Consider the following 72,089-nt stretch of genomic DNA (forward strand, 5'->3'; position numbering starts at 1 on the left):
CCAAGACCGAAGACCACGTCTCCTAACTAATGAGGCGGGATATACACGAGGAATTAGGAGTGGAGGAGCGGTAGCTGAAAGGAGGCTGCGGGGACGCGCCTCGGCGCAGCCGCCCAACCCCCAAAGACCGTGTCCGCGAACCCCGGGAAGTTTGGACTCGCGCCGCAGCTTCCGGACCCACCTCTAGGCGACCACCGGAACTCGTTTTCCCGGCAGGCCCCGCGCGGTGCGGCGCTCGGCGCGCTCCGGGTCCTGTCAAGGCAATACCCGCGAGCCCGCCCTGCGGCCCCACCCCCTGACTCCTAGCTCCTTCCCCGACTCCCGCGAGTTCCAGTCCCGACTTCCAGCTCCCCAGCCCCGCCCATAGTCGCGCGCGCTCTCTCCGCCCCGCCCTCGTCCCCCCGCGTGCGGCCGCTACAGCCAATGAGATTCCGGGCCGCGTGCGCAGATTCAAACGGCGGCTCTTGAGGGAGGCTGGGCGCGAGATTCGGCGGTGCGGACAAAACCCTGCAGGAGGCAGCGAGCCCTGCAGAGCTGCTCGCTGCGGGTTGAGGGCGGGGGTCGGCACCCGCCGCGGAGCTGAGCAGGGACCACTGCGTAGAGGCTGAGAGGCGGCGGGAGGGGCCGGCGGAGGGCGGGAGCGCGCCTGCTGACATGTTGGGGGCATCCCTGACCGGGCCGGGCCGGGGCTAGGAGCTGCACTGCGAGCCGGGGGCGGGTCGCGGTCCGCCCCTCCGTCCTGCCCTGCCGGGGACGTGCGTTCCACTCTCGGTCGCCTCGGAGAGAGAGCGAGGGGGAGCGGCTGGAGGGTCGGGGACAAGGAACATTCGCTTGAGGCTGGAGGAGGCTGAACTGCGTCCCCGCCCAGCCCGCGCCTATGCGGTACTTGAAGGATGGCGAAGAGGTCGCGCAGGTGGGTGACATCTCTTTGACTTAGGCCTGTTGGCAGTGTCTCGGCTCACATTCTTTCCCCTTTCCCAATGCTTCCCCGTCAGGCCCTCCCCAGCGGGGGCCAAGGTTTTCCTTCCCGCTGCCCCGCTGCCCCGCAGCCCTCTCCGGCCCGGCTGGCCCCATCGCAGCCGTGACGTGTGGAGAGTTGGGGACCCATGTGTTTAAGGCGCAAAAAGTGAGTAACAAATGCCCAGATTGCTGTAAGGAGTTGATTCTCCCCACAGCGCACATCCAGACTTCAGCCTCTCACAATCCCCTCTTGGTCGGAGTTTCTTGCCAGGTAAGTCCGCGCTTTCAGGGAGTACTCCACGCACATAAAAGTGCTCGTGGACAGCCCCGAGGAGTCGAAAATGGTGTTCAAAGAGATTCTTTTTTTCTGAATTACGGAATCAGTTAAAGTAGGAACTCTGTGATAAACCTGCGCTGGGACCCCTCTGCCATCTTTGCTGCCTTGACAGGTATGGAAAATCCTCTGAGGGATAGCTGAAGAGAGAGAGAGAGGACCTTTTTGATGCTTTCTGTAATTACCATTCCCTTGTTCTCAGCTGTATGTGTGTATTTTTTGTATCTTATGCTGGGAGTTGTTACACTGTTACTACCAGTAGCTTGATCTTAAAACAATGTTTGATTCACTGAATATTTTTAGTGCCCGTGTTTGGCTGTGTCTGTAACTAAGTCTTGCCCAGAGAGGTAGGGCATAATATTTGTTGGAGAACTTGCTAGGAGGAATTTACTCATCTAATTTTTATTTACACGTTACTATAGTAGCTACACCTAAATTGTGTGTAGTAACCCCTTAGATGACAAAAAATGAGGTTGTCTTTTGTCAGTAGTATTAAATAAACCTGAAAAGCTGTTTGGCAGGATTTCCAAGTAGTTTTGTTTATCTAGGTTCACAGCCTTAAAGTCTTGACTAGAGAGGTATTTCTCAAGTTGAAATTTAGTACTAAGATTCATTCACTGCGGATTCCTGTTAAAAATTGGCAATAATTACACATAACATTTGTTGCTTTATTAATTTATTAATCATCTTCTGTATGTAAGGTATTTTTGCAGAAAGCAGCATAAAACAAGTCCTTTTTAGACTTATTTTGTGGCAACTGCAGTATAGGTCAGACTCCTCAGATGTAACAAATACACACGTACACTCCTGTAGACCCACCTCTCTACAACAGGGTTTTCAACATTGTTACTACTGATATAATGGATTAGATAATTCCTTGTAGTGGGGGGCTGCCCTATGCTTTGTAGTATGTTTAACAGCATTCCTGGCCTCTGTCTAGTAGATGCCAATAACACCATTTCCCTGAGTTATGACAATCAAATGTCTCCAGACATTACCAAATGTGTGTTGGGGGGGCGGGGCAGAATCACTCAGGTGAGAATAACTGTTCTAATTAACTCCCTAATCTTCAGAAAAGATAGATATTAAAAGCCCCTATAATTATAATTAGTGAGGTACTGATTTAGGCCTTTTCTTGTGCATTTTTAAATATACAGAATTTTAAAAATAAAATAACTTCATTAAGCAAAGTGACAAATGACTTTGTCAACTCAAAAACAAAAGTTTGTTTATATTCATTGTGTGGCATTATCTATCAGTATTGATGTTAATCTTATTTGAAAGAATGTCTTACCTAATGTGATCATCATTTAGTTATGATTAGACATGGATGCTTGAATGTCAGAACCCTTTCTTCCAATTGATTTTTTCTGCTCATTTTATAGTTTTTGATTGCTTCATAATAATAGACTAAGAAAGGAGAAGTGATTTAATGACGAACTTGCCTGTGTACATTATTTTCTTTTATTCACAATACTGTGAGCATAGAGATTTAAATATTAATTGTACTGTTCACTTTTGTTCCTTGTCAGCTGTATGAATTAAAATATATTATATAATGATTTAAAAGGCTGGAGTAATTAAATGCGGTGGGGATGAAACTATGCTCCGAATAGAGGTAGAGGATGTGGTGAGAAATTATCATCTCTAAATGCTGTATTACATAGGGTCTTTACACTTAAATGTGTTTCAGGCTCTAAATTATATTTCTTGTATATGAAAATATGTTATATTTATCTTAGAATGTAATAGAATGTGAAATGTTTTGAGGGTGAAGTTATTGGGCAAAGTCTGGTCTCATGCCTATTGACTAAATGGCTTAATAATAAATATGAACCTAATTTATAGTTGAGAAAGGAAATAATTTAGTCAATTTAATATCTCTGCTATACAACTAAGTATTTGAGTGAAAACTGTAGTTTGCTGTATAAAAGTTTTGCATAAGACTATGAGCATAAATCCTGTAATATACTTTTTTCTATATGATATGGAAAAAGTAAAAAAACTGATACCTCAGGTTGAAACAACTGGAGGATGTTGGCTCTTTTGATTTTTAAGATAGCTGTAGTATCTCTCACCTAGATTTACATAAAGGAAAAGGCTCATTTAGTGTTGTCACTTTAAATAGTTTAAGATCTCACTGGGGGTTTTAATGATATAATTTACAGGTAGTATCAAAATTGGTATATGTTATTAACGTGTATTTGATTTTTAAGCATATTTATGTATTGAGTAATTAATTTTAGTTTTTAAAAGCTAGATCTACCCTTAAAAATAAACTTTGAAAAATGTCATTTAGAAACTAGAAGACCTGTTTTAAGTTGTAACAGATTCAGGTATTTACACTTGGCATCTGGTGACTACACTAAATTGGAAAGCTAAAAGCCAGCTTTTTCATTGGAAAATGTTTTACAGTGGGTTATATGTGTGTATGGGAAGCAATTTTACTATGTTATTTCCAGCAAAATGAGTGTTACGGGTGAAAGAATACTGAAAATGAGAACTGACTTTTTTAGTCAGCTTTGTCATTAACTAGCAACATTGTTTTGGAAAAGCAAGTAAATTCTATATCCCAGTTTTTAAGTCTGTTAATCTAGGCATTTGGATTTTAAGATCTGTAAATTAATGTCTAGATTTAATATCCATTTCCCGTTTTGAACCTTTTTGTAATCATCTTTGCTCATTTAAATATATATCTACAAATGGAATGAAATAGAAAAGTTCAGTGATCATTTTTGTTTACGAGTAGGTAGGTAGAATTCCTTAAGTATTTATTTCAGTATTGCTATTCATACTGGTCAAATGAAGTAAAATTTGTCTTACTGTAATGTTGCTAGTTTGCAGTCCAGGTTTGGAAATAAAATATACATGTATGCAGTACATAATATTAACCACCGGGTGGCCTGATTTCACTTTTTTAAATCAACCTGGTAAATTTTCATACCTTGATTTTGAATGAACTTTAAAAAAAAATAGAATTACCCTATCAAAACAGGTAAAATTAAAGATGTAATTTTGGATTTTGATAAAAATTTCAGATTTGATAATAGTTTCTGAGTTAAAATATGATCATGTTGAAGTGATTAGTAGAGCAGATTTGATAGAACTGTTGATATGTCTTTAATTTTGAACCAGTGATTCTTTTCAAATAAAAGTAAATTTAAAAAAATTCTCAAATTTTTCCTTTCAGTACCCCATATTACTCTTTTTACATGGAATAGTTAGTATCCTTTAAAATTGAACTTCTTAAATGTTTTATCTTAATATAGTCAAGTATGAATTGTTTGTGTATTATTTCACAGGGTAAATTATGACTGTAATATCCTATTAGCTTTCACCCAGTGTAAAGTTTCTTTTAACTATTTTCCTGGCCTAATGAGTCATAATATTTGTGTGTGTGTGCATGTGTGCGCGTGCGCACGCACTTCATTTTGCTGTTTCATAATCACCCTAATCACTTTGTTCGTTCATAATCTTTAGAAAAAAACCTTTTCATTTGAAAGTAGTGCTTAGTTTATATATGAGACAGTTATATTCTTTGACTTAGATAAAACTGGCAGAGTAATTCTAGTAACCAAGTTCTGAATGAAGATTCAGAAACCAAATTCCTTTATATTTTCACTTTGTGACTGGCAAAATAATTTCACCTAACTGCTGTCTTCTAGATCAGTCATCCTAGATTAAAAATAACTTATTTATGTAGTAAGGAGTTGATTTTATTTAGTTATTATATATTATCATCACTGATTGCTACAATATAAAAATGCTAAAAGATGATATGAAAAAGCAGATTTGTTTTGATGGTGCCTAACCATTATTAAGCAGTGGTGAAAGTGGAATATTGGTGAGATTACTGTGGGGTTTTATCCCTTCTCTTTTTTCTTGGCAAATTGTTCACATTCTCAGGCATCTTTCTGTTGCTAAGGATACTGATAATTTTCTAGGATCTTATTCTGTCACACGTATTTCCAAGTTACATCATTCTTTCAACAATTACTTAACCAATATAGAAATAACTTCTGCTAAAACTAAGAAGTAGCTAGGTGGATAGACTCCAGGAAAGTCCCAGTGGTAGATGATTCTAAGAATTCTACTTTAATCCTCCCTCATACTCACCCACTCAAAACACCCAGCTTCCTGAACATTGACTGGGCTGTATAACTCTCTGAAACTGATGACCATGCTGATGCAAAACAGAGAATGAAACCTCATGTAGAAATAGAAATTTCTCACACATCAAGTATGAGGTTAAAAAATAAAGCTGAATTTTAAAGTTGAACAAGTTTTCAGGAAAATTGCTCCTTGGAAACTAGTCTTTTGGCCAAAGTGACATCTTTGGACTCCTATCCTTAACTTAAAATAATTTGATAAGAATCTACAGTGAATTTTATACAGATTAGATGTGATATAGATATTTTTTTTGAACACTCAAGATTTATATAGGTAAGTCCCCAAATTAAACATTGTTTTGAACTGGAAATAACCTAATTTTTTTAAAAAGATTTTATTTATTTATTTGACAGAGAGAGATCACAAGTAGGCAGAGAGGCATACAGAGAGAGGGAAGCAGGCTCCCTGCTGAGCAGAGACCCTGATGTGGGGCTTGATCCCAGGACAGGGATGATGACCTGAGCTGAAGGCAGAGGCTTAACCCACTGAGCCACTCAGCTGCCCCATAATAACCTAACTTTTTAAAAGCAGTCTCAACTATGCTGTGAAAGTTGTTGGGATCTGAGGGGAGGGAATAAGAAGGGAACTTGTGAAAACCACAACTGAGGGCTGTTTGGGATGGCAGAAAGTGGTAATGTTGCTGGGGACTGTTCTAGGAAAAGCTAGGCAATATTAGTAGACACACCAAAGAACCTCTTCTGTACTGAATATTTTGTTTGTTTGTTTCAGCAGGTTATGCTTCTTAAAATTCTACCATTTGGAGGTGCATTTGGATTTTGAAAGTCCTTTTTAATAAATGAGAATGTCTTTCCCCTTCTCCTAGAGGTATTTTCATTTGTTAAAAAAATGTTTTCTCTCATATCCACTTGAGAACAGCTGTATTGAGGGAGGTGGACATTTCATTGGGTTGGAAGAGAGGGTAATATTTTGGAATACAGAGTACTTGGAGGAGGTAATAAAAGAGTAAGGAAGATAATTCACTGATCATTAATTTTACAAATATTATAGGTACTGTGCTTGGTGCTGAGAGCTGAATGTGTCAGATATGTTCTTTGCATTCCTGAACTTACTATTTGCTTGGGAAGGTTGGTATGTGTGATGAGCATTAAAAGGGAATGATAGACGCCATGAGTACATACAGATTGGGCAGGAAGCCTCAATATGGTGTTTTTTCTGATTTGGTAGCCTTCTTAGAAATTTATTAAGTTGGGGCATCTGTGTGGCTCAGTCAGTTAAACATCTGCCTTTGGGTCAGGTCATGATTCTAGGGTCCTGGGATTGAGCCCCGAGTCAGGCTCCCTGCTCAGTGGAAAGCTTACTGCTCCCTCTTCCTCTTCCTGATACTCTTCTTGCTTCTGCTCGCTCGCTGTCAAGGAAATAAATAAAATCTTTAAAAAAAGGAAATGAAAAATTTATTAAGTCATTGGATCATGAACCATCTCCATTTTAACTATTTAATCTTGGCTAATCAGGTGGATATTTCTGGTAGCTGAAGATGGCAGCAAATTACAGGTGTTTATTTATTTAAACTTGTGTCTTTATTTCCAGATTAGTTCAACAAAACAAGCATAGGACTGGCAGATTATTGTTTTAGGGAGCGAGCATTGGAATGTTAAAGTGCACTGAACTGAAGCAGATAGATAGTTTATATAGGTAGGGGAGTTGGGGATCTTTGTGTCTTGCTTGGTTAGATATGAAGAACTTTGGTCCCAGGGGATGCCAGTCTGGCTCAGTTGGTAGAACATGTGACTCTTAATCTCAGGGTCATGAGTTCAATCCCCACATTGTGTATGGAGAGACTTCTTAAAAAAAAAAAAAAATTGTTCCTATAGAATTGACGAATCAAGGGAAATCAGAAGTTCCCGTAAAGGATCTATAGAGAGTATTAAATCTAGACCTTCATTTTTCAGTTGTGTAAGAAACTATATGTAGGTATTGGGAACTCTCCACATGTTCCAAATATATTACATTAGAGGTTAATCATCAAACTTGAGCTGCTTGAAATCAGAGCGTATTTTTAGAAAAGAGTTGGATATAATAAAGCAGAAATAATCTTGAATGTTGGACAGTCAGCCTATGCATATAATACTAATATTGAGCTACCTCTTTGTGCTATGTGCTATATGAGGTGTTTTATATGTTTTTTCATTGAATTTTATCCTTAAAGATGCACTATAAGATAGGTAGTATTAGTATATTATCCTTATTTCACAAACAGGTAAACTAAAGCCCTAAGAGGTTAATATGTACAGGGATGCAAAATAAGTAGTTAAGTTATAACTAAATCTTGTTCTGATTTCAAAATGTACTTCAGGTTTATCTTTGGTATCTTCCAGCTTCTTGGTATCCTCTTCCCTATTTCTCTAGTATGTGGCAGTATACTGGTTAATTAGTGCATTTTGAAGTTCAGTCATGATACATTTGGTATAACTGTGGGCAAGAAGTTACTTTTCTAAGTCAAAGTCTTCCTTTTCTGTAAAGTGGGAATAGTAATATTTCCCTCTTGGGGATGTTGTGGGGTTTTAAGACAGAAATTTCAGAGACTACCTAATGTCTGGTACTTAGAAAGTTTAAATAAGTATTAGCTCTTATTATTTTCAGATTTTCATGACTGTCTTCAGTCTACTCAAAATCCTCTATTCCAGTTTATCATAAAGACCTGCCCTCTTTTATGGGGTTTCAGAATGTTCTTATGGCTTTAACTGTTTTCTGTATGCTGGTGATTGCCAAAACTGTGTGTCTATCCGAGGCCTCTTACCTGAGCAGAAGATCCATGTGCCAGATCTGCTCTGCCCAACAGAATAGCCATTCCCCGACAAGCTGCTATTGAGCTGTTGAAATGTGGTTAGTCTGAATTGCAATGTGCTCTAACTATAAAATACACACTAGATTTTTTGAGACTTTAGTAAGTAAAAAAGAAATGTAAACTAATTCATGATTATGTTGAGTATGTGTTGAAGTGGTAATTTTTTAATATTTTGGGTTAAATAATTAACATTATTTTGAACTGTTTCTATTTTTAAAATGTGGCTACCAGGAAATTGGATATGTGACTGTGTTATATTTCTTTCTTTAAATTTTTTTCATTTTTTATTAACACATAATGTTATTTGCTTCAGGGGTACAGGTCTGTGAATCATCAGTCTTGCATAATTCACAGTACTTTCAATAGCACATATCCTCCCCAATGTCCATATGTGTTATATTTCTATCGGACAGTGCTGTTCAAGATGTATTCACTTGTATATTCCTCAAGTGCTTGAAATCAGCTAGTCCAAAACTGCCTACCCTCCCCATTCTCTTCTCCCTTTCAGAGTTCTGTTTTTCCTTCTATTCTTTTTTTTTTTTTTTTTTTTAAGGTTTTGTTTATTTGTTTGACAGAAAGAAAGAGCACAGCAGGGGGAGCAGCAGAAAGAGGGAGAGGGAGAAGCAGGCTCCCTACTGAGTAAGGAGCCTGATGCAGGGCTGATCCCAGGATCTTGGAATCATGACCTGAGCCAAAGGCAGATGCTTAACTGACTGAGCAACCCAGGCACCCCTTCCTTCTATTCTTTATCTCAGTGGATAGCTCTGTTTATGCTCCCAAAGTCAGAAGTTTTGGAGGTATCCTTACTCCTTGCAAAATCCTCTTGTTTCCACCTTTCTTTTCTTTTAACATCCTAGTTTTATTTTACTTTTTTCAGTGTTCCAAGATTCATTGTTTATGCAGCACACCCTGTGCTCCATGCGATACGTGCCCTCCTTAATACCCACCACTAGGGTCACCCATCCTCCCACCCCCTCCCTTCTAGAACCCTCAGTTTGTTTCTCAGAGTCCACAGTCTCTCATGGTTCGTCTCCCTCTCTGATTTCTCCCAACTCACTTCTCCTCTCCAACTCCCAGTGTCCTCCGTGTTATTCTTTATGCTCCACAAATAAGTGAAACCGTATGATAATTGACTTTCTCTGCTTGACTTACTTCACTCAGTATAATCTCCTCCATGTTGATACAAAGGTTGGGTATTCATCCTTCTGATGGCTGTAATATTCCATTGTATATATGGACCACATCTTCTTTTTCTTTTTTTTAAAAGATTTTATTTATTTATTTGACACAGAGAGAGAGATCACAAGTAGGCAGAGAGGCAGGCAGAGAGAGAGAGAGAAGGAAGCAGGCTCCCTGCTCAGCAGAGAGCCCGATGTGGGGCTCCATCCCAGAACCCTGGGATCATGACATGAGCCAAAGGCAGAGGCTTAACCCACTGAGCCACCCAGGTGCCCCTGGACACATCTTCTTTATCCATTCATCTGTTGAAGGGCATCTCATTTCTTTCCACAGTTTGGCGATTGTGGACATTGCTGCTACGAACATTGGGGTTCCTATGGCCCTTCTTTTCACTATATCTGTATCTTTGGGGTAAATACCCAGTAGTGTAATTGCAGGGTCATAAGGTAGCTCAATTTTAATTTTTTGAGGAATCTCCATACTGTTTTCCAAAATTGCTGCACCAACTTGAATTCCCGCCCACCAACAATGTTAGAGGATCCCCCTTTCTCCACATCCTCTCCAACACATGTTGTTTCCTGTCCTGTTGATTTTTGACATTCTAACTGGTGTAAGGTGGAATCTCAATGTGGTTTTGATTTGAATTTCCCTGATGGCTAGTGATGATGAACATTTTTTCATGTGTCTATTAGCCATTTATATATCTTCTTTGAAGAAGTGTCTGTTCATTTCTTCTGCGTATTTTTTGACATAATTATTTGGTTTTGGGGCATGGAGTTTGAGGAGTATCTTTATAGATAATTGTTATAGATAATAACAATTCTTCCATTTTTTGTTTTAACTAGATGTGACTTTGTTTTGTATTTTACTTTAACATTGTCAGGCTCTAATAATTTCTTACTTGGGTTATTGTAAAAGATTAGTAATTGGTCTTCCTTCCTCCATTTCTCCACATTCCTGCCAGTGATTTTTCTGAAACACAACATATTTGTCTTTCTCTTACTTGAAGTCCTTTAACTCTTAAGGATAAAGGTCAAATAAAGAATAAAAGTCAAACTCTTTAGCATACATAGAGGTTATCAATTGACCCCTGGTGGCTTATCATTTCTCTTGTGTCAGTAAGAACTATAGCTATTACCAATTGTATGACTCTTAATTTTTTATATTTTCAATAATCTAACTTGATGTATGTCTGTCAGTCTGAGTGGCTGCTTCAGTCATACCTGTATACATAGTTTCAAAGATTGAATTCACAAGTTTACATGTAATTTTTGATTTCACAATTGTGGCTTTTAATTTATTTTTTTAGCGAGGATGAGGATGATGACCTTCAGTATGCTGATCATGATTATGAAGTACCACAACAAAAAGGATTGAAGAAACTCTGGAACAGAGTAAAATGGACAAGAGATGAGGTAATTATGTGATAACGCTTAATAATTTCATACTTGTATATACTTGTTAATAATAATATTTAATAAAGATAGAAAGATACTGAAAAGCAAAACATGAGAAAAGTTATTCATCAACTAATGTGCACCTATTTTTCTTCCACTGGGGGTGTGAATAGCAGTTTGATGTTGAGACTGACAGAAAGAGTAGAGTAAATGGGAAAGCTTGTATTATAGTGGTTTGTCCTTCTACAGATGGCTGTCAGATATGACATGAAAGAATTGGAGAGTTATTATTGGTGGGGGAAGAAAGATTTCTAATTTTCATTCTTGTTTTAATAGGATGATAAGTTAAAGAAGTTGGTTGAACAACATGGAACTGATGATTGGACTCTAATTGCTAGTCATCTTCAAGTAAGTCAACTATTATCTTATATTTATAACATGGATGATATAGGTCATTGGATTAAATTTGCTCTTTTTCAGAAATGTGTCTTTATTATTTTAGACTTAGGTTTCCTTTCTAAAAACATCTCTGTTGTTCTGATCTTCCTACAGTGTGGCCAAAGATCAGAAAATCTGATTTTCTAATAATTAGTTTACATAGGAGCCTAAAAAGATTACTAATCTAAAATGAAAATGTTGATAAGTTTGGTTAGGGCTTTATAAATATTTGTTGATAAACGTTAAAACACTTAAAAGAAGTTAAATGCATTGAAATCTTTTGGCAGCTGATCAATAAAATCAGAAAAAGATCTTTTGAAAAGTTTGTTATCTAATGTTTGCATTTTAAGGTGTTATTGATTTTTTGAAGAATTATACTTAATTGTTCATCATACTATTCACATACTATTCATTAGTATGTAATTTTATAATTTACAAAATGTTTTCACATATATTCCTTTTGTTCCTTACTACATTAAAGGCAAAATATTCATATTTGAATTTCTGTTTTGACTACCGTGGGTTTCAGAAACCAGGTCACCTATGTTCTTTCTAAATTCTTATGATGCTTTTCAACATAACCTGAAAATTGAGAACAGATAATGAAAAGAGCATAATTTTTGTTATCAGTCTAAACTATATTTAAGTGTCAGCTCTGTTAGCTGTTTGGTCTTAGAAAAATTATTTAACTTTGATTTTCAGCTTCTTTATCTACAATATGGAAGTAATAGTACTGTTTTTGTAGTATTGTTGTGAGAATTAGAAATAACATATATAGGATTTTGGCACATTTCCTGCCATTTAGCAGGTGTTCAGTAAATGCAAACTAAATTAGAAGTTATTTGTATTAGGTTTATCAGTTTATCTTCAATGATATAGCAGCAAATGAAGGAAATAGAGAAATACACAGGACATGCAGAAACTGCCTAATTATTTTGAAGAAAATGATAGCCTTAAAGTGGATCAGCATTGATGTTTAGAAGCCATAAATGAAGAAAAACAGCTTAAATAAACATAATTTGAGATCCACTAGGCACAGAGACAGCCACTGGTAATCAACATTATCCAGAATCCTGTATATGAACTAGTATTTTTGTAAACTCTGAATCAGTCATGAAGTTAAGTGTTTTGTTATTATTATTATGTAATTATATGTAAGAGTTAGTAAGTCATGAATTGACTACTTCATTTGTTAATGATTTTTGGAATTTGGAATGTTTCCACATAAGGCTTTTATATCCTGGTAAATTCATTTTCCTTTTAAGCCTCAACATTTAAATAATTGAACTGATATGTTACATAATCTTTCATATAGCTGTATTCTTTTTTCTTGATAACTTGGAGGTCATCTTTTATAAAAATCCTTTAAATACCATGCAGTGGCCTAGTAATGCCTTTAGGGGTTTTTAAATTGTAAAAAGTTAGATTTAAGTACTGCTGTACTGTATCAATTCAGATTGCCATGCTATTTGAGTTCATATGTCTGCTTGTATAGTTTTCTGTCTACTCCCTTTTATTCCTCAATATTGGATACATTTCTTTATGGTAACATCTGTGTTAAATAACTTTGCATTTTGCTATTTATAAGGCATACTGTAGAGATACATACTTATAAATTAAAATAATATATATAGTCTAAGCTCTGCCAAAGGGTCTAATTTAAGAATGAATCAAGATATAGGCATGTAAGATAAATATTACAATTTAAGCTTCTTTTTTTTTTTTTAATTTGAGAGTGAGAGCATATATGAGTTTGGGGAGGGTCAGAGAGATAGGAAGAAGCAGACTGCTTGTTAAGCAGGTAGCCCTAGGACAGGGACCGCTTCCAGGATTCTGAGATCATGACCTGAGCAGAAGACAGACGCTTAACTGACTAATCCACCCAGGTGCCCTGAGAAATACTATAGTTCAAATAATTTTTTTTTTAAGATTTTATTTCTTTATTTGAGAGAGAGAGTGCACCCAGGTAATGACACTCAGCCAAATGTACCACAGGCACATGAGGGCCTGGGAGGGGTCTGTAGTGAGTGAGTCCAGAATAAGAGCCCAGCAGAGGGGTGAAGGGAGAAGGAGCTCCACAGGGATTCCAAAATCCACTTCTGACAGGTTTGCTCTTGGCCAACCTGCTTGAATCCACCTTCTGACCTAACCTGACATTTCTTTTTTTTTTTTTTTTGAAGATTTTATTTATTTATTTGAAAGAGAGTGAGAGGGACAGCAAGCAGGGGAACGGGCAAAGAGAGAGGGAGAAGCAGAAGCAGGCTCCCCACTGAGCCGGGAGCCCGATGTGGGTCTTGATCCCAGGACGCTGGGATCATGACCTGAACCAAAGGCAGATGGTTAACTGACTGAGTCACCCAGGGACCCCCAGTTTACAGAATGTTATTGAATACATTGTTCTTGAAGACTTTCTTCTTGAATTTAGGCTGACTTGCTTTCTGGAAGACAATTGTTCAATAACAAAATCATCAATTCTTTCAGAATCGTTCAGATTTTCAGTGCCAGCATCGATGGCAGAAAGTTTTAAATCCAGAATTGATAAAGGGTCCCTGGACTAAAGAAGAAGATCAGAGGGTAATGTGTTCATATTCTTTATTCTGACTGTGTAGGTGGACTGGCTTTATTTTCTTCTTAATACATTGTTTTGTCACAAAGAATATGTTTAAATCATGTTGATTTTGATCTTTGGGTGCTGCTTGTAGAAGAATTGAAAGTTGAGTGTCCTGAAATATAGTTTTTCTGAATCATGTCAAAACAAGTATAATATATATAGCTTTTTCTTTCTAAGAGTTTGGTTTACAGAAGGAAAAAGGCCATTAGCTTACTCTTATTTAGAGCTTAAGTTAGCAACATTTAGGGTGTAGCTTCTTGTTGAAAATAGAGTCAACATTTTTGAAACAATTTATATTTTATTTTTATTTTATCTGATAACATGATATGTAAGAAAGTCATTCTTAGCTATCCCTCTTGACCTATAATGAGCCCCCAAATAAGAGAGATAGCAGAGCATCGTGTTTCTAAAGGTTTGGATGACTTAAAAACTAAGGTAATTCCTTGTCTTATAAAAGTCTGAGAAGAATAGGGATCTTGCTGCCCTCTACTAGGAATTGCCCTTTAGTTCATGTTCTTTATTGCAGAAACATTAATGTAATCGGAGAATTAGGGCATGTTTCCTACTCTGCCCCCACAACAACAACAACAACAAAATTCGCCAGGCTCAGAATTGATCTGGTTTAATTGATGGCCAGTGATAGGTTTTACAATGTGTGATCTGTATCCTTTTAGGGTGAGAAAGGAAGAAATGAAGATGGTAAATTTCTAGATCCTTCTTTCTTCCAAACTGATTTATTTGGCTTTCAGCTGAAGCTTTTAAGAAAAAAGATACAAAAGTAGAAAATCTATAAGTCTCAGCATCTTTACTGTTGTCTTAAGTTAATTTTCATTGAAAACAGTTTAACTTAGAACTTGCTTTAATTAGCACCTTGTATTTTAGATAAGTTTGTATTTCTATACTTGGTAAATGATGAATGAGTATTGGAAAATTTGTTGTGGTTTGGATTTAATGTATTAAAAAGATAGTATTCTTGAGTTACATTTTAAAATTCTGTCAAGGTAATAATTTTTTTAATTGGGGTATCATTGACATGTAACACTATATTAGTTTCAAGTGTACCACATCATGATTTGCTATTTGTATATATTCCTAAATGATCACAACAATGAGTCTGGTTATCTGTCACCATATAAAAATTTTTTCTTGTGATGAGAATTTTTAAGATCTCTTTAGCAGCTTTCAGATGTGCATTACGATATAGTCACCACACTGTACATTACATCCCTACGAGGTATTTATTTTTTAAATAATAGTTTTTTAAACTTTGTTTTTCTGTTTCTTAGGTTATTGAATTAGTTCAGAAATACGGGCCAAAAAGATGGTCTTTAATTGCAAAACACTTGAAAGGAAGAATAGGCAAGCAGTGTAGAGAAAGGTGGCATAATCATCTGAATCCTGAGGTAAAGAAATCTTCCTGGACAGAAGAGGAGGACAGGATCATCTATGAAGCACATAAGCGGTTGGGAAATCGTTGGGCAGAAATTGCCAAACTACTTCCTGGAAGGTGCTTGTATAAGTGTATATACATTTCCCTGTACTTAAACTTAATCTTTATTAAGTTACTATTGAATATGTTTACAAGGATCCCCATGACTTTTATTTATAATTGAAATTTAAACAGGGAATCTTTGGACCTATTTGTAATAAATTCTGTGTAAGGGATAGAATTACTTTTTTAATATTTTATAGCAGTAATTTGTGCAGTAAAATAATGGGCCTTTAGATTATGTGAACAGTTAATATACTCCCCAGATTATTTACATATCATTGCCAGTCGGACAGACCTTTTTTGTACAAACCTGGTTGGAACGGAATCTAAATGGAAGAGATTTCTTTCATATTGTATTCTATGCATACGACCAGAGAATAGCAAATACATTGGCTGAAATAAGCTATGGCAGTTCATTAGAGAAAATTCAGTTCTTTTTCTTTTTTTTTTTTTTAGAGAAAATTCAGTTCTTAATTATGGTATGATTCAAATCATGGGAGTAGTATATATATCCATGTGGCTAAAATACAAAATTTCCGTAAGGGAAGGTGATATGCCCCTGTATACATTGCACTGGTTCAAATGTTTCCTGATTGTAGTACAGTAGACCAGCAATCTTAGGAAAATCCATACCTCATTCGAAGGTATGCATTTTTTTTTATTGTTGTAGTCTCTGTATGGTACTTCATAGTTCATAAAATGCTTTTACCTATATCCTTAATTTTCATATAGTAATGAAATATGCAAAGCAAACAATGCTATCTTTTTTTGTGAGTAAGAAAATTAAAACATCATGTTTTTTACCAAACCAGGCTTAGGAACTTCTGATGTTTTCAGTCTTTTATATATCTTTTTACTGTCCATTGAAGCTAGCCTTAATATAAAGTGTCTTAACACTTAGATTTTCAGTAAATGTTTGTATATTTTATGGAGGATGGAATTTATACTACAAGTAACTATAGGTTGAAAGTTTCCACTTTATAAAGGTGAGTTTAGTTAAAAAGGGAACCAGTGAACTCTTTCCAACCTAGGTATTGTAGTGAAAACATATTGGGATTCTCTAATTTGTGGTTTGTTTTTCTTGACCATGTTTGTTCCTGGCTTCTAGGCCTTTGCCCTCTCGATGTCGTTATAAGGAGCGCTCTTTTTTTCTCTTCTTGTATGGCAGGTTCATTCTTGTTATTCAGTCTTAGCTTTACCGTCACCTCACAGAGGCTTTCCTGGACCACCTATCAAATTACCCTATTTACTCACTTTTCTTATCCTACTTTAATGATCTGCATTGTGCTGATGTTTTTCTTTGCTTTTTTCCAAGTGAAGTGTTTTGGACATGTAATATTGTATTATTTTCAGGTATACAATGTGGTAATTTAACATTTATATACATTTTTAAGTGATCATCAAGCTAAATGTAGCTACCATCTGTCACCATACAAAATTGTTATGTATTATTAATTATATTCCCTATGCTGTACATTGTATCCTCATGTCTTATTTGTTTTATAGCTAGAAGTTTTTACTTTTAATCTCCCCCATTCCCTGCTCTCTGCTCAACCTCCGCTCCCCCCGGCAGCCACCACCTTGTTCTTAGTATCCATGAGTCTGTTTCTGTTCTGTTCTGTTTTGTTCTTTAGATTCTACAGATAAGTGAAATTCTATGGTATATATCTTTATCTGACTTTTCTCACTTAGCATAGTACCCTCTAGGTCCCTCCATGTTGTGAATGACAAGATTTCATTTTTTATGCCTGAATAATATTTCCTTGCATGCATACACTACATCTTCTTTTTCTGTTCATCTTTCAGTGGCCACTTGGGTGGATTCCATATCTTGGCTGTAAATAATGCTGCAGTGAACATGGGTGTGCATATATTTTTGTACTAGTGTTTTTGTTTTTTTCACATAAATTTCCAGAAATGGAATTACTGGATCATGTGTAGTTTTACTTTTAATTTTTTGTGGAATCTTCATACTGTTTTCCATGTTGGCTGTATCTTTTTGCATTCCCACCAAGAGTTCATGAAGGTTCTTTTTTTCCCACATCCCTGCCAACACTTGTTTTCTCTTGTCATTTTTAAAAAAAGATTTTATTTATTCATTTGACAGAGAGATCACAAGTAGGCAGAGAGTCAGGCAGAGAGAGAAGGGGAAGCAGGCTCTCTGCTCAGCAGGGATGCTGAGGCAGATGCGGGGCTCGATCCCAGGACCCTGAGATCATGACCTGAGCCGAAGGCAGCAGCTTAATCCACTGAGCCACCCAGGCGCCCCTCTTGTCATTTTTGATAGTAGCTATTCTGACCTGCATAAGGTGACAGGTCGTTTTGTTTTGTTTTGTTTTGTTTATTTGACAGAGAGATAGAGAGTACAAGTAGACAGAGTGGCACACAGAGGGAGAGGGAGAAGTAGGCTCTCTGCTGAGCAGGGAGCCTGATGTGGGGACCCCGGAGATCATGACTTGAGCCAAAGGCAGCCGCTTAACTGACTGAGCCACCCAGGCGCCCTGAATCATTGTGGTTTTGATCTGCATTTCCCTGATGATTAGTGAGCATCTTTTTAAGTCTATTAGCCATTTGTATGCCTTCTTTGGAGAAATATCTGTTCATGTTCTCTCCCAATTAAAAAAAATTTTTTTATATTGAGTTGTATGAGTTCTTTATGTATTTGGATGTTAACTCCTATTGGTTATATCATTTGCAAATATCTCCTCTCATTCAGTAGGTTGCCTTTTTGTTTTATGGATGATTTCCTTCACTGTGTAAAAGCTTTTTAGTTTGATGTAGTGCTTTTTGTTTTTGTTGCCCTTGAAAAAACTATTTAAACCAATGTGCAAGAGCTAACTGCCTGTTTACTTTGAGTAGTTTTGTGGTCTCTGGTCTTATATTTAAGTATTTAATCTGTTTTGAGTTTATTTTTGTATATTGTTTATGAAAGTTGTCCAGTTTCATCCTTTCATATAGTTCTGTTTTCCTAGCACCATTTATTGATAAGACTGTTTTATTCACCTTTATATGGTCTTGCCTCATTTGTTGAAGATTAATTGACTGTATAAACGTGGGTTTGTTTCTGGATTCTATTCTGTTCCTTTGACTTCTGTTTCTGTTTTGTGTCATTACCATACTGTTTTGATTACTATCACTTTGTAGTGTTGTTTGAAATCTGGGAGTGAGATACTTCCAGCTTTGTTCTTCTCTCTAAAGATTGCGTTGGTTAGTAGGGGCCTTTTGTGGTTCTGTACAAATTTTAGGATTATTTGTTCTAGCTCTATGAAAATGCTACTGGTATTTTGGTAGGTATTGCATTGAATCTGTAGATTGCTTTTTGTGGTATGCACATTTTAATAATTCTTTCAGTCTATAAGTGTAGTCTATCTTTCCTTTTATTTGTGCCATCTTAAGTTTCTTTCATCAGTGTCTTACAGTTTTCAGAGTACAGAGCTTTAACTTCCTTGATCAGTTTTTTCCTAGGTATTATATTCTATTTGATGCAGCTGTGACTGCTATTGTTTTCTTAATTTCTTTTCGATAGTTTGTTATTAGTGTATTAGAAACACAACAGATTTCTGTGTACTGATTTTGCATTCTGCAACTTTTCTGAATTCACTTATTAGTTCTAATTTTTTTTGGTGGATTCTTTACGTGGGTTTTTTTTTTTAATATTATATATATAGTCATGTCATCTGCAAATAGTGACAGTTTTACTTCTTTTCAAATTTGGATGCCTTTTCTTTCTTTTTCGTGTTTGGTTGCCGTGGCTAGGACTTCCAAAACTATGTTGAATGAAAGTGGCAAGAATGGGCATACTTGTCTTGTTCCTTATCTTAGAGGAAGAGCTTTCAGCTTTTCACCATAGACTTTGATATTAGCTGTGCATTTGTCCTGTATGGCTTTTATTATGTTGAGATATGTTTCCTCTGTTGTACCCACTTTGTTGAGAGTTTTTATCATAAATGGATGTTGAATTTTATCACATACTTTTTCTGCATCTATTGAGATGATATGACTTTTATCCTTTATTTTGTTAATATGGTATTGATTGATTTTACAGATACTGAACCATCCTTGTATCCTTAGAATAAATCCAATTGGTTATGGTATATGATCTTTTTATGTATTGTTGAATTTAGTTTGCACTGATGTTTTTCTTCTTATTTAAATTTTTGTTTTTCTATTCTTCTCTCCTTCCATGCTGCCACGCTTTCAAATGTGAGCCTCATGAAAGCAGGGACTTTCTCATCACTGCTTTATCTCCAGTTTAGAACTGTGCCTGCCTGACAGTTTATTTTTGAATCGAGAAAGTATCTAGTTTCATTATTTGTAAAAATTTGTTTTAAGCACTTTGTACACTTTATACAGTGTTAAAATTTGTGGAATCCTTTTTTTCCTTTTTAAATTATTCACTTTCATTTCTTAGGACTGATAATTCTATCAAAAACCATTGGAATTCTACCATGCGAAGAAAAGTGGAACAGGAGGGCTACTTACAAGATGGAATAAAATCAGAACGATCTTCATCGAAACTTCAACACAAACCTTGTGCGACTATGGACCATTTGCAAACCCAGAATCAGTTTTACATACCTGTTCAGGCACATATTTTTAATACCTTTATTATTTAAAAGATTTCTTTAGTTGTTATTTGGGAGGATGTTTGGTTTTTTAATACAACAGATTCAACATATATTAAGGGGAATAGACAATTAAATTTCCAAACTGCAAAAAAATTGCCATAACTAGCTGTTAAACCCTTAGTGGAGGTTTATCTCTACTTACTTTGATTGATAAATATTTTGGAAACAGACTCATTAAAATGTTTCCCTGTTTTGGTAATTTTTATATTATCCAGTTAAGAAACTTAGTATGTACATTTCCTAATGCTTCATTTATGATTCAAAGCTTATGATCATCTGTGCTTTAACGTCCATTGTAGTTTCCATTTAAAAAATATTTTGTGTAATTGTAGTATTGCTTATCTCTAATAGGTAAGTGTGTATAAAATGGTTTTAAGGAGAAAATAGTCAAAATCCATTCATCATTTTGGGAGGTATGGTAGATAATTAATTGGTTCTTTGATGGCACTCAACTTTGCTTTTCTCCCTAGTAACCAATCAATTAAGTGATGTCAGTCTTTGTTTAGACAGGTTCATTAGAGTAGAGATTTCCCAAGCTCCTGATAGGGGAAGTGCATTTTCTTCTCTGCAAGAAATTAGTTTAGGAGTTTTCATAAGGTTTGTTTTATATTTTTCTGTCTGCCTATCTGTCATACCATTTTTTGTGTTGAACAATTCTTGGTTTTTATCACATAAAATGTAAAGATTAAGTCAGGACTTAATAATAGTTTCTACCAAAAGATAAAATTTGTCTGAGTGTTAAAAATCTTGTGGTCAGTATGCACAGATTTGATTTGAATTTATCTCATTAAACGGACTTTATTTTTTGGACATAAGTTTAAAAGAATCCTTTTAAAAAAGTAATGACATCTTAGTTTACAAATAGGAAAACATGTGAAGACAGTATAGTTACCTGCTGATACTCAGTACCTGAAGGTTTTTATTGTCTGTTTCTTTACATTTTTCTTTAGAGTCCTAGATTTCAGCAGCATAAACTGAAACATTCTGCTTCTGTCTTAGAAAGGTTATTTAAATTTATTTTTTAACTCATAGAAACATAGTTTTAAAAATTATTTGGGGTCAAGGGAGTGTTTAACAGTCTCAATCAAAATATGTTGGAAAATAAGGATATTTCTCGTACTTTAAGAATTGTTTATTGTACTTTTATAATTCTTGAAAAATTTGTGCATTCATAATTCAACTCATTTAAGCTACTAAAAAAATCATTCCAATTTTGACTTGAGAGAAAGGTGTGAAATACTGTCACAGATTTAAATGAAAAGATTGAGAAAAATAAGTTTCTAATTCATTGAAAGTTTAGTAAGAACATACAAAGCAGGTATTGTGAAAGTTAAGTTCTATATTAGTAGTAGTTTGTGATTCTGCGTCAGATAGTGATTTAGGTAGGCATTATGGAAAATAAACAATTTCTTACTTATATTAGATTTTTAGTTTTTTGAAAATACCTTCTCATGCTTCTTTCTACCATTACACACTAAATTTGCATGCAACCAAAATTCTTATTACAGATGCTTTGGAAAAGAAAGAAAATAATTCTTGGTCTGTTGTCAGAGTATTAAAAAGCACGAATGATTCTGACTGTTTTTCTAAGACAAGTAATAGAAGAAGCCTCTGTTTTCATATCTTTTTACACAGAGATTGGCATGGGGTGGTGGTAGGAGTAGGAGGTATGAATATTGAAAAACTTTCTTTAGTCACTATCTTTGTGAATGCTTCATATGGACCAAGCCCTTCCTCTGAAAGATAAGAGCAATTACTTTGTCTTCTTCCAGAAATAGAGCAATCCTTCTAATAGCACATTAAAAAAATAATTTGGTGGATATTGTAGATAATAGACTGATTTGCTGATAAATATTTGCCAAGTAATTCTTGTATTTCATCCAGGAGAAGATAGGTCTTTCTTAAGAGTTACTTTTCATTAATAGAGTCTAAGAACAAAGATGTAGTTATTAGAAACTATTATATAAATGAATTTTCAAAGTTAACAGAGATACTTTATGAGTTTTTAATGCTGTTATTTTGTCAAGAGTTTTCATGCTTTACCTCAGATTTTAAAAAATTATATAGTGCTATATGTATGATACTAATATTTTAATTACTTTTTAGATCCCAGGCTATCAGTATGTGTCACCCGAAGGCAATTGTGTAGAACATGTTCAGACTTCTGCGTTTATTCAGGTAACTTTTTATTTATAACCAAAAAAAAAACCCACTTTCAAACATATATTTGAAAGTCTGATAGTTCTATTTCCTCATTCATAAAACTAGGACAAAAACAATGCTATCTGTTATGCTTATTTTGAATATTCTAACGCTAAAGGAGAAAGTTTATAAATGGGTTTGAGAAATATAAATGTACAAATGTTAGGTGGTTGACAACACCAGTAGGGTGGTCCTTTCATTTTTCCAGTGTAAAGCATTCAGTTTGTATTTTTCTTAAATTGGATAAATTGTGCATACATGTGATTTAATAAAACAGACTCCAGACATTAATTTCTAAATTAATATAGATGATACAGTATAAGTTTTTTTTATGCATTTGTTTTTTTATTTAGTTTTTTATGCATTTGAATTTCCTAATTCTGGGGGCATCTGGCTAGCTTAGTTGTTAGAGCATGTGGCTCCTGATCTCGGGCTCATGAGTTTGAACCCCATGTTGAGGGTAGAGATTACTTAAAAATAAATAAATAAATAAATAACATAAATTTCCCAAATCTTTTCTGTTAAGTTGAAAATATTTAGATACCAGAGAGATTGTGATATTGAACATTTGGTATTTAGTTGTATTAACCTTTATCAGAGAAAATAGATTCTATGTTGCATAGAAGATAAAAATTAGAGCAGTAATAATAATAGTAGTAATAATAAAACAGTTGTTTAAGTAGCATGTCTTTCTCTTTTATTTAACTTATTTTAGCCACCCTTCATTGATGAAGATCCTGATAAGGAAAAAAAAATAAAGGAACTTGAGTTGCTTCTTATGTCAGCTGAGAATGAAGTTAGAAGAAAGCGAGTTTCATCGGTAAGAAATAAGCTTTAGTGTTTAGATTTTGTTAGAATCCTTTATGTGTTTTTATAGTTTTCATTAGCATTGACTTTCATGTACTAATATACTATTCAGTATGACTTCAGATTTTAATGTGGATGAAAAACAGTTTTTCTATTTTGCAGTGTTGAGATTGCCTGATTTTGATATACAAAACTTTAAACATATTTTACAGTGTTCTGTATTAAGATGTTTCTTGAGTTGTAAATGTCAAGCAGACTTAAAGTGTGATCTTCAATATGTATATACATATTTGTGAAAATGATGTGCAATTTAGAATAGACTTTGCTTTTTTTTTTTTTTTTAAGATTTTATTTATTTATTTATTTGACAGAGAGAGAGAGAGATCACAAGTAGGCGGAGAGTCAGGCAGAGAGAGAGAGAGAGAAGCAGGCTCCCGCTGAGCAAAGAGCCCGATGCGGGGCTCGATCCCAGGACCCTGAGATCATGACCTGAGCCGAAGGCAGCGGCTTAATCCACTGAGCCACCCAGGCGCCCCTAGACTTTGCTTTTATTATGATTTTTGGCTCTTTATTTTAGACATTCCTGGTAATGATAGCTTTAATAGAAAAAAAATGTTTGAAAAATAAAGAATTTAATAGATGTGTAGAGGTTTATGTGCTTCTAAATTGCTTTTATTCTGTCCTTGAGCATTTTTTCCTATTTACTATATTATGAATACAAATTTGGTAAATTGGAAAAAAAAATAACTTAAGAAATTATAGGGAAATTTTTTTTTTTAAGATTTTGTTTATTTATTTGACAGAGATCACAGGTAGCAGAGAGGCAGGCAGAGAAAGAAGAGAAGCAGGCTCCCTGCTGAGCAGAGAGCCCGATGTGGTGCTGGATCCTAGGACCCTGGGATCATGACCTGAGCCAAAGGCAGAGGCTTTAACCCACTGAGCCACCCAGGCACTCCTCTTTAAAGAAATTTTTATATGAATATTGGTTGATGGGAACAATTAAGAGTATTAAATTAGGATAAATGGTATTCATTCTAGCCAAGTTGGGCTATGTTAGATGAATTAAAAGAAAGAAAGTTTATACTTAAATGACAATTTTAAGTTTTTGCATTTAGGAAAAGGTTATTTTTGGTTTGGGAGTTAATGGGACTGTCCATTCACAGTGACTGGGAACTAATACAAAATTACTAAATAGAATAACTGAGTTCTTGAAATAGTGTTACGAGGCAACTGGTGATGACTTTATACCATTTCAAAGTGTTAATAATGCATGCCACAGGAAGCATAGTTTTTGTTTTGCAATTGCAAAAATAATTGACAAATAGAAAGACATGAAGTGCACTTATTTTAAAATTAATTTTGATTTTATTAAGAAATAAACAGTTATGGTTGGAGAGTCCACATTTCTGGATAATTATATCATGTTTAAACCATTTTTAATTTTTTTGATAGTTTCTGTCATTTTTAGGAATGACAGGAATGATAAGAAGATATAACTAGCTAAAAGATATGGCATTTTGCTTTAAAATGAAGAGAGCTATTAATTTTTTCTTTTTAGAACTTATTTATCTAAAATCCACTCTTGTAAATATCTGGTTAGAGATTCTAGATTTTAGAGGGAAGTTGCTACACCCAGCGGAGTAGAGTCCATATACATATAAAGTATTCTTAAAAGTATTTGATAGTAATTATTGTCATTTTACTGAGTATCCATTATGTTCGACCATTATAGATGTGTTTTATGTATTCTCAGTAATCTTTATGTTAATTCTGCAGAGTAGGTAGTTTGTTGTTAGAAATTTCTATTCAGGTGAGTCTGAATGCAACCCTGTGGTTTTTCCATTGGGCCTAGTCATCTTTTTGGATCTTTTTCCCACCTCCAAATTTAATTGAAATGCATATGGCTTGCAACCTATCTCCGGAAAGTGACTGCAAACTCACAAGTTGTCTATGCTAATAAGAGTACTTTAGTTTCTTTTATTTTGGAGAAACTTTGAAACAGGTGGAACTTATTTTACAACAATATTGGAAATTTTTTCACCTTACTTGAAACTTAACATTTTGCTATTGTTACTATCTAGCACATTCTAGTAATTTTTATTTTTAAAAATGATAGGGACTGGGACGCCTGGGTGGCTCAGTTGATTAAGCAGCTGCCTTCGGCTCAGGTCACGATCCCAGCATCCTGGGATAGAGTCCCACATCGGGCTCCTTGCTCAGCAGGGAGCCTGCTTCTCCCTCTGCCTCTGCCTGCCATTCTGTCTGCCTGTGCTCGTTCTCTCCCCCTCTCTCTTTCTGATAAATAAATAAAATCTTAAAAAAAAAAAAAAGATAGGGACCACTTATTGAGTACTTCCTATGGATAGGACAATGGGCTTTCTAAAATATGGTAGTTACTAGCCCCATTTAATTTTAAATGAAATTTAAAAATTCAGTTCCTCAGGTGCACTAGTCACATTTTGGTTGCTCTTACAGCTAGTGCCTCTCATAATGAGAAGTTTCAGATACAAGTACATTTTCAGCATCTCTGAGAGTTCTATTGGATAGAGCTATATACTTTACATATTTTTCCCAAGTTTTATTGAGATAGGACTTATAGCACTGTATGTTTAAGGTATATAGCATAATAAATTGACTTATATATATTGTGAAATGATTACCACAATAAGTTTAGTTAACATCTGTCATCCAATATAGGTACAAAACAGAAAAAGAAAAGAAAAAGGGAAAAATACTTTCTCCTTATAATGAGAACTCTTAGGATTCACTCTTAACAACTTTTGAATTACATATTGTTTCTTAACCATGACCCTTCAAGGTCTCCTTTCTTGCTTTTTATTATAAGACAGTAGGAAGCTAAGCTCAAAAGATAAGTAAATTGCCCACTGTACCTCTTCAGAGAGATAAAAATGACACAGTCTCTGACTTCAAAGGATTTATTCTGCAATGAAGACACAGACAAGAAATAGGAAGAAGTGTGAGAAAATAAGTCACAAAGTTTTATGGGGGCACATATGAGAGTTATCCAAGGTTTAGGTAGTCAGAGAAGGGTTCCTAGAAGAAATCCTATTTGAGCTGATTCTTGAAAGGCAATAATTATATTCTAGCAAAGTAGATGAACTGGACATTATTGTAAGTGGAAGGTAAAAGTGGATGATGAGATGGAGCACTTTCCAATATTTGAAGTGTATCTTAAATGAAGAATAAAAGTTTTCCCTGGTCAATGTTGGAGAGCATTCTAGATAAAAGGAGCAGTAGTATGTGCAAAGGCATTTTAGGATCAAAGAATAACCCCTGTGGGAATTGCAACAACAATAGTTGGGTATTTGGTATTCCCTGAAAGGAGGACAAATGAATGAAAGTGTTGGGAGATGAAGGGTAAAAGGTAGAGAGAGACCACATTCTGGGAGTTTGAACTTTATGTTGTATACATGTGCTAGTTTTATCTTACCATGACTTTGTAAATTAAAAACAATTTAGTCAGAAAAATAGAGACAAGAGATTTAATGAAAAAAAAAGTTTACATCCATTTTGAGGCAAGACAATGTATTTGCTGTTATATTTTTTAGCTGAAATGTTGTGAAGTATGTTATCCTAGAAAAAACTCTTACTTAAAAGCCAAATTTATGCCTAGGTTGAGAATGACAAATAATACTCACATTTCTTTTGTACTTTTAGCAACCTGGAAGCTTTTCTAGCTGGTCTGGTAGTTTCCTCATGGATGATAGCATGTCTAATACTCTAAATAGCCTCGAAGAGCACACTAGTGAGTTTTACAGTATGGATGAAAATCAAACTCTGTCTGCTCAGCAGAATTCACCCACAAAGTTCCTGGCCGTAGAGGCAAATGCTGTGCTGTCCTCTCTACAGACCATCCCAGAATTTGCAGAGACTCTAGAACTTATTGAATCTGTAAGTTTGAAATTGTGAGATTATCAAAAGCTCAATTTTAGTTACATGGTTTCATGTTCAGAAACTTAGTTTAAGGGACACTGACCAGTTTTATTTTAAGCATTCCTTTATATGTCATGCTTAATTTTATTCTGATTTTTTGCAATGGCTTTTGGGAAAAACAAAAAAACTTTATATCTATCTCAATATGTACTTGGTCTAAAATTTTTTTAAAGAATAAATTTAATAATTTGTTTTTTATTATACAAGTTGTACAGATATATTAGAGAGAGTTGGAAATTAGACAAAACTGTAAAGAAGAAAAATCCTCCAGAAGCCCAGAGTTAATAATTTGAAGTATTTTCTTTCAGGCTGTGTATTATACATATAAAATATATATACGTGCATATATTTTTAAACCAAAAGATACTTTTATGTATTGTTTGTGGATTTTTTTTCCTACATTATATCATAAACATGTACTTGGTTTCTTAACTGTTTTTTTTTTCTTAACTGTTTTTTAACTTCAATTTTAATGACTTCATACTATTCTATCATATGAATGTAACAAAATTTATTTACTCAGTGTACTATTATTGAACATTTAGATGGTATCCAGTTTTTCAGTATTAAAAATTACAGAATATATTATGTAAACCCTTGTGTAAAATCATAATTATTTCCTTAGGTTAGACTGAATTTCTGGATCCAAGTGTATGACCATTTTGGAGATGTTCCATATACATTACCATATTATATCAAATTTGATAGTATTTTTCTGATGTGGAATAGAGTGAAGCTTTATGAATGATATTCTTTGATAATAACTTAAAATAATTTGTTCTTTTTACTTAAGATATTTTGACAGTAAGCTTCAGCTATTGAATTAGATGAAATATTATTTCAGAATGTTCCAAATTGGAATTGTAGTAAAACCATAATTTGTTCCTCTCAAATAGTCTTTCTTTAAAAAAAAAAAAAAAGTTGAGTAAGAAAAGAAAAAATGAGTAGTTAACTTTGTAAAAGTTGTCTTTCTATGTTCAAAATCACATTTGACTAGTTTAAAGCATTAGCTTTAGTTAAGGATTTATTTTATTGCAGGATCCTGTAGCATGGAGTGATGTTACCAGTTTTGATCTTTCTGATACTGCTGCTTCTCCTGCCAAGTCTACCCCAGTCAAACTAATGAGAATTCAACACAACGATGGAGCCATGGAATGTCAATTTAATGTCAGCCTTGTACTTGAAGGGAAAAAAAACAGTTGTAATGGTGCAGACAGTGAGGCTGTTCCTGTAACATCCCCAAATGTGGCCAAGTTTAGCACTCCACCAACCATTCTCAGAAAGAAGAGAAGAATGCGAGTGGGTCAGTCCCCCAGCAGCGAACATAGCGATGGCTCTTTCACTGATGGCAGTAATACAGCACTAAAACACACACCAGTGAAAACACTACCATTTTCTCCTTCACAGGTAGTGGGTTGTTTTTGTTTGTTTCCAAATGTTGGTGAGCTCAACTACATTAGATCCTTAATATCCTTACTAGCAGTTTGTTGCTTTGATAACACATAAAAATGGATAAGGTATTTAAATGTATACACGAGAGTGCTAAGCTCTGGTAGATCAGAAGCTGTCTCATAAGGTGTAGTAGTTACATTATAGTATCTTAAAAATTTTAGAGCTAAAAGGGATATTTTAGATAAGTAGTTGTACATCTTTATAGGGCTCATCAGGAAAGAAGCCCAGAAAGGTAAAATGGTTTGTCCACAGTTATCTGTCAGAGTTGAGACTGAGATCCAGTTTCCTGATTAACTGTTCAACAGATATCAGGTATACATCCATAGACAACTGCTCACTGTAAGAATTTCATGTGTCTGAAGGTTTTCTAAGGATGTCAAGAACAGATGCCCACTTTCTCTTGGAGTTATGTCCTTGGGCAGTAGATATTTATAAGAGATACAAGGCAAACTATATCTGTTATTTTTTAATACTATTTTTCTTAATGAATACTGTATTCCAGGTTGTATGCCAAACATTCTTCTTATAGCATCTCAGTTAGTCCTCTTCCAAAACACCTCAGCAGTTAGGTGGAACAACTTCGGAAGTTAAGTAATTTGTCCACAGTCTGTTAGTAAGAGAAGGAAGCTGATGTTTGCTGAAAGTGTCTTGGTAGAAGTTAAAAAGTTTTATGGAAAAAGAAGGAAGTTTAATGGTCAAATAAACTTGGAAGATGCTGGGATATTATTGGAGATGTCCTTTGATGCTAAGAAGTTGGAGAATCTAACTGTACATAAACACTTGTTCTCTGAAAATTATTTCCCCTGTGCTTCAAGGGATGCCATTTACACAGACTACAGTTAGTTGCATTTTCTGATACCACCCCAGCTCTCAGAGTTACAAAGCATCTGAGGAGGTTTTGAGAGCATTTGACTACTAATTTTATGGCTAAATGTATTGTAAATATTAGGAGCTGGAAGTGTTAGAGCTAGGATTCATTCCAGTTACAAGTAGCCTTAACGTGGTAGGCCTGGGTAGCTCAGAGGTTTAAGCCTCTGCCTTTGGCTCATGTCATTGTCTCAGCATCCTGGGATCAGCCAAGCATCAGGTTCTCTGCTCGGTGGGGAGCCTGCTTCCTCCTCTCTTTCTGCCTGCCTCTCTGCCTACTTGTGATCCCTCTCGTTCTTTCAGATAAATAACTAAAAACAAAAACATAAACAAAAAAACCCCCAAGTAGCCTTAACGTAAGTTCCACTTCTTCCTACCAGTGTTTCTATTCCATTGGCTACAAAAGTCAATTGGTATTTCATGATTATATGTAAGTTAAGATTCAGTGAGTAAATTGTGTCCTTTAGAAACTGGAATCTTTTTTTTTTTTTTAAGATTTATTTATTTATTTATTTGACAGAGAGAGAGAGAGAGAAAGAGAGAGAGTGGGAACACAAGCAGGGGGAGTGGGAGAGGGAGAAGCAGGTGCCTCGCTGAGTAGGCAGCCTGATATGGGACTTGATCCCAGAACCCTGAGATCATGACCTGAGCTGAAGGCAGACGCTTAACGACTGAGCCACCAGGCGCCCCTAGAAAATGGAATCTTGCTAGCAATTCTGTAGTAGATTTTTGGGACAGCTATATTATCAGCAAAGCATTATTATTTTCAGAATTCAAAGAATTCTCAAGAAAAAGATACCTAAAATATTAATAACCATGCATATTAATAAAATAATAAAATTTTTCCAGTTACACTGTTATGTGAAACTGTTAAATTTAACATAGCAGCTATTTATGGTTTCTATAGATTTTTATTTGATAATACAGTTATAAAATTATTTTACTGTGTTTTGTAACTTTCGAATATTTGTTAAGCAACTATTTATTGAATGCCTATTATATGCTAAACACTTAAAAGAGCTGGGGAAGCAGTGATAAACAACATTAAAATTTCTGCCCTCATGGAGCTTAATTTTCCTGAAGTGGAATGTAAATGAAATGTTTTTAATTCTTTTCTAGAAGGAATGGAGAAATATCTTCTATTTGAAAATATCTTTGAAAATCCTATCAGTTTAATATTTCTGTAGGGATTTTAACATTCTAGAAATTGTCTTTAAATGCTCTTTTTTAGTTTTTCAACACATGCCCTGGAAATGAACAAATTAATATAGAAAATCCTTCATTTACATCAACCCCTATTTGTGGGCAGAAAGTTCTCATTACAACTCCTCTTCACAAGGAAACAACCCCCAAAGATCAAAAGGAAAATGTAGGGTAAGTGAGAAAATGGGAAGCACAATTTTAGATTAATGAGGTGTTTGGATGGCTCAGTCAGTGGAACATGAGAGTCTTGATCTTGGGGTTGTCACTAGACGCCCCACATTGAGCATAGGGTTACCTATAAATAATAATAAAAATGACTTTGTTTAAAAAAAGCTTTTCATCTATTTATCCTAATCCTGATTCATATAGGACTTAGAATTGAAAAAAAAGATCATAACCTTATGTTTCATTCCCACTGACTGAAAATCAGCTACAGGTAATGGAAAACTTTGATATGAAGCAAAATAACATTTTTAGTACTTTTTTCTACATTTGTCTTTTTCTATTTTAAGATGATTGATTGGAGTAAGAATTAGTTTAGGCAAGCTACTTATAAAATAGTCCTGGAATGTTTAAATAAAATGTGTATGCTAGAAAAGTTTAGTGTATGCTTTTATCATGGGTTTGCCTTCCTTAACTCTTATAGAATCAAATTTTGACTGTAATACAAATATCTAAATGATTGGCTAGGTTTAGAACACCTACTATTAGAAGATCTATATTGGGTACCACACCAAGAACTCCTACGCCTTTTAAGAATGCGCTTGCTGCTCAAGAGAAAAAATATGGACCTCTTAAAATTGTGGTATGTATATTCTTCTTATTTTTAAGAAATATCCTGATCTTAATAAAAATTTTTTTGATCTTTATCTTTGATTTTTTTATATTTTGAAAAGATGTTCACTGAAATTAGTAAAAAGTTTATTTCTTGATTTATAAATTTGAATTTGTTGTATTAATCTTTTCCCTTGACTTGTAAATAAACCTTTGCTTGGCTTGTTTGGAATTCATACTTTTTTACATTAAGTCATATAGAGAAAGCAAATCAAGTGTCAGTTGGACCCTTTCCTTAATATTAAAACCCACCTTTTAGTAGTTTCTGTGGTGGATACCTGCAGTAGAATAAAGTAATTTTAATATTTTGATATACATAAGCACTTTCCTAATAATATTTATGACTGATTGATCAGGATACATCTTTAAAGTTCAGTTTACTCTTCTATTCAATGGAGATCATAAAACACATCCCAGAGGGTTATTTCTGGAGATTAAAAAGATAGGTGAAATAAAGGGGTTGGTGCTAAGTTTCATAGAGCATGTACTTACTTGCTGCGATGATTAATCATGGTAGCAATAGTAGTTCATAAATGGAGGTAGAAAGTGTTATCTGTGCTTTTAGATATATAGTCAACTTTGAAATATGTTAGATGAAAACGATGGGCATTCTAATTCTAGGTAGATACAGGTCTCTGACAAGTTAGGTTCATTAAAACTAAAATATTTAAAAAATATTGGTCACTTCTAGGCGAGGTTAGTTATATTCCTCTATTTTTAGTCATATTTTGACAAGATTCATTCATTCTAATTTGCTTGATTTAATCAGTTTTCTACCAAAAGGAATGTCATACCCTCAAATCTTCTGCTCTTTTCCTTCTTTTGAAAATATTGGTTAGAGGGTACGTAGTAGGACTGATGAAATTTTTTTGTCCCCTAGCACCTTAGACTGCTGTGAACAATTATATTCTTTTTAGCTGTCTGGACTTTTATTTGTGCATGTACACATAACGAAAGTGAGATCACACTTTATGTACTACCTTGTAATTTTTTTAATTTTTTTAAGTTAATGTGTATATATGTATCTCATAATTTTTAATATTTGTATTATATTCCACTATATGGAATTACCTAATTGATTAGACTAATCTGTTTCAGTGTTTTGCCATTCATTTAAAATGCATCATTATTTCAACAAGCTAATAGGTACCAGGCACTGCGCTAGGCTTTGGGGATGTAATGTTGAACCTGTCAGATATGTTGTCTGTTTTCTTAGGAGTGTGTACCTAATTGGGAGATAGACAAACAGTGATTTAAAGGCATGTAAGAATTCTACAGTGCCTCAGGGTCATTTGTTCAGCATATAAATTGAATAAAAATTGTTACTTTAATAATAGCACATGAGAAATCAGGTTTTTAAGTGACCTCAAGTCCTTGGCAGTTTGTTCTCATTTGGAAGAATTTATCCATTGCCAAAACAGATTATTTTCATCAGCAATTTAAGATAAAAAGAAAATGATGATTTAATAATTTTCTAAAATATCTATATGTTCATACATCTGTTTGCAGGAAGCTCACTTTTCACTTTTCATTCCTCCTATTCCTTCTCCAGTTATTATTTACTGAGTACCTACAATATGCTAACTATTTAGTTTGCTTTTCTTTTTTTTAAATTTTATTTCTTTATTTGTCAGAGAGAGAGAGAGAGAGCACAGGCAGAGGGAGAAGCAGGCTCCCCACTGAGCAAAGGATTCCCCATGCAGAACTTGATCCCAGAACCCTGGGATTGTGACCTGAGCCAAAGACAGACACTTAACCAACTGAGCCACCCACATATCCCTAACCATTTAGTTTTCTCATGTATCTTACTATGAGTCACATGCATTTCTTACAGAGGGTTACGGAATTTTTATTTTCTTTCTTTTTTTTTTTTTTTTAATTTATTTATTCAACAGAGAGAGACACACAGAGAGAGGGAACACAAGCAGGGGGAGCAGGAGAGGGGGAAGCAGGCTTCCCAGTGAGCAGGGAGCCTGATGTGGGCCTTGATCCCAGGACCCTGGGGTCATGACCTGAGCAGAAGGCAGCCACTTAATGACTGAGCCACTCAAGCACCCAAGTACCTGTTGTTTTCTTAATAAACATTGATTTTTCTAATGTTTGCTGAAGATCATTCAAAAGACTAAAAACTCTGGAAATTCTTTAAATATAAATCTAAATGTTGGTAGTATCAAACACAAGTATTAAGTATAGTAGTTCTTTTCTTTCACATTAGGACAATTAAGAGAATAATTCTTGGATGCCTGGGTGGCTCAGTCAATTAAGCACCTGCCTTCGGCTCAGGTCATGATCCCGGGGTCCTGGGATCAAGTCCTGCATTGGGCTCCCTGCCCAGTGGAGAACTGCTTCTCCCTCTCCCTCTGCCTGCTGTACTGCCTACTTGCGCTATCTCTTTAAAATAAATAAAATTTTAAGAAAAAAAAAAAAGAATAATTCTTGGCAGTGAATGAATTCATCTGTGTCTTAGGCACTTCTCTAGGACATTTGTATTCTTATGAGGGAGAAACAAATCATAGATTTTTTTTGTTGTTTTAAAGAGTACCTAATCAATGTTCTTTGTGAAATATAATCCTTAAAACAAAAGCTCTTGGAGCATTACATGGAAATACTGATATAATTCCTGCATGTCTCAGGCTATAGATGCAAGCACTTGAGAAATTCTCTTTCCATTATTAAAGCTTTTGTAAGTGCTGTGAAATCTCATTTATACATAAATGTTATTCTCCCTAGTTTTGTTGACTGGTAATATAAGCTGCTGATCGTTCTATGCAGTCAGTTTGTTCTTTAGTGATTACTTTTTTTTTTTTTTTAAAGCAAATCTGAGGTATGGTAGGTGTCATTTGATATAATTAAAAACATTTTTCCCGGGGCGCCTGGGTGGCTCAGTGGGTTAAGCCGCTGCTTTGGGCTCGGGTCATGATCTCAGGGTCCTGGGATCGAGTCCCGCATCGGGCTCTCTGCTCAGCGGGGAGCCTGCTTCCTCCCCTCTCTCTCTCTCTGCCTGCCTCTCTGCCTACTTGTGATCTCTCTCTGTCAAATAAATAAATAAAATCTTTAAAAAAAAAAACCAAAACAAACATTTTTCCCGGGGGCGCCTGGGTGGCTCAGTCAGCTGGGCATCCAGCTCTTGATTTCGGCTTAGGTCATGGTTTCAGGATCCTGAGGTTGAACCCCAAATGGGTCTGTGCATGAAGCCTGCTTATGGTTCTTTCTCTCCCTTTCCCAATGCTCCATGCCCCACATGTGTGTGCTCTCTCTTTCTAAAACAAACCAACCATTTTTCTGACTTAAATGGTAGACCTAGATATTTGATTGGAAGCTAGGTAAATAATATTTTGAGACTATTTCACTATTCAGCCCATACTCAAGTTTCGTAAATAGACACACCATACATAGACACACCACACACTACTTCTTGAACACTATCTCAGCTCCAAGCTTGAGGCTAGATAAACAGAGATATACACAAAAATGAAAAAGATGTGCTCACTGCTCTTAAGTAGCTCACACATTTAATGGTAAGAGAAATGTGTTAACTAGTAATTATAATATAATAAGTGTAATAAAAGTAGAATAAGGAGAACTAGTATAGTCCCAATTTGTTCTTTGCTTCTTATTTTTCCTATTTTTATATAAAAATATTTGGGAAATAATTTCTTATCTGTTTAATTCTGAGGCTCCTGATTGAAGCAGGAGCTACAGTAGGTTCCCCAGGAGGAGGAAGCTAGAATGAAGCCTAGAGTGAACAAAGTGTCACACTACATTCAGTGCTTGCAATGTACAGTATTATTTGTGCCATAAAACTGATTAGTTAATTCATTCAACTTAGGTATCTACAGGGACTGGGAGAAAATTATGCCAATAATGAAAAAGTATTAAAGATGTATACATGGGGGAAAAGGAAATTTCTATAAAAGACTCTTTAATAACTCTTAAAAACAATTTAGTCACAGCCACTTGCCTTCTTGGAAGAAGATATTCGGGAAGTTTTAAAAGAAGAAACTGGAACAGATATATTCCTCAAAGAGGAAGATGAACCTGCTTACAAAAGCTGCAAACAGGAGGTAATCTTTCAATATTATTGTTAATAAAAGTCTTTATTTTAAAAATAAAAGTGACTTTAACATAATGTTTCTATTGTAAATTATTCATTCTAGCATACAGCTTCTGTAAAGAAAGTCAGAAAATCACTAGTCTTAGATAATTGGGAAAAAGAAGAACCAGGTACTCAACTATTGACTGAAGACATTTCAGACATGCAGGTTTGTGAAGAATTTTTTTGTTGTTAAGATGATTGCTTTAAGTCCTGCGTTCTGGTTTCTTACTCATTGTGTGGTTAGTTCATTAGAGATTGATAAAGAGTTTTCTTTAGTATTTATATTGCTTACTTCAGAAAGATACTACTAACTGTAGAGAATATTGTATTTACTTTCTTGCTTTTTATATTTGTTTTGTTTTGAGAGGAGTTCACACTCTTATGTATGATGTCAAAAAATGGTAGTTCTCAAAACTTTAAATTTCAATATTTATCTTTGGTTAATTTCTGAAATATTTAATTTTACTACATTACTAGAAATTTCATTGGAGCCAAAAGCTTTCTTGGAGGGAAATGAACAGGGCTTCCACCACCACTTACTCAGTAGTCCCTCTATTTGCCTCCATTTTTGAATTGGTTATTTTCCTCTTTCTTTTTTCTCTCTTAGTCAGAAAATATATTTACAACATCTTTATTAATGATACCATTATTGGAAATACATGACAATAGGTGCAACTTGACTCCTGAAAAACAAGATATAAACTCAACCAACAAAACATATACACTTAATAAAAAGAAACCAAACCCTAACACTTCTAAAGTTGTCACATTGGAAAAGAACCTTCAGGTATGAATTTATAAGTTTCTTTCAGTGATTTTTGTTGTTGTTTATTCAGTTATCATTTTGGACTTACTGATCACAAATTATACCTTTTCTTTTTAGATTCAAAACTGACTATAACAGTAACTAAACATTCATCATTATTCTGTCACTCAAACTAAATTTGGGTTTTTGAGAGACTCATTCATCAGCACATATAAATTAAACAATTGAAGTTGTAGCCAGAGTCTCTTCTGGTGATTTCTTAAGCACGATTTCATTTTTAAACTAAAGATACCTAAGTCTCCTTCTGGCATCTCTTCTGTAACAAATATGTGTAGCCCTAATTGCTATCTTGAAAGGGTAAGTGGTTGGAAGCAGTTTCAGCTTGATTTTGTTGGTACAGTTGTTTCCAGTGAACTTTTTGGCTTAGAAGTTATAAAACAAAATTCTTTTTTTTCTGTTGCTATGCAGCCATTATGTCGCTGTAAATGAAGACTGGAAGATTTTTTACTACATTATCTTAAGAATTCAACCCAGCTAGTTTGAGAGTTCATTGAGGAAGAAGTTATCTTCTTTATACCCCAGTGACTGCAGCACTAGCGTTCTTGACATTTAAGCAGTCCTTGAAAACATCTTTGGCAATCAGATGTTGCCACCTCATCTCTGTCTTTAGCTGCTGCCCTTCAAAGAGCCATGTAGCACATTCTCTTAGTCCATTTTAAATGGTTTGATTTCCTAGTGTTCAACACAGAACTTTTCAGGAAAGTATATTATGTAGCAGGTCATATACCTATAATGTAGTAATCTTTATAATAAAGGAAGAAAACCAAGGAAGCAAACACAAACTTGATCTTGTATTATGAATATATTTCCTAATTTGCAAAACATAAAGCATTCTTGGCTCATTTTTTGACATTACATCCTCTCTTTAAATCCTTAGCAAAATTTTGAAGCAATAAAGACTTGACATATCTTTCTGTGTTAAGACTGATTTGAATTGTGGGGGTTGTGGGTAGAGAATTTTTAATTGCCTCCACAGGTCTATGAACAATGTAGGTAGTTAAAAAAGATGGACCTTTAAAAATAAAAATTATTTAATTAAAAAAAGAGAAAAAGATGGACTTAAAAAAATTGACCATAAATATTTCAGTATGTATTTTTAAAACATTGTTTAATAAGAAATATCACAGTGCCATCATCAAAACTGTTTACAGTGATTATTTATCATTAAATATCCATTTGGTTGAAATAATTGACTTAAAAGTGTAATGAATTATAAAGTGGAATGGAGAGTTATTTTAGTAATCTTCACATCACTATTAATGTTTCCTTCATAGTCAAACTGTGAATGGGAAACAGTGGTTTATGGGAAGACGGAAGACCAACTTATCATGACTGAACAAGCAAGAAGATATTTGAGCACCTACACAGCTACCAGCAGTACTTCAAGAGCTCTCATACTGTAATTGTTATTAAAATTGATGAAATGCCCTACTTTTACTGTATTTTGTACTAAATTAGGTTGCAATGAAATTTTTGTCAATTAATTGTTTTTAAAGTTTTAATGTAACCCTAAAACGGTTTGCATCTTTTTTCATATTGGGCAGGCACGATGCCCAGCCACTTAAGTAAGGGGTTGGTAATTTCATAGTTAATTTTTTAAGAGATGAGATTTTAAAAAATCGTTTCTAAAAGAACAATATGGGAAGACTGTGTTAGAATGTTATAAATATCCTAAAAGTAAATTCTCACATATTTTCTTCAGAAGATGTATGTTCCTACTCTCTTGATGCTGCAGTTTTGTAACAAATAGGTTATGAGTATGTGTGATTTCTGTAATTAGTCTATGTATGGGAAGCACACATGGTTTTATGAAGTACTTTTGCCTACGTGCTGACTGACTTAGGCTACCATTTACAAAGAAATACAGTGGAAAGAAATTGAAAAGAAGGAGAGAAAGTTGCACTACTAATTTTTGGTATTTTTCAAAAACTATAAAATTAACTACAGTGTTAAATGTATTTATTTGAGCATAGTACTAAAAACAAAAAGCATTGATAAAGGTTTTTTTCCTTATTAGTAAAGAGTCAGTATTTTCTTCATAAATCTCAGAAGAGCTGAGAGTTTTGTTGAATGTATTGTACAGTATGTAGGAGCAAGAAGACTTTGTAAATTGGAAAGTCTTTTTATAATTTATTTTCATTTTTAAAGCTTAAATGTAGATATTTATACCTATACAGGGTGTCTAGAAGCCAGTGTTGTTTCCTGTTATTTACAGCTAACATAAAGAACAATTTTGATGTTTAAGTATGAAATATGAAACAGTAGTAAGTTATAGCTGCAAAGAAATACAGTATCTACACTGTATGTCACATCTACCTAAATATTGCACTATGCCCTTTAAATCATGTTGGTTATAAAGTAGTTCTAAAAAGTACTAAATAATAATTTAATATTTTCTTTTTAAATTATATGGGGGGTCATATAAATTAATCTGGTGATTTGTATATGTGTTTGAAATTTTTGCATTTTGTTTAAACAAATAATATGGTACTTGGGTCCCTAAAAACAGTCTGCACTTAGAAGTTTATTGTATTTACTCAGTGTTTCAGAAGTAGAGAACATTATTTTTATTTATAAAAATATTTTGTCCTTTTATAAATGTTTTGTGTTTCTCTACAGGTTACAACAGTTGCTTCAGTTGCCTGTTTTAGGTGTTTGCACTTATTTCTTTTTGAAAGAATGTCTTTATTTGCTTTTGTGTAGAGATTTTATGTACTTTTTTTTTGAGACATATAATGGTGTGCTGTCAACTTAAACACTGACAGGCAAATAGAATTGTACACTGTAGTTGTAATTATTTATAATTGACACACTCTCTCCCTCTCCACTCCTGAAGTATGCTGCTATATAGAAAATAGCAGAATCGGCTTGCTGCTATGAGAGAAGGAAAGAGCCACCACGACTTGCACTGTGTGAAAAGGTAAAAAGCAAATGATGGCAAGTTCTCAAGTTAACTTAATGGAATCAACCATTACCAGGCAAATTCTTGCAAATGCCAAAATACTATGCCTTAAAACAAAGACAGCTTAAGATTTTCTGATGTTTTTACGTTAATAGAAATGGTAATACTAAGTATTTTAATGCCTAGCTCTTGAACAGTAGACCTAAAAGGGTTTTAAGCTATTTAAATCCACTTGCTCATTTTTGCATATTATATGTAGTGAGAAGTGAAGAAAATGTATGGTACCAAGATTATGCCTTGTTGATAACAAATAGATGAGCCAATATGAATCTTCTTCACGTGTTTGTTAAGTCTGTTGATTGCTTCCTAATTAGTGAACTTCTCACAGGAATATCACTTTATAAAACCAATGATTGTAGCAAAATCATACTGGATCATTTCAATTTCAGTTACTTTGAACTAATAGCACATAATGGTTTTTGTTTGTTTGTTTGTTTGTTTGTTTTAATGTAGCCCAAAGCCCTTAGCTGGTTTGGATGTACATAGTTTCCAGTCACCAAAGTATATCTTGGAAGAGCTATATTTTTTTAAAGCATAATTTTTCTTGAGCATTAAATTATCCCAAGTATAATATATTGCAGATAAGCCTGGGCTTATTGGACATAGTACATATTTGGGTTGGTATTGGTTGAATCCTTTAGTTAACTGCTTTGTTGCTTTTTGCAAGAAGATTTTTAATCTTAAACATGTCAGGCATCTTAAATCACCTTTATACTGTTGTGTTCATTTGAATTTCTTTCAGTATGTTATAAAAATGCCAGACATACATGTAGCAGCCATACTTGCATGGAAACTGACTACACATATATAATACTGCATTTTGTTGTAAGGTTTTCACATTAATACAGCAATTACCCAGACTAAACTGAGTTTTTTGATGTATGGGAAAACTTTCCATTGTAAGAGAATCTTGCATACAATTTTGACTCTTAACATCCGTAATAAAGCATCTGTGTACAAGCTGACTTGGCATTCCTTCTTTCGTTTTGGTTTTGTTTTATGGTATTGATTGGACTATTAAGGACTTAACCCAACATTCTGTTCTTAAGCTTTTTTTTTCCCCTTTCGTTCTACATATACAGGTGATTTTATCTGTTAACACAACCTGACCTCCTTATCAAGAAGTAGAAATACTTACACAGTCTCTTTCAGAGTCATATTTTCAACTGCTTTTAAATATTTCCATATGACTCTTCTTTTTTTAAAAAAATGTATTTATTAATTATTGTTATTAACATAAAATGTATTATTTGCCCAAGGGGTACAGGTCTGTGAATTGTCAGGCTTACACACTTCGAAGCACTCACCATTTCACATACCTTCCCCAGTCAGTGTCCATAACCCAGTCACCCTCTCCATACACCCCCTTACCCCGGCAACCCTCAGTTTGTTTCATGAGATTAAGAGTCTCTTATGGTTTGTCTCCTCCCGATCCCATCTTGTTTCATTTTTTCCTTCCCTATCTCCCCAAGCCCCCCACTCTGCCTCTCAAATTCCTCATATCAGGGAGATCATATGATAATTGTCTTTCACTGATTGACTTATTTTGCTCAGCATAATACCCTCTAGTTCCATCCACGTCGTTGCAAATGGCAAGAGTTCATTTCTTTTGATGGCTGCATAATATTCCATTATATATACACACCACATCTTTATCCATTCATCTGTTGATGGACATCTAGGTTCTTCCCATAGTAATTGCTGCTATAAACATTTGGGTGCACCTGCCCCTTCAGATCACTACATTTGTATCTTTAGGGTAAATACCCAGTAGTGTGATTGCTGGGTCATAGGGTAGCTCTATTTTCAACTTTTTGAGGAACCTTCATACTGTTTTTCAGAGTGGCTGCACTAGCTTGCATTTCCACCAACAGTGTAGGAGGATTCCCCTTTCTCCACATCCTCTCCAACATCTGTCATTTCCTGACTTGTTAATTTTAGCCATTCTGACTGGTGTGAGGTGGTATCTCATTGTGGTTTTGATTTGTATTTCCCTGATGCTGAGTGATGTGGAGCACTTTTTCATGTGTCTGTTGGCCATCTGGATATCTTCTTTGGAGAAATATCTGTTAATGTCTTCTGCCCATTTCTTGATTAGATTATTTGTTCTTTGAACAGGGGGTTATCAATCTTACTAATTCTTTCAAAGAACAAGCTCCAAGATTTGTTAATTTGTTCTACTGTTCTTTTTGTTTCTATTTCATTGATTTCTGCTCTGATCTTTATGATTTCTCTTCTTCTGCTGGGTTTAGGCTTTCTTTGCTGTTCTTTCTCCAGCTCCTTCAGGGGTAGGGTTAGGTGTGTACTTGAGACCTTTCTTGTTTCTTGAGAAAAGCTTGTATGGCTATACACTTTCCTCTCAGGACTGCCTTTGCTGTGTCCCACAGATTTTGAACAATTGTGTTTTCATTATCATTTGTTTCCATGAAATTTTTTTTAAAAATATTTTATTTATTTGACAGACAGAGATGACAAGTAGGCAGAGAGGCAGACAGGGGAGGGGGGAGCAGGCTCCCTGCTGAGCAGAGAGCCTGATGCGGGGCTCGATCCCAGGACCCTGAGATCATGGCCTGAGCTGAAGGCAGAGGCTTAACCCACTGAGCCACCCAGGTGCCCCCCGCATGAATTTTTTTCAATTCTCTTTAATTTCCTGGTCAACCCATTCATTCTTTAGTAGGATGCTCTTTAGCCTCCATGTCTTTAGTTCTTTCCAAATTTCCTCTTGTAATTAAGTTCTAGCTTCAGAGCATTGTGGTCTGAAAATATGCAGGGAATGATCCCAATTTTTTGGTACTAGTTGAGACCTGATTTGTGACCCAGGATGTAATCTATTCTGGAGAACGTTCTATGTGCATTTGAGAAGAATGTGTATTCTGTTACTTTGGGATGGAATGTTCCAAATATAGCTGTGATGTCCATCTGGTCCGGTGTATCATTTAAGGCCTTTATTTCCTTGTTGATCTTTTGCTTGGATGATCCATCCATTTTAGTGAGGGGGGTGTTAAAGTCCCCTACTATTATTGTATTATTGTCAATGTGTTTCTTTGATTTTGTTATTAATTGGTTTATATAGTTGGCTGCTCCCATGTTAAGGGTATAGATATTTAAAATTGTTAGATTTTAAACAATCCTTCTTGTTGGGCCAACCCTTTGAGTATGATATAGTGTCCTTCCTCATCTCTTATTATAGTCTTTGGCTTAAAATCTAATTTATCTGACATAAGAACTGTCACCCCAGCTGTCTTTTGCGGTCCATTAACATGGTAAGTTGTTTTCCACCCCCTCACTTTAAATCTGGAAGTGTCTTTGGGTCTAAAATGAGTTTCTTGTAGACAGCATATTAATGGGTTTTGGTTTTTTAGCCATTCTGATACCCTGTGTCTTTTGATTGGGGCATTTAGCCCATTTACATTCAGGGTAACTATTGAAAGATATGAATTTAGTGCCATTGTATTGCCTGTAAGGTGACTGTTACTGTATACTGCCTCTGTTCTTTTCTGGTCTACTATTTTCAGGCTCTCTCCCTGCTCCCTGCTTGTTTGGTGTTTGCAAATTCTTCTAGTTTTTGTTTGTTCTGGAAGTTTTTATCTCTCTTTCTATTTTCAATGATAGTCTAGCTGGATATAGTATTGTAACCTGCATGTTTTTCTCATCAGGGTGTTACCAGCAAGGCCAAATGGTCACCCATTTGGTCTGTGCAGTATTATATTACCTCAGTGAATTCATCACCATTTAGATTTTACCTTTAGCTTTCTAGGCTTAGAAATCTGATAGATTAACTCACCAAAAATAAGTTTACCCTTCAGTAGAATGCTTATTTCAAATGTGCAAGACTGACACATGAAACTGAAATGTCGGTCTATGAATTTACAGTATGAAATACAACTGCTAAAAGGACGAGGTACATTCTCTTCTGTGAAAGCATAAGGAAACAGATATAAAAACCACATAGATTGATCACATCTCTTCTGTTCAAAGACCTTCTGTAGTTGTCTGTTGCCTAAATAAAAATAATTCTACTTCACTTCCTAACTTAGACCTGGTGACTTGGCTCTTCAAGAACACAGATGTGCATGCTTCTACCTCCGTGCCTGTGTTTGTAGTGTTTCCTCTGCATGATTGTTTTGCTTTTGTCTCCTTAGCCTGTTAAAATTTTACTCATCCTTGATGGCACAGATATGTGAATCATTGCCTGATAAAAAACTTTCCTAGTGCTTCCATAAAACTTTCCCACTAGACTTGTTTTGAAGAGTGGGGACTGCTATTTATAGCTCCTGTCTAGCATGGTGCTTAGAGAATCTCAATACATACTGAAAGAATTTTTAAAAATTCATTGTGACTATGAGAATAATAGTCATAATTTACACAACAGATTGATTAGAAATAGCTTTGGCTTCTTAGTTATCCATATGAAATGAGTTTTACCTTATAGTCAATAAACTATTACTGTGTTAAAGTCTTTCATCTCCTTTTTTAACCATGTAATTTCCTGCTTGGTTTATGAAGCTATAGAGTGATAGACTTGCCAGCCAATCAGACCCTTAATCATATTGAAAAACAGATGGTAGTTTTTGAAGAGGTACTTACTTGCCACTCTGTGAGAAATGAAAATTTAATTAAGTAGTGTAAGGTAAAATGAATCAAGTGAAATTCCATTGGAACTTTATTTCCCCTTCCCTGGCTTTTTTTTTTTTTAATAGTTAGCTACAGTCAATAATATGTGAAATATTATCAGTAGAAAACCAAGATAAAGTGTACCAGGAAAAAAATTACTCATGGCTGACATATGTTGTCAAGAGAATGTTTCTGAAAACTTTTTAGTGTGTTGACATCAGTATGCTTTTTTTTTTTAAAAGATTTTATTTATTTATTTGACAAAGAGAAATTACAAGTACACTGAGAGGCAGGCAGAGAGAGAGAAGGAAGCAGGCTCCCTGCTAAGCAGAGAGCCCGATGCGGGACTCGATCCCAGGACCCTGAGATCATGACCTGAGCCGAAGGCAGCGGCTTAACCCACTGAACCCCTATGATTTCATTTCTATAAAAGTACAAAACCAGGCAAAAATAGTGTATGCTATTAGAAGGTAGTGGTTGTGCTGGGTGGGAGGGTCTTCGAAGGAGCCTTGAAGAAGGCGGCTTCTGGGATACTACAGTGCTTCATTTCTTGCCTTGGGTGCTAATTTTATGGATGTGTTTTGGTTCATGTAAATCCAAGCTCTCTTTGTGCACTCTCCTGTATGTATGTATGGTATGCTTCAATAACAAATTTTCTAAAAATTAAGCTTAGATTGGATAGTAGAGGGAAATAAAAGTGCTCTGCCAGGTGAAAATGTAACAAATGTCCCTTGCAGGGTTCCACTCCTATGCTTACAAGTCTGCAAGAACTATCCATTCAGTTATGAGCTTCTCACTGTTCTTCTCCAGCATATGTTGAACCCATTTCTCCTGTTAAAGTAAATGTATACAAGATCGCTATAGGAAGTAAGAGAGTAGTTTCTTGGGCTGTATGTGCCAAACATACCAAAGTTTTATATGTAAGAGCTTACTCCACTCCATCACACGAACTCTTAAGTCAAACCAAACTCAACAGTCACAGTTTCCCCCATAAATATTCCACAATTACATTTCTCAGCTCTGCTCAGTCTCTTGCTTTCACTCCTATCCCACTGGAATATCTACATTCATCAAGTTTCTAGTAAGCAAATATTCATCTATCTCATGGGGTCCACTAGTACTTTGCACCTTTACCAACTGTATTTCTTTGTAGCACAATGTATTACTGTCTTTTCAATGTGGTGTTCTCTTAATCGACATTCACTTAATTCACTCATCTGATTAACCCACATTCCTCATTCCCAAGTTCCCAAGTTTCCTGTCACCCAGGGCTAGTAGGCTAGTAGACTAATAGACTTTCTCTAGTTAGCAACACTTTTTGCTTAACAATGAGTGCAAATCATGATAGATGAGAGGGTTTCTACATTTTTTTTTTTAGGTTTACTATATTTTACCAGGATGTCCAAAATACTATGTTAACATTTAATATATATTATCAGTAAGGTATTTTTATATTCTTTCTACCCCTTTTCCCCCACCACATTCTAAGTCTTTGAAATCCAAAGTGCATTTTACACTTATAACACGTCTCAAGTCAGATCAGCCACATTTGAAGGGCTTCATAGCCTCATGTAGCAAGTGGCTAGTGCACTGGGCAATATTTTTAATCTCTAATAATTTTAATATTTAATTAAAACTAAGTTTAATTAAATTAATATTTTAATATTTTAATATTTTAAATCACTAGGAAATTACAGAGACAAAGTTTTGTAATTCAGAGGAAACGCTATCTATTTCAGGCCACAGACCAACTTAGTAAATTACAATTATTGGAATCTTTCATCCCCACTTCCCTTTTACCCTAAGTCTTTTGGAGTTCATTAATTTAATCCCAATTCTTCTCCTTGCTGAACTTGGGATCACACCTGTCACAAGCTTCAGTTTCTTCAGGAGTAAGATGGAGGTCTACCACATTGTTAATCTTTATATTACGGTCTCGTTTTTTTTTTTTAAAGATTTTATTTGACAGAGAGAAGGAGAGAGCACAAGCAGGGAGAGCAGCAGGCAGAGGGAGAAGCAGGCTCCCTGATGAGCAGGAAGCTCGATGTGGGTCTCCATACCAAGACCCCAGGATCATGATAGCTGAAGGCAGACGCTTAACAGACTGAGCCACGCAGGTGCCCCTATATTACTGTCTCTTTAAGTGGACTGTAAGTTCCCCAAGGGAATGTGTCCAGTGTTTAACACACCACCTGGATCTATGCAAAACACAAAGGATATAATAGCAAAACCAAGCAGCCCTGCTAATGCGCTTAAATTCTGAGAGGGGAGGTAGAACTTCAAATGCTATCAAGGAGAGAAATACAGTCCCATGAGAGGTTATGACAGGTGTGTGAAGTGAGATATGGCAGATGGAGAGGCAATGAGGTAAGGAGAGTAAGGTCCTTGGAGGGAACAGTCATTCCATATTCAAAAACCCCAAAGCCAGAGTGAAGGGGTGAGATTGGTGGAGGACCGTGCAACAAGGCCCCTGAAGAAACAGGCAAGCCCTGGTAGACCATGTCTTCCCTGGGAAACAGTCTGATGGAGATGAACATGCAAGATTTTGCAACATGTTAGAGCTCTTATAATCAACACCTGAGGAAGAGAAAGGAGCAGGATTGGGCAGACAGAGAAGTTGGCCACAATGCTGACTCAGTGAAGAACTTGGCTAACTGGGGCGCCTGGGTGGCTCAGTGGGTTAGGCCACTGCCTTTGGCTCAGGTTATGATCCCAGGGTCCTGGGATCGAGCCCCACATCGGGCTCTGCTCAGTGGGGAGCCTGCTTCCCTCTCTCTCTCTGCCTGCCTCTCTGCCTGCTTGTGATCTCTCTCTGTCAAATGAATAATAATAAAAAAAAAAAATCTTTAAAAGAACTTGGCTAACTCCATGGGGAGCTCTGAGGCTCAGGGGGCCCTTGAAGATGTCCCAAGTCAGGCGAGGAGACCTGGGTTTCTTTTTGGAAGTGGGCCACTCCAGGAGGGGGGGCCTGCCCCTGGGTGAGGACTCTCCTCAGAGAGCAACTCATTGACTTCAGTTTCTTTTATAGAGTAAGAGGCAGGGTCATCTCCTGAGAAAGACAGGAGGAACTGATATTGTGGGAGGCACTATCAAGAGATCGGAGGACAGTAAAGAATTTTTAAATGATTGTTGAGGAAAACAAGGAAGGAATTTGATCAGGGAAACACAGGAGAGCTGCCAAGGAACACTGAGGACTCATTTTGGCAAGCATGAGTTCAGGCCCTCTGCTAGGTGCATCATGATGTTTGGTGTTAATTTAGCCTCACTTTTTCCCTCAGCTGGGGAGCATGACCAGAGGCGGGGACCCTGCATTGATACATAGTGGTACACATCTGTCTCACCCTTGGCCTCCATTGCTGGAGCTAGATGACCCAGGGCCGCAGCAGAAGAAGCAGACAGCATTTCCATTTGCCAAATGGACAGGGGGAAAGGACTGAGGAGCAAAGGAATGTGGAATATTATCAAGAAAGGTGGTTCATGGAATAAGGCAGATCATCTCAACTGGAGGTCCCTTTGCCTCTTCTGAATTTCCATTGTACTTTATGTCATTTGTCGTCATCATTACTTCTGTCCTTAGAGTTTTTTGGGTATGCCTTGTCTCCTCTCTAGATTTGTGGCCCTTTAAAGAGCTCCAGCTCCGAGTGGGCCCTCAACAAATATTTTCTAAATGTTCTAGAGTGTTGTCTTCTGGTGTTTGGCTCATCTGCAGTGACTCGATTTATAGCTTAGCCAAGAATATGTTAATGGTGAAGGAAGGGAGCCTGGATACACACCTTAGGTTCCTCGTTCCTTCTTTCACTCAGCCAGTACTGATCATGTCCGACCATAAACTAGTAAGGATAAACCAGAGTGGGTTCTAATCACGGGATTTAATGTTTGGTGGTATAGGAAAGAGGAAAAATTCTTCCTCTGCCTTTCAAGGTCTTCCAGCTGGAATAAGAATTAAATTTACCCAAGACAGATTAATGGGGAAAAAACCCCAAAGTTTTATTATGTGTGCACTGAGGCCCAATAATGAAATCTGAGACCTAAAGAAATGAAAATGAAAATCTGAGACCCGAAGAAATCTATATAGATTTATAAAAAAGGAAGTTTTTATAAATTTTAGACAAAGAGACAATAAATCTGTAAGGAAATGACAGGATAAAGAAAACAGGTGTTTGGGAACTTTAATTAGTAAGGAATTCTAAGCAGAATTAAAGCTGAGGTAGTTGATTAGAAACAAACAAACAAACAAACAAACAAAAAACAAACAGATTTGTTTCCATAGCTTCCTTGGCTTTGTGCAGTCCCTGTCTCTGATGATAAAGATGTCTTTTTACTTTTTAGTACAGGAAAGGTAGTTTTCATATGAAAGATTTGTTTCCTGCTTTTAGGAGGACAGAGGAGGGGCTGGGTGTTCTTTCATTAGTTTTTTCTTAAGTAACTTTTAATAAGAATAATCAAGATGTCAAAGGGGCACATTTTGTGGTGTCCTGCCGTTGGCCCCTATGGTGGGGAGAGAGACACACACTAAACAAATAACCACCCTAATGAATATATAACTACAAACCAACCACAATAGGCATTCTGAAGGAAAGGAATACAGTGTTTTATGGAGGTCTATAACAAAGGGCTCCAGCTAGTTGGATAGTTGGACAGGAAAGGTTTTTCTCGGGAAATGGTGCTTGACTAGAATCCTCAGCTGTAGACGGGGTCAAGAGAAAGCGAGTGAAAATATAAGAATATGAACAGAATGAGGATAAAATTATTTACTGGTTGGCTTTGGCTATCCATGCTCTACACAGCCTTTCAAGAAGACAGGCTTTCTTGGCTTCTACTGTATCTGCTGAAACATGCATTCCAACATAAGCAGCCACAGCTGGAGGGGGCAAAGTTGCATTTCTGGACTTAACCTCTGTGTCTTTCAAGGTTTCAACAGGACACAAGAACTATGGCAACACTTTGGGGAGTGTTGGAAGAAGGAATGCCAGCTCTTAGGGAGGCGAGAATTCTACCACTGAACCACCAATGCCTCACTGCCAGCTCTTAGGACAAACCCTTTGATCTGGTCCTCACTGCCTACCTATAGCTACTTCTGGCAGAATCTTCCTTTTCAAATGTGTATAATCTGTTTGTATGGACTCTAGAAAAATCAAACTCAACACATACAATTAGGACCTTATCAGTTATTGTAATTATCAGTATTATAATTGTGCTTACTATGAAGTCCTACGGGTCTCTGGAGTTTATTGAAATAGTATTTTTAAAAAACTTGAAATAACTTAAAGGCATATCAAGGAAGTTATTGGGAAAATTCTTTAAAAACAATGCAGTAATAAAGGGTCTACTGGATTTTTGTTAGGTAGTTTTTTAACTTCAAGTTTGGTTGATTGGTTTCTTATCACCCAGTTAGCTCTTGCCCATAATTTTGTCATTTCAGCTCAAGGACTATCAACTCATCCTATTCAAGTCACTGTGCTCAATTATTTTGGATCATAGAAGTTTGAAAGAGAAAGATCTTAGATATCTCTATGAAAAATGAAATTATTACACTGCACTCTTTTCTATTAGTTTCCTATTGCTGCTCTAATGAACGACCACCATTTAGTGGCTTAAAACAACACATCTTTATTATCTTATAGTCTGAAAGTCATAAATTTGACAGGAGAATCCATTTCCTTGAATGATCTCAACCCCTAGAGGCTGGCTGTGTTTCAGGTTCATGGTCCCTTCCTCCATCTTCAAAGCCAGAACACTTGGTGGTGGCTTCCTCATGACAAATCCCTCTGACGTTCCTCTTTCTAGTCAAATCTCCCTCTGTCTCCTTTGTGATTACACTAGGTCCATGTGGAAAATCCAGGCTAATCTCCCCATGTCATGACGCTTAATTTAATCACATCTGCCAACTCCTTTTTAGCATGTAAGATAACATGCTTAGGAGTTTTGGGAATTCACACATTGACATTTTTGGAGGTCATTATTCAGCCTCCCATATTAGGCTACCATTGCAATGTTTAGCAGAGGTTTGTTCCTGGGCAAATTTTCATTAATGGGCTCAACGTAACATGCTCAGAAATTTTAGTCAATGAAAAGAAGCTGTCCAGAAAGCCCCTTATAAGGTGGACTTTATCTTAAATACTACTTTCCCCCCCTCTTACATTATTTTAGTTTTATTCTCATTTTTCAATAACTTTTTTTAAAGCATGGAATAGGGTTTCTCTACTATTCATTTATCCAGTAAATATATACTCATGTATGTGTATGTGGGAAGCATTATTCCCAGGCATGGGATTGGGCACACCTTTCTTAATAGGAATAACCATCTATCAAGCTACATTGATGTTAACAGAAAAAAGCCAAATCAGCTCAGCCTAATGTTTGAAGACTATAGGAGCCAAAATTCAAGATATAGAGAAGAAACTTGTGTTGAAGCTTTGGGGAGAAGAATAGTAGGAATTAGTACAAATTTCTCATGCCTTTGGGTTGGAATGTAAACAGGTGGGCCAAGTTTCTTGAAAGTGGTGGAAGAATGAAGCTTACCATAGAAACAAAAGTTGATTAAGCAGACATATTTTTTCCCATTTTTATAAATTTAATTTAAAATTTGAGGTCAATTATAGCTCTTAAAGATGCACAATTACTAGACATTTACTTTCAATATTTAAGGAAATCTTATAAGTATTCAATTATCTGTGTGTGCGTGTGCATGTGTGTATTTTTATTTTATTTTATTATTATTTTTTAGGTAGGCTTACTACTCAGCATAGAGCCCAATGCGAGGCTTGAACTCATGACCCCAAGATCAAGACCTGAGCTGGGATCAAGAGTCAGATGCTTAACTGACTGAGTTATCCAAGTGCCCTCTCTACATGTATTTTATTTTATTTTATTTTTTTAAAAGATTTTATTTGTTTATTTGACAGACAGAGATCACAAGTAGGCAGAGAGGCAGGCAGAGAGAGAGAGAGAGAGGGAAGCAGGCTCCCTGCTGAGCAGAGAGCCCCATGTGGGGCTCGATCCCAGGATCCTGAGATCATGACCTGAGCCGAAGGCAGCGGCTTAACCCACTGAGCCACCCAGGCGCCCCTCTACATGTATTTTAAACATAAACTCTTTTTAAATACAAAAGAGCATTTTAGTAAAAGAAATCCTGTTACCAACAGCTATACCTCACAACCCACTCTTTAAAATTAGTGAACTGCAGGCACCTGGGTAGCTCAGTCGGTTAAGTGGTTAAGCATCTGCCTTTGGCTCAGGTCATGATCCCAGAGTCCTGGGATCAAGTCCCACATGAGTGAGCCCCGTAGGTGCTCCCAGCTCAGCGGAGAGTCTGCTTCTCTGCCCCTCCGCTGGCTCGTGCTCTCTCTCTCAAATAAACAAATAAAATCTTAAAAAATAAAATAAAATTAGTTAACTGGTAACTTGCGTCCTCTCTCCAGTACCTAGAGGTGGTATGCAGCCCATTTTCCTGCTCCTTTGTCCCAGAACTGCTTGTGAGATGTACCAAGCCTCCTTTTTAAGTTTGTTTCTCTGACCCACAGAAGTTGTTTCTGCTCATCTTTTCTTCCATTATTGTATGAGAGAAGGTAGCTGAACTGCGGTTGCAGTAGCTGTAATTGTAAAAGCATTTCTTTCACAAAGACAGGACTACAACCCAAGGTCAAATTGTTTAAAATGGAATGAGACACTCGGTATCTCTTGCCTGTTGGCGTATTAGCACCTTTCCCCAGGCTGTGTATTATCTGACAGGTACCTCATTCGTTCCTGTTTGCCAGAACCTGTAGGATATCCAGTAAAAACCAGCCATATGAAAATGGCTTTTAGAGGTAAACTGTTGTAAACTGTGGTAAAAATGACTTAGGGACAACTTCCAAACTTTTCGAAGCATTTTGGGAAAGTTGCCCCAGCAAAGGGAACCTTTCCTCGTGAGGAAGCAATAACAGGAAATAGTTCATTGAAAACCGTTAGGGGTTACTTACAAGATAAAAACGACGGTGGCAGAGTACCCGTGGTCTGAAGGAAAGCATGTTTGTGTTGTCTACACTGGATTTCCCTGTAGTGATTTGTAAAAGCCAGATTGCAGAGGGCGGTGAGTTCCTCGGATGAATACAGGCCACCAAAGAGGCAGGCCCTGAGCAGTGTGCACGGCCAATGAGGCGTGAAACAAACACATCTCCAGGCTTTTGTTCCATAAGTAGACCAGCTTGGGCAGGAAATTCATCGGAGGCTGCTCCAAATTGGAAATTACAAAGTTATGAATGGCCCGTCTGCTCACAGGCCAGAGCGGTTGAATCTCCTGAGTCCTCTAACTTTTTGTAGTTGCTTCAGTACCTCCAAAAACAACCAAAACAAACAAACAAACACACAAACAAAAAACAAAGGAAACAAACCTCTAAAAGCAAAACCCTAAATCAGATTTTATTAGGCATTGTTTTCAGAAGAAATAATTAAGGAGAAGGCCTGGATAAAGAGTTGCTTTATTTAATTCCTATTTTGAACTATAGATTGCTGGAGAAGTTTGTAAAAAACTAACAAAATCTATTAGTTTAAAAATCCATTAAAACTGACATAAGAAAGGGATAGATTGTTGAAAAATGACAATAATCTAACTGGAAGGGAAATAGTCTCTGTAAGGCGGGGAACAGCGTATGGTGTCCCAAAAGCAGCCTCCACTTCCGGATCCTTGGGGTTAGGGGAGCAAAAACCAGCCTGTGTGGTGCTGCATGGGTTCCAGCACTGAATTCTGCATTATTTCATTTGGTTCTCATAGAAACCTCTGAAGGTAGTTATTACCCATTTTATAGTAGCAAATTGAGGACCAGAGAGGTCATGCAATCTGCCCCAGGTCATAATGGCAGGTGTGGATTTACTGTAAAGCAGTAAATGAAGCTTAAGCTTCATTTCAAGGGGACCACTTGCAGGTCCCCTCTGAGTTCAGGAATCACACAGTGTGGAAGGGAGGAGGGGAAATAAGATTATAATCAGGGAGCACTTCTGTATAAGCATTTCTGATAGATTACCCCAAGAGAGCTCAGAAGATCAAAATCTCCAAATCTCCAGAATGTGTTGTGATTTCTTTTTTCACTCCAAAAAAGTATTTAATCCTACTCTGAATTTTGTATTCTTCAAGAACCCCCCCATCCCCAAATTGTAAAAGGTTTGAGCCCCGTAAGATCTACATCTGTCCTTGTAGATAAGAGGTAAGTATAGAGCTGCACTTTGAATTTGGTTCTTCTGATTCCAAGACCTGTTCTATTTTTAGACTATGTAGAAACACAGAAAAGTATGAATAGACTATCTGGTGAAAAAATAAAAGCAGAGTATGAGAACTATAATTGTGGTAATATAAAATTTTTGTGTCTGGTGAAAAACAAAAGGAAACACTTTCAAGCTAGCAGTGGAATGTCAGAATTTGTGGATTTTGAGGGTTTTTTTCTCTAAATTTTCTGAAATGCTAAGTTACTTTAATAGTATAAAACAAGACTGGAACTATAGAAGAATTATTTGCATTTGAATTTTTTTACTGGGTTGGTGAATTACAGGGTTAGTTGTTGATAAAGCAAGGCCAGTTCACTGACAATTGAACTTATGAATTCAAATAAATTGCAGCAAGTGGTTTATTTTTTCTCAAGGCTTTGGTATATGATTGATGTTATCTTGGTGGAAGAAGTGAAATTGAATTTGATTTCCAAATACTACTAAGGTTGTATTTCTTTTGCAGCATATGCTGACATCCACTGGCTTAAATGAACTTTCTCATTTATGAAGTTGGGCTAGTATTGCTTGTCCCTCCTCCACATCTGGTTTCTGGAGGTGGTAAAACTGGACAGGGGGTCAGAAGGCCAGGATTCTCGTCTATATCTGACATCAGCCTTGGTCAGCTAACTTAACCTTTCCGAATTTCGGTATCCTCTTTCACGGAAGGGGAACCTTTGAGGTAGCATTAAATGAGATAATGAATGGGTATGTCTATCAACCATTGGATTGCCTACAAAAATGAGACATTCTTGCTGGCCAGATGATGAGATATTCTATTATCTTATCAGGAAAACAAGTCATTCTAAATAGAAATCCTGCTCAAATTCTCAGAATACATTGTCCAACTAGCAGAGGCAAGGATGATTAGGAGGGCAGGAAACTCTCTCTCTCTCATTCACTACTGTAGTTTGAGCATGTAGTGCTGTACTTGGCATATGGTAAGTGCTCAATAAATTTTTGTGGAATAAATGCAGATATGTGTATATGGAAGAACAATTCAATTTTGCTTGAATCCAATGGGCTCAATGCTAGAGGGTAATTTTGATCAATGATGGATGGAGGAATTACATTTTAGGCAGAGAGAATACGAATGAGTAAAGGGTGGAGAATGGAAAGTTAAGAACATTCTTAAGGAGTGACAAGTGGCCCATTTTGGTTTGAATGTGGAGAGCAGAGTAAGTAATAATACAATGGAAATGCACATTAGGTTCAGATCCTGAAGGATGTTTATAATCCTGGAAAGAGGTTGAACTTTATCCTGAAGGAATTTGGGAGTTTATCCAGCTCTGAGCATGATCAAAGAATCTTTTTTACATCATTTATTTGTTTATCAGAGAGAAAGAGAGAGAGAGAAAGAGAGAGTGCATAAACAGGAGGAGCATCAGACGGTGGGAGAAGCAGGCTTTGGACTCTGAAATCATGACCTGAGCCGAAAGCAGATGCTTAACCGACTGAGCCATCCAGGCGTCCCACCAAAGAATTATTTTTATAAACTAGAGCATCTGTGTAAATAAGATATGGTATGTATTATTCCCATGTAACAACAGGAAAATTTGTTCTGGCAACAAAATGAGAGGCCACTGAGGTGTGGTTCATTTAATGACCATTGGCTCTAAGCCATAATGCAGCTAGTGATTAAAATGTATTCCCATTCAATTAACTGACAAATATTCATGAATACCTCCTGTGTGCAGGCCCCTGTGGAGGCTGTGGGTAGCAGTCACAGACGTGCAAGACAAAAGCAAAGATTCACATTGCTTAAAGCTTCCCCAGAGAGATGAACACATACATGTGGAAAGTTCAGCGAAAACAAATGACAGTTTCCTAAGTAAAGGAAGGGCTAGAAATAAAGGGCTTTAAGAGTTCTGGGAAGAATTGGCTGCTGGGCAAGAAAAAGACATTGCTATGAAGTTCATTTAGAACATTAGTGTGCTATTCTCCTTACGCTGCTATAACATACGGTGGGAGGCTTGAACAAAAGAAGTTTATTTTGTTAATTTTGGAGGCTGCAAAATCCAAGATTAACGTGTTTGCAAATTCATTTTTCTAGTGAGGGTCCTCTACCTTGCTTGTAGAGGACCCCTTCCCTCATCTCCTCACATGACCTTTCCTCTGTGCTTGAGCTCAGATAGAGAGAGCGAGCACTCTGGTGTTTGTTCTTATAGGGATCAGGGCCCCACCCTTATGAAGTCATTTAACCCTAATTGCTTCTGAGGATGCCCCATCTCTAATATAGTTACAATTGGGGGTTAGAACTGCAACATATGAATTTTGGGTAGATACATTCAGTCTATAACAATTAGCAACACTTGAATAAAATTCATAGATTAGAAAAGAGTATGGTACCCGTGTCAAGTTTCATGATTTTGATTATTGTACTATGTTGTATAAATGAATTATTTTTTGAAATTTTAAAAACACATTATTTATTGTTTAATTTTTTAAAGTTTTGAATTAAAATATAATGTATTATTGGCTTCAGGGGTACAGGTCTGTGAATCATCAGTCTTATACAATTCACAGTACATGACCTCCCTAATGTACATCACCCAGCCACCCTATCTCTCCCCCCAACCCCTTAACAATCCTGAGTTTGTTTCCTGAGATTAAGAGTCTTTTATGGTTTGTCTCCCTCCTGAATCCCATTTTGTTTCCATTTTTCTCTCATTTCCTCCCACAGCCCCTTGCCTTGCCTCTCAAATTCCTCACATCAGAGAGATTATGTGATAATTATCTTTCTGATTGGCTTATTTCACTTAGCATAATACCCTCTATTCCATCCATGTTGATGCAAATGGCAAGATTTTGCTTCTTTTTGAAGGCTGCATAGTATTCCATTGTAGATTATATACCACCTGTTCTTTATCCATTCATCTGTTTATGGACATAGTTTGGCTACTGTGGAAATTGCTGCTATAAACATTGGGGTGCTCATGCCCCTTTGGATCACTTCATTTGTATCTTTAGGGTAAGTACCTAGTGTGATTGCTGGGTTTTTGGGTAGCTCTATTTTCAACTTTTTGAGGAACCTCCATACTATTTTCCAGAGTGGCTGCACCAACTTGCATTCCTACCAATGGTGTAGGGTGTTCCCCTTTCTCTGCATCCTCACCAACATTTGTCGTTTCCTGACTTGTTAATTTTAGCCATTCTGACTGGTGTGAGGTGGTACCTCACTGTGGTTTTGACTGGTATTTCCTTGATGCTGAGTGATGTTGAAGCACTTTTTCATGTACTGTTGGCCATTTGGATGTCTTCTTTGCAGAAATATCTGTTCATGTCCTCTGCCCATTTCTTGATTGGATTATTTGTTCTTTGGGTGTTGAGTTTGATAAGTTCTTTTTAGATTTTGGATACTAGCCCTTTATCTAATATGTCATTTGTGAATATCTTCTTTCATTCTGTCAGTTGTCTTTTGCTTTTGTTGACTGTTTCCTTTAGTGTGCAAAAGCTTTTGATCTTGATGAAGTCCCAATAGTTCATTTTTGCCCTTGCTTCCCTTGCCTTTGGTGATGTTTCTAAGAAGAAGTTGTTGCTGCAGAGGTGGAAGAGGTTGCTGCCTGTGTTCTCTTCAAGGATTTTGATGGATTCCTGTCTCACATTGAGGTCTTTCATCTATTTTGAGTCTATTTTTGTGTGTGGTGTAAAAAAATGGTCCAATTTCATTCTTCTGCATGTGGATGTCCAATTTTTCCATCACCATTTGTTGAAGAGACTCTTTTTTCCATTGGAATTTCTTTCCTGCTTTGTAGAAGATTAGTTGACCATAGAGTTGAGGGTCCATTTCTGGGCTCTCTATTCTATTCCATTGATCTATATGTCTGTTTTTGTGCCAGTACCATACTGTCTTGATGATGACAGCTTTGTAATAGAGCTTGAAGTCTGGAATTGAGAAAACTTTGGTTTTCTATCTCAACATTCCTCTTGCTATTTGGTGTCTTTTCTGGTTCCATGTAAGTTTTAAGATTATCTGTTCCAATTCCTTGAAAAAAAATTGATGGCATTTTGATAGGGATTGTGTTAAATGTGTAGATTACTTTAGGTAGCATAGACCTATCACAATATCTGTTCTTCCAATCCATGAGCATGGAATGTTTTTCCATTTCTTTGTGTCTTCCTCCATTTCTTTCATGAGTACTTTACAGTTTTCTGGGTATAGATTCTTTGCCTCTTTGGTTAGGTTTTTCCCTAGGTATCTTTTTGTTTTGGGCGCAATGTAAATGGGACCGACTCCTTAATTTCTCTTTCTTCTGTCTTGCTGTTGGTGTATAGAAATGCAACTGATTTCTGTGCATTGATTTTATATCCTGACAATTTACTAAATTCCTGTATGAGTTCTAGCAGTTTTGGAGTGGAGTCTTTTGGGTTTTCCACATAAAGTATCATCTGCAAAGAGTGTTAGTTTGACTTCTTCTTTGCCAATTTGGATGCCTTTAATTTCTTTTTGTTGTCTGATTGTTGAGGCTGGGACTTGTAGTACTATGTTGAATAGTGGTGGTGATAGTGGACAGCCCTGACCTTGGAGAAAAGCTCTCAGTTTTTCCTTATTAAGAATGATATTTGCTGTGGGTTTTTCATAGATGGCTTTGATGATATTGAAGTATGTAGCCTCTATCCCTACACTCTGAAGAGTTTTGATCAAGAAAAGTTGCTGTACTTTGTCAAATGCTTTTTCATCATTTATTGAGAGTATCATATGTTCTTGTTCTTACTGTTTTTAATGTATTGTATCACATTGATTGATTTATGGATGTTGAACCAACCTTGCAGCCCTGGAATAAATCCCATTGGGTCATGGTGAATAATCCTTTTAATGTACTGTTGGATCCTATTGGCTAGTATTTTGGTGAGAATTTTTGCATCCGTGTTCTTCAAGGCTATTGGTCTATAATTCTCCTTTTTGATAGGGTCTTTGTCTGGTTTTGGGATCAAGGTAATGCTGGCCTCATAAAATGAGTTTGGAAGTTTTCCCTCCATTTTTATTTTTTGAAACATTTCAGGAGAATAGGTATTAATTCTTCTTTAAATGTTTTGTAGAATTCCTCTGGGAAGCCGCCTGGCCCTGGGCGCTTGTTTTTGTTTTTGTTTTGGAGATTTTTAATGACTACTTCAGTTTCCTTACTGGTTATGGGTCTGTTCAGGTTTTCTATTTCTTTCTGATCCAGTTATGGTAGTTTATATGCCTCTAAGAACGCATCCATTTCTTCTAGATTGTCAAATTTGCTGGTGTATAGTTGCTCATAATATATTTTTATAATTGTACTTTTTTGGTGTTGGTTGTGATCTCTCTTCTTTCATTCATGATTTTATTAACTTGCCTCCTTTCTCTTTTCTTTTTGATAAGTTTGGCCAGGGGCTTATTAATCTTATTAATTCTTTCAAAGAACACGTTCCTAGATTTGTTCTAGATTTGTCTAGATTGTCCTAGATTTGTTCCTTGATTTGTTCTACTGTTCTTTTGGTTTCTATTTCATTAATTTCTGCTCTGATCCTTATGATTTCTCTTTTCCTGCTGGGTTTAGGGCTTCTTTGCTGTTCTTTCTCCACCTCCTTTAGGTGTAGGGTTAGGTTGTATACTTGAGACTTTTCTTGTTTCTTGAGAAAGGCTTGAATTGCTATATACTTTTCTCTCAGGACTGCCTTTGCTATGTCCCAAAGATTTTGAAATGCTGTGTTTTCATTTTCATTTATTACCATGAATTTTTTTTTTAAGATTTTATTTATTTGACAGACAGAGATCACAAGTAGGCAGAGAGGCAGGCAGAGAGAGAGAGAGGAGGAAGCGGACTCCCTGCTGAGCAGAGAGCCCAATGCGGGACTCGATCCCAGGACCCTGAGATCATGACCTGAGCCGAAGGCAGCAGCTTAACCCACTGAGCCACCCAGGTGCCCATATTGCCATGAATTTTTAAAATTCATCTTTGATTTCCTGGTTGACCCATTCATTCTTTGATAGGATGCTCTTTACTTCTATGTATTTGAGTTCTTTCCAAATTTCTTCTTGTGACTGAGTTCCAGTTTCAAAGCTTTGTGGTCTGAAAATATTCAGGGAAGGATCCCAATCTTTTGGTATCAACTGAGACCCACTTTGTGACCCAGGATGTGATCTATTCTGGAGAATGTTCCATGAGCACTTGAGGAGAATGTGTATTCTTCTGTTTCTTTAGGATGGAATGTTCTGATTATATCAGTAAAGTCCAGTTGGTCCAGTGTGTTATTCAGAGCCCTTCTTTCCTTGTTAATCTTCTGATTAGATGGTTTGTCCATTTCAGTGAGTGGGGTGTTTGTTAGGGGCATAGCTATTTAAAACTTTTAGATCTTCTGGTTGGACAGACCCGTTAAGTATGATATAGTGTCCTTCCTCATCTCTTATTATTGTCTTTGGCTTAATGGTTGATTTATCTGATATAAGGATTGCCACCCCAGCTTTCTTTCATTAGCATGGTAAATTGTTTTCCACTCCCTCACTTTAAATCTGGAGGTATCTTTGGTCTAAAATGAGTTTCTTGCAGACAACATATTGATGGGTCTTGGTTTTTTTTTTTTTTTAATCCATTCTGATACCCTGTGTCTTTTGATTGGGGCATTTAGCCCATTTACTTTCAGGGTAACTATTGAAAGATATGAATTTAGTTCCATTCTATTGCCTGTAAGGTGACTGTTACTGTATGTTGTCTCTGTTCCTTTCTGGTCTGTTATTTTTAGGCTCTCTCTTTGCTGAGAGGACCCCTTTCAATATTTCCCGTAGGACTGGTTTGGTGTTTGCAAATTCTTCTAGTTTCTGTTTGTACTGGAAGTTTTTCAAATCTCTCCTTCTATTTTCAGTGATAACCTAGCTGGATATAGTATTCTTGGATGCATATTTTTCTCATTTAGTGCTCTGAATATATCATGCCAGTCCTTTCTGGCCTGCCAAGTCTCTGTGGATAGGTCTGCTGCCAATCTAATATTTCTACCATTGTATGTTATAGACTTCTTGTCCCAAGCTGCTTTCAGGATTTTCTCTTTGTCACTGAGACTTGTAAGTTTTACTATTAGATGATGGTGTGTGGACCTATTTTTATTGATTTTGAAGGGGGGTTCTCTGTGCCTTCTGGATTTTGATGCTTGTTCCCTTCACCAAATTAGGGAAATTCTCTGCTATAATTTGCTCTAATATACCTTCCATCCCTCTCTCTCTTCTTCTTCTGGAATCCCAATTATTCTAATATTGTTTCATCTTATGGTATCACTTATCTCTCGAATTCTCCCCTTGTGGTCCAGTGCTTGTTTATCTCTCTTTTTCTTAGTTCTTTATTCTCCATCATTTGGTCTTCTATATCACTAATTTCTGCCTCATTTATCCTAGCAGTTAAGAGCCTCCATTTTTTATTGCACCTCATTAATAGCTTTTTTGATTTCAACTTGGTTAGATTTTAGTTCTTTTATTTCTCCAGAAAGGGAGTCTCTAGTATCTTCCATGCTTTTTTTTTTTTTTTTTGAGCCCAACTAGCAGCTTAATAATCATCATTCTGAACTCTAGTTCTGACATCTAACTAATGTCCATATTGATTAGGTTCCTAGTTGTTGGTACTGCCTCTTGTTCTATTTTTTGAGGTGAGTTTGTCCACCTTGTCATTTTATACAGATAAGAATAGATGAATGAGAGAACAAAATACTAAAAGGGTAGCAATAACCCCAGAAAAAATGTATGCTAACCAAATTGGAAAAGACCTGAAACTGGGGGGAGAAAGAAGGAGGAAAACACACACACACACACTTACACACACACATGTATGAGGGTGTATAATTATATATATAATTAATATATATATATTAGACTGGTGAATAGAACAGAGCCACATTCTTGATTTTGAGTGTTTTGTTCTGTTAGAAGAAACTACCTCCCCAAATTTTAAAGAAAGAAAAATTTATATATATACAAAAATAAGGGTAAACATGATGAAGGGATGGAATATGACTTTAAAATGAAAATTTAAAAAGATTCTAAAACTGGAATTGATAAGATAAGAAGTTGGTTAAAAAAAAGAAAAGAGGAAAGAATGTGATCAAGCTGGAGACTAGAACAAAGCCATACACTAGATTTAGGGTAAATTTTGATCTGTTAGAAGAAAACTTATCCCAAAACTTTAAAGAAAGATAAACTTATATGTATACAAAAAATAAGGTTAAGTACAATGGAGGGATAGAATATGACTATAACAATGAAAATTTTAAAAGATTTTTTAAAAAGTTATTGATAAGATAGAATAGTTTTTAAAAAGGTTAAAATAGGAATGAGGAAAAATAAAAAATAGAATAAGAAAAAAATAAAATTTAAAAAATTTAATTTTGAAAGACTAAAGAATCATGGGGGAAAGGCCATGAAATTGATGTGTTGCATTTCCCCTAGCTCTGGAGTTCTGTAGTTCTCATTGATTGGTGAACTTGGTCTTGGCTGGTTGTTCTTGCTAATGTTTTGGTGGAGGGGCCTGTTGCAGTGATTCTCAAATATCTTTCCCTGAGGCAGAATTGCACTGCCCTTGCCAGGGGCATGGCTAAGTAATCTGCTCAGTTTCACTTTTGGGAGCTTTTGTCGCTTTCTATAGAGCTTTGGAGGACCTGAATGAAGATGGCAGCCTCCCAATCTCTACCCCGGAGGAGCCAAGAGCTCGGGTCCCCACTCCTGAGTGTGTCCTCAGAGAAAAGCAGTCAATCCCTCCTGTCTCCCTGGTCTCTGGCTGTGCTCCCTGCTCACCTGGCTTTTTTTATTTTTTTTCTTCACATTTGAGTTGTTCTACTTGGTTCGAAAGCCTTTGGCCCTGGACATAATCCCTGTCCAGGGTCACTCCTGGCCAGCCAGCCCCCCGCGTCTGGCGGAAAGCTGGGGCCTGCGGGCAGGGGGCACGTTGGCCGGGCCGGCAGGCCACGAAGGCGGGTGGGGCGAGCGGGCCCGTGGCCGGTGCCCACGCACTGGGCCTAGGCAGGCGCGCCGGCCTTGTGAGGCGATGCGCGGGAGTGCACGAGGCGGGGGCGAGAGCCGGGAACAGAGGTGTGGGGGGAGCTCGCAATTCAACTGATGGTCTCTTCTGGCCGCGATGGGGAGTGCTGGGAGCCCCAGGAGGGCTGTTGCGAGGCCCGGGGACTACGATCACTCGCCCTTTTGGAGCCAGGGCGGTGGGCCAACGAGTGTGCGCTCCCGGAGCCGGAACCGGGTTGCCAGCCTCGCGTCTCCAGCGCACGACATCGGGCAAGGCCAGAGCAAGCGCGCGGGGCCGTCCGTGTAGTCACACCCCCATCCCTCCGGTGTACTCCACCCTGGTCAACTAGCTCGGTCCGGCGCCCGCTCCGAACAGGGAACGTCCCATCTTTTTTGTCCTCCCTACGTTGGCAGCTCGGAGCCCCTTCTAGTCCGCCTCTGCCATCCCTCACCTGGCTCACCTGGCTTATGATGGAGCATTTCTATCTCTGTTGCAAAGTCCTGTTTGGACTCTCCAAACCCAGCAGATTCCTGCAGTGTGCTCCTGCGCCACTCCTCCCAGAGGAGGAAGGAGGTGGTCTTTCCTGATCTGCCACTTGTGGGGTCCCTGCTTGAAAAGCAGTGTCCCGACTGTGCCTCAGATCCTGGTTTAAGGTAACCCCACATTGAGAGTTCACTCCTCCACTCTGTCTCTGCCGTGGGCTTCACTGCTCTGATACCTGGGAACTCTGCCACACTCAGACACCCCAAGTCTTTTTGTGACCCGATAGGTCTTGAGACCACACTGTCCCCCTCAGGGTTCTACTCCCCACTTAGCCTCTAGAATGACATCCCTCAGTGGAGTAGACTTCTAAAAGTTCTGATTTTGTGCTCTGCTGCTCTCTCACTTGCTGGGAGCTGGTCCCTCCCCCCAAGGTCTATCTTCCTGGGTTTTGCCTTGGATTCACTTCACATGCCATACCTTCTGTACGGTGGTCACTTTTCTGTTCCTAGAATTGCTGCTCTTCTTTTCTTCAATCTCTTGTTGAGTTTATAGGTGTTTGGAATGGTCTATTAACTATCTAGCTGAATTCCTGGGACCCTCCCAATGATATTTAGGTCTCCTACTCCTCCGCCATTTTGCTCCTCCCCCTATAAATGAATATTTTTGTTCTAGCAAATATTCACTCAAGTATTTAGGGATAAAGAAGGATAATGTCTTCAGCTCTCTTAGATAATTTGAGGAAAAAGTGTGTGTGTGGTGTGTGTGTGTGTATGTGTGTGTATGCATACGGGGCGGGGGGGGGGGAGATAGAATGATAAAGTAAATGTGGCTAAAATGTCAGCAGTTGGTGAACCCAACTTAGTTTGAAGGGCTTTATGAAAGACTATTTTTGTTACTTTTCTTCCATTGTGAAATCATTTCAAAAGGAAAAGTTATACAGAAAATGTTTGGGGAAGCAAAAGAAGTTTGACATTGTGGGAGAGATAGGAACAAATACTCTCCTCCTTTTTGTTCCCAAACACTGTGCACCAAGGCTACACCACACCTTTTGTGCTGAGGGCCTGTGCTTCATGTCCGTCTCACTCCTTAAGGACCACATCGGGATTTGTCTCTGCCCATCACAGGACCAAGGGAGGACAGGCAGTTGATAGTAGGTTGCTGATAAACCTCACTTAACTGGCTCAAAGTAGTCAATTTATACTTTTATCTTTGGTTTACTGTTCACTTTCTGAAGGAGAAAGTATATGATGTCATCAAGGAGTCATAAATGAATCTGGAGACTAGGTATGATGATAACATCTAAATTTATTATAATTAATGAGCACTTTAGATCTAGTGGTAACTTATTTGGGTGGTGTGAATCCTTTAATTGGTTTCTCTCATTGAAATTTTTACAATGTAGTTATAAAGATGAATGTTTTCTCAGGTTTGCTGAAGAGTGGGATAGGAAATAGTTTCTCTAGGCCATAATACAAATTAAGGGGTAGTGGGAACAGGATAAGAACATAGATTCTTTGGAACTCATTAGACCATTGCAGCACCATATTATATTGCCTGAATCTAGCATTCGGTTTGGGATTGCCTTGATTAGTTTTTTGATCTGCTTGGAGAATTATAAAATGTCTTTCTAATTCCATTGTGTATATGAAACATGATTCTATCTTAGATAAGGATATACTCTTATTTGAGAAAAGTAGGTGGGCAAAATACATTTTTTAGTAAAACATAATTTAATTTATAGAATAATCATTCTGTGAACATATTCTTTTTATTTAGGGATATTCAAATAATAATCTTTCTTCTTAAAACAATGAGAAAATCTTTATTTGGCAAGCTATAGCAAACTCCAAATGTATCACTTCTGCAAACCCCCAGTATTTTTGAAATCTTATATCTAAATGTTTGGGAACCACTCCTGGGGCTCTTGGATTAGGAGCTCCATTTCCAGAACTTTTTGCAGGTGGGTTCTAGAAAGATCTCTGACTTTTATTCTCTTCCAGACACTTGCTTATATTGTCAATGTTATTGGATGGCTTGATGAGAAGTAAGGATTTAGCCCTCATTGCTATTTTCTTGGCACATTGATATCAGAAACTGCACTCATATTTAAAAAATTAGTTGGCAGAGTAGTTGATTCTACAATATTGAATGTGAAAGAACATTGGTAGCAGTAGGTTTCAGTGCACCATGCTGGAGTCTTTCTAGGGTCTGTGATGAAGGAGAAGTTGGTCAGTAGTTTCCAACCCCAAATCCTCACATAGAATGTGAGCTGTGGAAAAGAACAAAGGGTCCGTGGGAAAACAACCCAAATGCCACATGGATTTTCTTCTTTGACAATCCAGAGAAAATAGCAAGTCAGGATATTTGTTTACTAATCACCACAAGTGCAAGTAGCTGGCTGAGAAGGTGGAATGGTTGGGTGAGACCCAGCCAAGGAACCCAGAGGCAGAACATCTCTGGGCCATGTAATTAATCATCAGGTGTCAGCTACCATCTTTCCCCTGCCGTGTGAGAAGAGAGAGATGTTCTCATTTGTGATACTTCTCCCCAACCCCCGCTTTTTGTGAAAACATAAGATGGAGTGTGTCCTAGGAAAAACATACCAAAGTATTATAACACTCAAGAATATGATCCTTGTGGGTTGGGTCAGTCCGTTAAGTGACTGCCCTTGACTCAGGTCATGATCCCAGGCTCCTGCGATTGAGCCCTGCACCCTAATTCCTGCTCAGTGGGGAGTCTGCTTCTCCTTCTTCCTCTGCTTTTCTCCCTTCTGCCACCCCCACTTGTGCCTGCTTGCATAAAATTAAAGAAAAAAGAATATAATTGCTGTTTTACAATTTCCATTTATTATCTTAAGAGTTGAAGTCATTTCCTGAGAGAAATAAATTATTACAAAATTGAAAGAATGAGAGAGTTACAGAATGTATACTAGGGGATGGAGTTGTAATTCATGTTAATAGAAAGCTGAAGATATACATGATTTCTTGCCTATAAATAAAATTAGTCCAATTATTATAGTTTGGTTTCACAGGTATGAATTTATCCAAAATTACTGAATTGGACAAGTAAAATGAACAAAGTTCGTGGTATGTAAATTATTCCTCAAAAAAGCTGTAAAAATGAATTCAGTTTTGTTTGTTATGTGTAATCAATAGAATATTAACAAAATTTAAAAATAGCAAAATATTTTTAAATAGACACAGCTCAGTTCACACCCATGTGTAACACAGTGGGGTTGTAGAGAGATGGTCAAAAGTGAGAATCTGTTACTAATCCATATGAAAACCATGGAAAAGTTTTGAATTTTCAGTCTGCAGATTGTTCTGAAAGCTTTCCCTCAAGTAACCAGCCCCAGTCTGAACTCTGTGTCCTCTGAGGACTCCATTAATAATTATACCGGGACAATAAGCATAAGTAAATCGTATGCAGGGTCCCTCTGGCTCAAATCATGTATTTGATAATAGGACCCATAATGATATGTAACTCTCGGTGGGCTTTATAAGCAGGGTTTGAAATCAGAGTTTTGATTTCCTCAATTCTAAAACAGGGAGAATTTTTCTTGCTTGCCTCCCTCCTTTCTTCCCTTTTTTCCTTCAACACCTACTTTTAAAGTTCTATACCGAGAATTCAGGAAATAAAGATAACATACTCCTAGCCTTCAAGAGGAACTCCTACTTCAATTAGAACAGATAATTAAAATTCATGTGCTTAGTGACAGCACCTCCCTCTGCTCTTTGAAGCCTGCAGACCCTTAAATTAAGTCTTTTTTTTTTTTTAAAGATTTATTTACTTATTTATTTGACAGAGAGAGAGAGAGAGGGCACAAGAGAGGAAACACAAGCAAAGGGAGTGGGAGAGGGAGAAGCAGGATTCCTGTTGAACAGGGAGCCCTGGGATCCTGACCTGAGCAGAAGGCAGAAGCTTAATGACAGCCACCCAGGCCTCTCTCTAAATTAAGATTTAAGGTCAGTAAATAGGCTTTAGGCAGGGCTGGGAGAAGCCATTGCCTGGAATGGGCTAGAACACACTAGGAAGGGGTGCTCAGAGGAGACTCCCTGCGGGGCAGCACTCACCAGCGCCTTGGCCATCTCCTCCCTGATCCTGGGAAGCCGCTCGTGCATAGAGCACCAGTGCAGGGCTAGAGGCAAACACACAAGGGTGCCAACTGACCTTCTGTAAAATGTGCATGGACGCCATAAACCTCAAGCAGTCCCTCAGGGTGCTGCATAGCCCTACCCTACACCCCTGCAAGGGAGACTCCCGCCTGTTTGAGGAGATCATGCTCTCCTCTCTCCTCAGACTTCCCTTCACTCACAGCTGGCTCTTTTTTCACTTGTTTATTTTTTTAAAAAAGTCTAGAACAGCGTGGAAACACCTCATCTTTCCCCAGCCATACTTCCCAAGCTGCCTGCCCTGTGCCTACCTGTTGCTGTACTTTTTCCTCCTTGAGGAGGGCAAGCTGAGGGCCCCTGGCCACACTCGGCCCAGATTTTTTTTTTCTTTTTTTAAGATTTTATTTATTTTATTTGACAGAGAGAGACACAGTGACAGAGGGAACACAAGCGAGGGGAGTGGGAGAGAGAGAACAGTCTTCCTGTGGAGCAGGGAGCCCAGTGTGGGGCTAGACCCCAGGACCCTGAGATCATAACCTTAGCAGAAGACAGATGCTTAATGACTGAGCCACCCAGGTGCCCCTCAGCCAAGCTTGTTACACTTGCAACCCTCCCTTCTCTCCTCAGCAACCCTCCCTACTTGACCATTCTTGTCATCCTTAAACAGTGTTGAAGTATCTCCCACCTTAAAAAACAAACAAACAAACAAACAAATAAAACCAAAAACAACAACAACAAAAAACCCCCAGCCCTCCCTCAGGGGACAGCACTCTCCATTTCCCGTGTTTCTGCCTTTTCTTCACAGCAGAACTCCACTTCTTCATCTTCCCTCTTACCCTGATAAAATTCCATCTTGGCAACCATTGTCCAATTTGCTGTCTTAATCTTACTATCTGACCTTTGAGGGACTTGGGACAGTGCCTCTCTCCTTTGCTTGAGCCACTTTCTTCACTTGGCCTCTGGGACTCTTCTGGCTTTTCTGCTTTCTTACTGCCTTTCCCTTCTTGGTTTCCTTTCCTGTGTCCGCATCCTCCTACACCCAACTTCCAAATATTGGTGTCCCCGGGCCTCGGCCCTGCAGCCCCTTCTCTATATTTTCCTTCAGATGACTTCATCTAGTCCATGGTTTTAGATAATACTTATAAGTAAATAAGAGAGCTGACTCCAGAATTCATTTTAAAAATCTCTTTATTATACAATTATGGAAAATATGTAAAAGTCAGAAAATACAGATAATCAAAAATAGGAAAAAAAATCAGCCATACACTCAATAACCAGAAATAATCAGCTAACAGCTTGGTACATATATTTTTTTCCCAACATACAGAGATACACACATTCATGCATGTATATATAAATTTAAATAAAAATATAATGAAATGGGATGATATATATATTATTTTGCAACTGACTTTTTAAATTTAAGAATGTTTTTGTGGCTACCCTTTGATGCCAACACACACACAAGTCTCCAGCAATACCTTTCATCACTACCCAGTATTTTATAGTGTGTACATTCCACAACTTCTGCAATTCAACCCATTCTTAATTGTTAGAGTTGCTTCCAAGTTTTTGCTATTTTGCAAAAAGACGGTGCTGGCAATCTTTGGCAGCTTTGCTTTTGGACCTTTCTGAATTGCTGGAAGTGCTGAATGTGTTCCTCGGAGCTGGGAATTGCTGAGTCAGACGCAAGCGCATTTTCATGCATACTGCCAAAGCTCCTTGGGGTCCTAGGGCTGGTCCATCCACTTTCTCTGGCTGAGAGACAGTCCACCGTCGTCACCTGTCAGGCCTTGGCTGACGAAAAGTGCACAGTGCCCGCCCCAAAGCGCAGGCCCTCCGCCCCAGGCGCGGCCTTTGTCCTCCTCCCCAGAGCTGTGCGCCAGGTCTGAGCTCCTGGGAGGCCCCTGGGCCTGGCGCCCGCTAGCAGTGCGCCCCGTCGGGCCTGGCAGGGGGGCGGCCCAGCGCTGGCTGCACGGACGCGCAAAACATCCAGGAGAAAGGCTGGGGGCGGAGCTGGGCCGGTGGCCTTTGTGTGTGCCAGACACCAGATGGGACGCAATTAGGGACTTGCCGAGCAGGTCAGATGGCAGGCTCTCCAAGGACCTGCTGCTGCGGCTGCTGCCGGTACAGACGTTTTGGCGGGAAGAGAAAATGCTTTTAAAAAACACACGCACACACAAAACTTCTCTGTGACAGGCCTTTGGGACAAATGTCTTTTTGACTTTGTGTGTGCTTAGGGGCGTGGTTGCTGCCCAGAACTGGGCTCTTTCCTTCTGAGATAAAAGCCCTTTGCTCTGTCAGATGTGGGCCAACAAACAGGGGGAGTTTCCATATGGCCTTTCAGGGAGCAGAGAGCAGAGCGATGTTTGCACTCCGGTGAGCGCAGGCTGTCCCTTGTTCAGAGAATTCTTTGAAGGCAAAGGACCTCAGTGAGGGATGCCTTTGTGCTGGGCCCAGGCTGTGTGCACGTGCAGAGACCAAGGGTGATGGGGAGGAGGGAGAGACAGGGACCTCCCAGAGAGAATCCTTCCTGCTTCCCCTCATTGATATCTTAGCCCAGAGTTCATGGGCAGAACAAGACTTGGCAGGTAGGTCAAGGGGCCAGCTCCTTGACCAGGGTTGGCTTGTAGAGTGTTTGTGTTGGGGGCGAGGCAGGGGGTGGGGAGTAGCAGGGGGGTGGACAGGAGATAAGTGGACAGAACCTTACTCTGTCTGTAGCAGCATGTCCTGTGATCCTGCCACCTGGGGGGATCCTACCTTTTTTTCTTTTTTTTAAGATTTTATTTATTTGTTTGATAGACAGAGATCACAAACAGGCAGAGAGGCAGGCAGAGAGAGAGAGAGGGGGACGCAGGCTCCCTGCTGAAGCAGAGAGTCCAATGCAGGACTCCATCCGAGGACCCCGGGATCATGACCGAAGCGGAAAGCAGAGGTTTTAACCCACTGAGCCCCCCAGGTACCCCGGGGATCCTATCTCTAATTAAGCCTGCAACAGAACTGATTATAGTAAACAGGACTTACCTGGGCTTGGGAACTATTTGGATGAAATGGGAAATGCCCTGTTTGTTGTTTAGGTTTGAATGGAGCCTTCATTTCCAGAACCTTACTGACCTGGACCAGTAGACGGGAAGGGACATGATGTGAATGTCCCTCTCTATCTTCTGAACATCGGCTCTACCGATTTGCCCTCTTCCGGTCTAGGCGTTCTCTCCAGAGGGCCGCTATTGCATCTGTGTGGTGACCTGAGTCTGACACAGGAGCACACCTTGTCATTTAAGCAGAGATCAGTGCACGCAGGGAATGAACCTGCATCCAGATGTACCACGGGGACATGAGGAACTGGGAGGGGTCTGCAGTGAGTGAGTCCAGGATAAGAACCAGGAGAGAGGTGAAGGGAGAAGGCGCTCCAGAGGGATTCCAAACTACTGACATGTTTGCCCATGGCCAGCCTGCTTGAATCCACCTTCCCACCTAACCCTACATTTCTATTTTTAAAAAATTTTGTTTATTTATTTGAGAGAGACAGTGAGAGAGAGAGAGAGGGAGAGAGAGAACAAGCTGGGGGGAGGGCCAGAAGGAGAGGGAGAGGCAGAAAGAGACTCCCCGCTACACAGGGAGCCCAACTGACACGGGGCTCGATCCCAGGACCCTGACATCATGACCTGAGCTGAAGGCAGATGCTTAACCAACTGAGCCACCCAGGTGCCCCTCTAACCCCACATTTCTAAAAACCATCCTGGATAATATGCACAGATGTGGATCTCTGTTGCGTTGACATGTCATTGGTCTTCCAAAAAGTGGGTGAAATCTGTGTGGGACCAGACTGAGCAACCTCTGAGTCTCAGAAATTTTCTCCTGGAAGCGGGGCTCTTCCAGAACACTGCATTGCCAGCATGAGGAGTCAGGAAGCCTTGGATCCCATATCCGCTTCTTCCTCGTGTGACTCTGACTCTGCTGCCTTACTGTCACTAAGGAGAGAATAATATCCAGTTCACAGGGTCAGGGAAAAGTTGAAACAAACCCTGTCAAGACTGTGGTGTGGTATCTTCCCCGATGTTGCACTTCTTGCAGGAGGCAGGCAGCCTCTTTTCAGAATACTGGTGTTGTAAGATTATCTTTTTCATTTATTTTTAATTCTCTAACTCTGAAGGATTTAACACAGAACATGTGGTTGTCCATCACTTGAAATGTGGCTGGTTTGAAATGAGGTGTGCTCCAAGTGTACAATACACACCAGATTTTGAGGACTTAGGACAAAATAGAATGTTAAACTTTTTCCTAATCGTTTTTATATTGGCAACATATTGAAATACTATTTTGATTACATTGTGCTAAGTGAAAATATTAAAATTAATTTCTCTGTTTCTTTTTGATTTTTAAAATGGGGCTTCTAGAAAAATTTAAATTCCATATGTGGAATACATTATATTCAGTTAGGCACAGCAGACCTAAGTATTAGGCTGAAGAGTACTTTCTTACTCTCCAGTTCTCATTCTCCCTTATAAAGCTGGCTGCTGGGTGACACAATTCTCTGGTCCATCTTTATCGTACGCTCAGGAAGCACAGTCTTTCTGGCGTCAGTGTTTTCTAACATGAGGTTGTTTTGAGGCTAGGAATCTCACCTTGTTTTGATAAATCAGAAGCCAAAGCAAGGATCTGCCCTCAGGTTGACTGACACTGTTCTGGAAATGGAAGGTCTGGCTCCAGTGCCTTATGTTTTAGCACAGGTGATTAAACAAAAGCCAAGTCTAATGGAAATCTGCCAAAACCTTTCAGTGTTCCTTGTCTTACTTATCTAGTCATCTCTTTTCTTCTTTTCTAAGTTTAACTCAAAGCACAAGGAAGTTAAGGCCTGAGGGGATATTTTGATACAGTAAGGCCTGTGGCAGTGACTTGGAGAAGGGGTCTTGGAGCAGCCCTAAGCTCTCAACCCTTCTTCAGCAGGGACTTGACCTGACGTGTGGTGGTCCTTCACAAGGACTCAGAGAGAGAGGAATAACTCCGCGCCTCTGCTGGGAAGCAGCTGAGCGTGTCTCACTTAGTTCTCATTGAGGAAGTGATTTCACACCAATCTCTTTGTATTTTGGTGTAGGCCAAGCAGAAGAAATTGCATTTTCTTAATGTTAAATTCCCTTCTAAACAGTTTAAAATTCTATTACATTTCTGTTTTTAAGAGGAGTGAAAATGGGAGTCAGGCCTAGGGTGGGGACATCCAGGCCAGGCCCACGGACAGGTCAGGCAGCTGGCCTGCTTCTGTGGTCAGGGGTACTGCCGACCTTGGCCTCTGAGGCTGGAACCAGTCCCTCCTGGACACCCAACAGCCTGGTGGACATGGACGACAGGGAAGCCTCCCCACCCCCACTTCCAAGTGTGTGTGGGGAATGCCAGGGACCCCCCATCTCCAGCTTTTATATTTTATATATTTTTCAAAGATTCTGTTCTAACTTGGCTGGTTGCAG

At 37.5% G+C, this 72,089-nt stretch overlaps 1 protein-coding gene across 3 annotated transcripts; it reads left to right on the top strand.

The window, feature by feature from the left end:
* The first annotated feature begins 441 nt into the window (after positions 1 to 441).
* MYBL1 (MYB proto-oncogene like 1) lies at positions 442 to 40,183 on the top strand. 3 transcript variants are annotated; one of them, XM_045075724.1, is made up of 16 exons: positions 442 to 913; positions 10,759 to 10,864; positions 11,183 to 11,254; positions 13,766 to 13,858; positions 15,182 to 15,402; positions 19,799 to 19,973; positions 22,122 to 22,193; positions 22,933 to 23,037; positions 26,703 to 26,936; positions 28,017 to 28,385; positions 30,529 to 30,671; positions 31,191 to 31,305; positions 35,282 to 35,398; positions 35,492 to 35,596; positions 36,038 to 36,217; positions 37,531 to 40,183. In XM_045075724.1, exons 1-16 carry the CDS (start codon positions 894 to 896, stop codon positions 37,657 to 37,659), a joined length of 2,256 nt encoding a protein of 751 aa, XP_044931659.1. In that variant the 5' UTR covers positions 442 to 893; the 3' UTR covers positions 37,660 to 40,183. The 3 variants fall into 3 exon arrangements, with proteins under 3 accessions (XP_044931659.1, XP_044931660.1, XP_044931661.1); XM_045075725.1 differs by having other exon boundaries at positions 26,838 to 26,936; XM_045075726.1 differs by lacking the exon at positions 36,038 to 36,217.
* The last annotated feature ends 31,906 nt before the right edge of the window (positions 40,184 to 72,089 follow it).

This window comes from Mustela putorius, unplaced genomic scaffold (assembly GCF_011764305.1).
Source record: "Mustela putorius furo isolate JIRA1106 unplaced genomic scaffold, ASM1176430v1.1 tig00000151_pilon_pilon_pilon, whole genome shotgun sequence".
NCBI classification, from domain to species: Eukaryota; Metazoa; Chordata; class Mammalia; order Carnivora; family Mustelidae; genus Mustela; species Mustela putorius.

Coding starts and splice junctions, on each gene's coding strand:
- MYBL1 (XM_045075724.1), top strand. CDS start 894: ATGGCGAAGAGGTCGCGCAG. Junction 13,859..15,181: donor CTAAAGAAGAAGATCAGAGG/GTAATGTGTTCA, acceptor TCTGTTTCTTAG/GTTATTGAATTAGTTCAGAA. Junction 26,937..28,016: donor CTCTAGAACTTATTGAATCT/GTAAGTTTGAAA, acceptor ATTTTATTGCAG/GATCCTGTAGCATGGAGTGA.